The sequence below is a fragment of the Homalodisca vitripennis genome, unplaced genomic scaffold (genome assembly GCF_021130785.1).
Source record: "Homalodisca vitripennis isolate AUS2020 unplaced genomic scaffold, UT_GWSS_2.1 ScUCBcl_3328;HRSCAF=8798, whole genome shotgun sequence".
Taxonomy (NCBI): Eukaryota; Metazoa; Arthropoda; class Insecta; order Hemiptera; family Cicadellidae; genus Homalodisca; species Homalodisca vitripennis.
In genome coordinates, this window is record NW_025779444.1 from 1 (window position 1) to 58812 (window position 58812).

The following is a 58812-nucleotide window of genomic DNA, read 5'->3' on the forward strand; positions in this document are numbered from 1 at the left end:
TTTTTTTTTCTTCTTCAACAGGCAAACTTGTCTGTGTTTTTTTCCCTTTTGGGTTGGTTAAAGCAATTTTCCTCAGAATATCTTTTTTTCTTGATCTCACTCTGCAATTAGATTGACGAGGAATTTGAATTGAGAGAGATAGAGAATTAAGAGTTTTCTAATTAACAAATAAAAGGTTATTATCCTTTTGATCCTATTTTATGCTTAGAGAGATGAGAGTGATAAGACCTCTAGAAACAGGAGAAGAGAGAACACTTGCTTAAAGAACTGGAAGAGAGGAGTTAAAAAGAAATTCTTTCTGTGCTAAGTAGAGAAGAACAGAAGAGACAATATTGAGTAATTACTAAGGCCACACAAACCTTCGCTAAAAGATGTTTGGATCTCTTAGCTCTCACAAGCCCAAAACCCACATTGTTTGGAAGAGAGACCCAAGGTATACCCTAATCGTGACCGCTATTCGTTTTTCAATGGCACGCTGCTAAAATCTAGCTCTTTGGAATGAGCAATAAGAAAGAGAATTAACAAGGACATTCCTATAACAAAACACAAAAATAGAGCCAATGATATGTATAAGTATCCTATTTTAATTTTATAATCAGAGTTACTTTACTTGCATTAATTGTATATTTAAATAGTTCAGTAATACTTACATTTTTGTTTCTGATTGCGTTGTTGCAATTTTAAGGTCAAGAATTAGAGGCTTCTCAAAAAATAATCTAAGGTACTCAACTATAGGAAGAATATAATTTAAAAAAAAAAAAAAAAAAAAAATAGTACACAACATTATTACATTTATTATAATCAGGAAAAAGAAAATCACAGTGTGAAGCTTTGAGATTGAAGCAAGAATTGACCAGGGTGATGCGAATCAGACATAAACTTTCCCTTTTAGAGTTAAAATGCGGCGGCCCATTCTAGTGTTAGTTGATGTTCATAGCGGAGCGCTGAGTGGATCTCATTCTTGAGAGATGCGGTGTACTGTAAATCGTTTTCGTGTCCCGACCACGGTTCCAAGTTCGCCATCCTGGGCCGTTGGAATAGTGAGGAGCGTGCCATTTGCCGTTGAGGCCTACTTTGTCAAGAGCGGATGTGTTGTCGGTTATTGCAAAAGCACAGCAGTGCATTATTCAGAATTCGACTTTAATTTAGCCCCTGTTTGAGACGTCGCCGTCCCAGACCGCAAATCAATTGTTACATGGGTCACTACATTCAGACAAACTGCAAGTGCGACAAAACGAAGAACTGGAGTCCCTCGGCCCGTTAGATCACCTGAGAACATCGATGAAGCAGTGAGAGCATCAATGTTGCGATCACCACGGCGTTCTGCGCGCAAACATGCATCTGCCCTTGGACTATGCGATCGTTCTGTGAGAAGAATTCTCCGTGATGATCTTCATTTTCATCCCTATAAGATGGCGATAGTGCAGGAACTTTCAGAACGTGACTTCAATTCTCGGATGAACGCGTGTGAGCTTCTTCTTGATGTCGTTCCCGAGGGTGCTATATAACTGTGATAACAATAGTTTTTACACTTTTGGTGGTAATTATTAATGCTAGAATATATGGATAAGTAGTTAATGATAACAATGATTTTTAATTAAAAAAGTAATAGATAAAGACACATGGATAAGATTTTAAAATACACAGATAACAGTGGGCTGTTGTTTGTTTTATCTTAATGAAAGAGTAAAAGAAGAACAAGATGTATCTCAGATTATTACTGGCCTTAATAACCTGGAAATCCATCATGAACCTTATGTAACATGCAAGATAAAGATTGTGCAAGCACTTTACAAGTCATTGTATAAGCAAAGAAACGGGAAGTCTTATATGAAATGACACACGCCAATACCTTGTATGTATTGGCTCCAACTACTTTTTGCCCATCCATAGATTAGAATAAGAATTTTATTCTGCCAAAAAATATTCCACACAAATACATTGGCACGTCAATACAATATTACAACTTTTGTAAAAAATGAACATTCTAAAAGTCTTGCTTCATCCACACTGTTGAGATGTACTCTTCCACCGAATAAAATGATCTTTTACAAAGAAAATTATTTAGTTCAGCTTTAAATTCCATATCACTTAGCATCCTTATATCTAATGGTAACTTATTGTATAGTCTAATAGCCATCATCATTGGGCTTTTTTTCGGTTTTAGCTGGTCTAGTTTGAGGTAGGTTGATATTGTTACAACTTCTTGTTTCATAATTATAAACATTTTTCCTTACATTTACGTTATCTAAATTAGCTCAGAGGTAAAGTAGGTATTGTTGTATATATAAAGAGAATAATGTTAATATTTTAAAAAGTTTGAAAAGTTCTCTGCAACTATGATATTTATTGACTCCGGCCAATATTCTGACAGCTTCTTTTTGGATGATGAATACTTTATTTTGCGTAAGGAGAAGAGTCCCAAACAATCAAAATCATAATTTAAAATGACAGTGAAAAAGCCCGAAATAAGATTGTATAAGAGCCTTTCTCCTCAGGTTCAGACTCAACTTTGGCAGAAAAATGCTACTGTGCAGTAGCTCCAAATTCCATAACAAACTCCAACCTTTATGAACACTCTCAATAACTCAATCTTCAGGAAAAAGTTAAGCCAGTGGCTTGAAGGACATCCATTTTAGGAGTTTCTGACAAACAGTGAAAATTTTACAATATAAAAATAAATGTTTTAATGTACCGTTTTTAAAATATGTTTATGACTACTGGATTTCCACATTGTTTTTTGCTACAAAGTATTTCGTCTATTTAGCCTCAAAAGTAAAAAAAAATTATTTTTAATATAAAGGTTAAGGATGTTTACTGTATATGAGTACCTGAGATGTAGAGACAATCAATGGCATCAAACAGACCACTGGGGGAAGGTTGTGCTGAAGTCTTCGTTTTCGGTTGTGTCTGTAGAACCTTTTTCTAAAAACTGCTGCATTGAATTTTGACTTAAATTTTCTTTTCGTGGCTGTTCAGCTTTTTCCTTTATCCGCACTTTACCTTCCACAGAATCAAAACTAGCACCTGATTGAATAGGCCGTGTCTGTGGCTGAAAATTAAGAAAATGTAAAATTAGTATGATTCATAAATTCAAAATGAAATGGATGTTAAGAAAGAAAACATGAAACTCAAATTAATCCATCGTGTTAAAATGTCTAATGAAATTTAAATCATAACCTTACTTAACTTTCTTTAATAAATATGTTTTTAAAAAATATATGCATCATTAAAGTGAGAGGTAATGTAAATTACCTGTGCTTCTGTCAATAAAAGCTCTGTTCCTAGAGAGCATGAAGCCTAGTTTTTAAATAACCATTTTTCTATTACTATAAACACTCTAGTTGCAGATTATTAAAATATCACTATGTAATACCAAAGAAAGCAAAGACATGTTCTAGAAAAATAACGATGATTGCATATCAGAGCAGTAAATTAAAACTGTTATACAGGTGATGCAAAAAAGCATTAATTTTAAAATGCTATAAGTAGACTTATTTTAATGACACAAATTTGATCAATACCAAATCAGCTTACTACCCAATTTAAGAATTGGATGTTGAGAATTCTAAAGTACTTATTTATTTTTTAAATAGCATCAGAGAGTTGATGTGAACTTCCATTATTCATCATTAAAACAACATTATCATTGGCTTCGGTATCAAGCATTCTCTCACAAATAATTCTTCATTGATCAAAATCACGTTAAAGTTTCTGAACAATCTCAATCCATCAAAGGGCTGATGGTGCGAGACTACTTAACATGGTCAAAACCATTCGAGGACAACCAGTTTCAATTATTCTCTTGTAACTGATCTAGTTGTACAAAATGAGCTTACCCAACAAAGTATCGTGTTACGGTCAGGTATCGTACCATTGCGCATGACATTGAACTCTGTTGCACGGTCCACTGCGCTGTTAGTACAAAATGAGCTTACCCAACAAAGTATCGTGTTACGGTCAGGTATCGTACCATTGCGCATGACATTGAACTCTGTTGCAAACGGTCCACTGCGCTTGTTAGTACAAAATGAGCTTACCCAACAAAGTATTCGTGTTACGGTCAGGTATCGTACCATTGCGCATTGACATTGAACTCTGTTGCACGGTCCACTTGTGCTGTTAGTACAAAATGAGCTTACCCAACAAAGTTATCGTGTTACGGTCAGGTATCGTACCATTGCGCATGACATTGAAACTCTGTTGCACGGTCCACTGCGCTGTTAGTACAAAATGAGCTTACCCAACAAAGTATCGTGTTACGGTCAGGTATCGTACCATTGCGCATGACATTGAACTCTGTTTGCACGGTCCACTGTGCTGTTAGTACAAAATGAGCTTACCCAACAAAGTATCGTGTTACGGTCAGGTATCGTACCATTTGCGCATGACATTGAACTCTGTTGCACGGTCCACTGCGCTGTTAGTACAAAAATGAGCTTACCCAACAAAGTATCGTGTTACGGTCAGGTATCGTACCATTGCGCATGACATTGAACTCTGTTGCACGGTCCACTGCGCTGTTAGTACAAAATGAGCTTACCCAACAAAGTATCGTGTTACGGTCAGGTATCGTACCATTGCGCATGACATTGAACTCTGTTGCACGGTCCACTGTGCTGTTAGTACAAAATGAGCTTACCCAACAAAGTATCGTGTTACGGTCACGGTATCGTTACCATTGCGCATGACCATTGAACTCTGTTGCACGGTCCACTGCGCTGTTAGTACAAAATGAGCTTACCCAACAAAGTATCGTGTTACGGTCAGGTATCGTACCATTGCGCATGACAATGAACTCTGTTGCACGGTCCTTCCACTGCGCTGTTAGTACAAAATGAGCTTACCCAACAAAGTATCGTGTTACGGTCAGGTATCGTACCATTGCGCATGACATTGAACTCTGTTGCTCGGTCCACTGCGCTGTTAGTACAAAATGAGCTTACCCAACAAAGTATCGTGTTACGGTCAGGTATCGTACCATTGCGCATGAACATTGAAACTCTGTTTGCACGGTCCACCTGCGCTGTTAGTTACATAAATGAGCTTACCCAACAAAGTATCGTGTTTACGGTCAGGTATCGTACCATTGCGCATGACATTGAACTCTGTTGCACGGTCCACTGCGCTGTTATTACAAAAACTGGACACTCTAATACACCAAATGACGCCTCTGACAGCTCACTTCCACTGATACTAGCTACTCAAATCCAAGCGTTCTTTTTGCACCACTTGGTAATTTAGACTTATACATTTTGACACACAACAGGATAGATAATCATGGTCTTCTTACAATTGTGTTTTGCAAAATTTCACTAAATGATCTACTTCTTAGCATTTAGAGCAAACAGTTTAAATGCAGTAAACCAATTAATCAAAATAACTGTGTTTGCAACAGTACACAGCAAAAAACAAGAACAACATGTAACAAGAGTAGTTTATTTTGTCAGCTGTCACTGTCAGCACAGGAACCACACAGTAATCACACGGGTTTTAATTCAGTTTTATATTAGAAAAAGATCGATGTGTTTCAGATCAAATTCAATGAGTTCCGAACAAAGTTTCCTTCCACGGCACAGCGGCTACAGGAATAATAAATTTATACAAAAGTCTGGTTATATTTATCCAAAATAAAACTGTACAATATTATAGACAGTGATCTTTTTTTAATGAAACTGTTGGCCGATATTTTGATTGGATTGTTTCTTTCCCATTAACTACCATCATGATATATCATCCAGATCCTCTAGAGATATTAGCCTTTTTCCTCCTGACATCCTGAACTGTATAAATTAATTTTAACAAATCAACTTCACCGCTATCCCCATGCTCTTGAAGAACTTGGACACACGACCATAGGCAAGTCCAAACTCTTGACACTTGTTAATGTGGGGTCGCACCCAAGCTGACAGAGAGTTGGTGATGTTGGATGACTCGAACCGACAGTCACAGAGCATGATGGCTCCGAAATCGCTGCCATGTCGGATCACGCGGCCCACAGCTTGGTTTCACAGCCCTGGTGGCCTCCAACTGATACCATTCGTTGCCCGAGAGAGCCCTAAGACAAACACAAGGACTCAGTGCATGTGCCACTAAAATTCAGTAGTATAACCTAATAAATCTTGCCTGAAATTATTTATTTCCATATGAATTTAAAGTTACAATTATTACAAAACATATATACTGACATTTCCAGGTTTATAACGTAATGTGATTCTTTTAACCCCTAAGAATTGCTCCATTTGGATACACATGTTTCCAATGGATGTGAATTAAGTTCTGTGTTGACAGTAGAACATTATTGCCACGCCGAATCAAACTGCCTAATGTTTATACTCAAAGTCAAAGTCAAATCATCTTTATTTACATAAACTTTAAGTTTAGTAATTGTTGTCAACAAATAAAGGTTTTAGGTCTAGTTGTCTTGTTGGTCTTAGGTCCTCCTTCCGTAGAATTCGTTTAGTGAGTAAAATGGTCGATCCAGTAGCCAGTTCTTAAGGGTTTGTCTGAAGTGTTTCCGGTCTATTTTTTTCAAGTCTTCAGGAAGTGCGTTCCACATCTTGGCGCCAGCATAGCTTGGACTCTTTTCAGTTGCTGTGAGCCTATGGCGAGGCAGGCAGTAAATCAGATGCATGTCTTGTGTTATATTGATGCATTTTGTGCATAGGTCCTTGCTGCCTCTGGTGCTTTGATGTGAACATGCATCACAGCTTCTAGGATGTATAAATTTACAACAGTTAGTATTCTAAGTTTTTTGAAGGAATCCCTGCATGTTTCCCTGTATTGAAGACTTCCCAGAATTTCTTATGGCTCGTTTTTGCAGCACCAGTAACCTTTGTATGTTTCCTGCTGTGGTGCCTCCCCATACGATGATTCCATATCGGAGGTGTGTCTCAAGCAGCGCATAGTAGGCAACTTTTTGCTGTAACTAAGTCACCTATGCTTTTCACTCGCTGTATTACATACAGTGCTGTGCTGATTTTTTTTGCACACAGAATCAATGTGTGGAGTCCATGAGAGGTCATCGTCTATAGTTATACCTAAGTATTTAGTGGAAGTGACTTCTTCTAATTCAGTCAGCCTCCCTGTATCCTCTTTGTATTTTTCCTAGTACTAACTGTTTTGTTTTTCTTTCATTGACAACCAATTCATTTCTATGGCAATATTGAATGGCCATGTTGAGTGCTATAAATGCGTTTACTTCGAGATCTTTTGGTAATTTTTCCCCTAGTAATAGAACTGTGTCATCAGCATACATAAGTCCTTTACTATAGTCTTGTGTATATGTTAGGAAAGTCATTTGAGAAGAGGATGAATAAAAACTGGGACCCAATACTGATCCCTGTGGGACTCCGCGTGAGACAAATTTAGGTACTGATCTAATCTTTTTTATACTCCCTTCTGCTTGTGTGATTTATTTCAACCACTTGGCTTCGTCCTGTCAGGTAGCTGGTGAACCATGTTTTTGAAGTACCTTGTATGCCAAGTGTTGACAGTTTCTCAAGGAGATTGTTTATGAGAGAGGCAATCGAGAAGCCTTACTGTAGTCTAGTAAAATAGCTGTACATGTATTGCCTGCTTCAAGCTGGTCTATTATGAACTCCGTAAGACTAATCAAGGCTGTTGTTGTTGATTTTCCAGCTAAGAAGCCATGTTGGTCAGGTGTTAGTAAAGAATTGGTCACCAGATGTTCAATAAGTCTAGTTAACATTACTTTTTCAATCACTTTAGAAAAGGTTGAGAAAGAGAAATTGGTCTGTAGTTTTAGTGCTTGTGTTGTGCAGCCTTGCTTAAATTTAGGGTAAACTTTAGCCAACTTTAATGCAGACGGGAAGATTCCAGATTGAAATGATTTATTAGTAATATTAACTAAGGGTTGTATTAGTTCGTCTTCACATAACTTAACTATCTTTGATGAGATTTCATCATAGCCCAGCTGATGTTTTTGTTTTTAATGACCTAATAATCTTGGACATTTCTAAAACTGTTGGTTGGCCGTGAGTAGTAATGGTGTTAAGTTTTACATTTTTCCCAGGTGATAGAAGTGTGTGAGTTTTTGTGTAGTCCATTCATGTCTATAATCTTTTTAGCCGCATCAATAAAGAAATTATTTAGGTAGTCTGCCATTATTATTGGGTTAGTTGTAACTTCATCATCTCCTGTATCAAGTTTAAATAGGCAGATTCTTTTCATTTTTTGATTTCCTTTCTGTGTTTATGATATTCCAGAGTGCCTTTGTTTTATTGTCAGCCTCAGCAATTTTAGATGCAGTATCTTTTTGTCTTAGGTATCGGAGTCTTAGGTCATAGTCTTTTTTTAGTAATGCAGCATTCCTCTTGTCATCCTCTCTACCTGTTGTGTTATAACAAAGTTTGAGCTGATGTAAATCTTTGTCTTAGGAGTAAGAGCAGTTTGGGTCATTCAAAAGGTAATGATTTTTCTGCTTACTAATATCTTGATTTTATTACTGGACAGGATTGATTTAAAGCTTTGGTTTAGGACATTATTAAATTTGTTGTACGTTTCGTTTGTGTCATCAGTATTGTAGATATCTTCCCACTCTTGCTGCCTCAGTAATTCTTTGAGCCTTAGTAGGTTTTTCTGTTGCTCATATTTCTTCTTTCTACAGTCATTTTGGGGTGAGGATGTGTTTTTGTTTCTGGATATTGTACACAGTTGTCCTGTATGGTCAGAGATACCGGTATTTAAAACTTCAACATAGATCTCTTCTTGGCCGAGGTTGGTACACACACTGTCTATTGAGGTCATCGAAGTAGGTGTTATTCTGGTTGGAGGCAAGTCAATTCTGTACATGTTGAATGCTGCTAATGTGTCAGTCAGCTGACTAGAGTCCTCTTTTCTTGTTGAGGCAGTCTATGTTTATATCACCGATGAGGAGTGTTGGGTGTTTTTCTGCTTCAATCCCTTGAAGAGCTTCCGATATGATCTCCAGGCCTTCTTCCACGTTATTTCCTGTTCTATAAACTCCTGTGATATAGAACGATGACTTGCTTAGATTAATCTTTAATGTTGCCCACTTCGCAGAGCATCTCGGCACAAATGTTTTGTGTGTCAACAATCTCAGTTTTGTTTTCTAGTTCTTCTTTAACATTAAAGAGCTACACCTCCTTTGGTGTGTAATTCCCTACAGTATGCTGCCACCAATGAGTATCCTAAGAGTCTTGGTGTTGTCTAATGTCTCCTTTTTTTTGTCCATGCTCTGTTAGGATTACAATGTCTGGTTTCAATTGAGTTAAGAAGTGTATTTAGCTTGTCAATTTTATTAGATACTCTGTCTGTATTTTGGTGAAATATTGTAAAATAGGGTTTATTTTGCTTATCCGATCTTGTCCTTTTTCCTGTCTATTATTTTGTAACAGCAATTTAGGTTTTGGACTTTAGTCTCTCTGTCAACCCCTAAAAATTTCTGTTTACTTGTGGAGTTGGTTGAATGTTTGGGAAACAGAGTTGTGTTTCTGAGGCTTGTCTGTTTGAGTTAATTTGTGTGATGGGTATTAATAATTTTGTAAAAGTCTATGTAGTTGTCATAAAAGATTCTTATATCTTCATTTTTGTCACGGAATTTTTGCAGTAAAGGGTGGTTTTGCTATTCGACGTTGTTGCTGAAAGGTGGGGATTTTCTATTTTTCTGTAATTGTTAGCTGCATGCTTTGCAACTTGGAGAGATACACTGAAAAATATTTTTCCCCTTTCTGCCAAATGTCAGTGGACTTTTATATTTCCGTTTGTCTGGGATGGATTTTTGTCTGCTGTTTGTCTGACAGTCGAATTCATTGTAATACAGTTTTTGACTACAGGTTTGGCTGATTCCTGGGGTAATTTGGTTAGTTTTTATTCTCCATATTTGTGGTCAAAAAGTTGATCGGTGCTTGGTCTAAGGTATTGTTAAGCTCTGGGTCAGTAGTGGTAGAGAGAGTCGGTAGGGTTGTTGAGAGATGTAGGAACTTTTAGCTGATGAATTTGCATTTCCATTCTCTTGATGGATTCATCTGTTTGTTCTTGTCTCCTCTTTAGGTGAGTTAGTTCGTTGAGGACAAAACTTGAACTATTCTCATGTGTCTCGGCAGTTTGAGTTTCCATATTTTTTTTAGTACTTTAAGTTCAAAGTCTTGGCTCCTTTTGCTTTTATATTGTTTGAGCTGTTTAATTTCATTAAGGAGTTTACAAATTATGTTTTCCTTCTCTCTGTCTTGTTCTTCAAATAGTTTCTCTAAGGTCAGCCTGGATTTGTTTTTCTTTTAATAACTGGGTTTCAGCATAGTTTTAGTTTTTCCAAAACTGTGCTATATTTGTGTATAATTATTTCCTTTTCGTCCTCTAATTCTTTAAGTTGACCTTGGTAGTTTATTTGTGAAGTGTTTTTTAGCTCTTTCCATATCCAGAGCTAGTTTGGAATTTATAAGGGTTTGCATTTAGTAAGTCCTGTTTTAATTTGTGGTTTTCAGTTAAAAGTGCATTGCCAACTTCTGCCGCAAGTGAAAGTGAGGTCTCTAAGTCAGTTTCTTCAATGTTGTCAATGTTTAATATTTTTTCTTTTAGTTCACCGAGTTCGATTTCAGGTTCTATTTCTCTGGCTGCATATACCATTAGAGGGACCAGCTATAAAGAGTGTCTCTCTCACTGATTGTATTTGCTTCGTCAGCTTCTCTTAAAGCAGCGTTAAATTTTTTGTTCTTAAAATTATCAACTTTTTGTACCCCAAACAGTGTTTTATTTTGTTTGTAAGAGAATAGGTCTTTTCCTGTAGCTTTGGCCGTGGTTTTATCCCCAAAGAATTCTACATAATTATTTGACATTTGTTTTTGTTTCGTTAAGTATTGTTTCCTTAACAATTGCTGGCCAATGTGGGTAACCCTTTATTTTGGCAAATACCAGGTCCCCCCGGTGAGAAGGCATTTTCTGAAGTTCATTTTGAGATTATGTAATTTTTAGTATGTCTAGTCTTAACAGTTTTTAATGACTTTGTCTGATTGTCTGTCAATTTCTTGAGAACCTTGTATTTAATGGTTTCAGTTAGAGAACAGTTTTAATGACTTTGCCTAATTGTCTTTCAATTTGTTAGGTCTTGTGTTTTAATAAAGTAGTTTAATGGGGTAAAAATTTGGTTTGTCAGAATAAGAAACTACTGTTTTTTATACTAGATTTGGCAGACTTCTAGTGGTCAGAGTAAAAATATGTCAGATCAATAAAGGGAGCTGTTTTTTATACTAGATTTGGCAGACTTCTAGTGGTCAGAATTAGTCAGAGGTTTGAAAATAAATGTGTTTGATTTATGGGTGATCAAACTCCTTGTCAGCCAGATAGAAGCAGTACAGTGTTAGTTGTACTGCAGTCAGCTAAGAGGTGTTGTCGTAGCATAAGCACTGCTGACGCGGTATCTGGGTCAGCGGCCTTGTTACATACTGTGTAGCACTGCTGACACGGTATCTGGGTCAGCGGCCTTGTCACATATGGTGTAGCGCCTGTGAGGTTGTCTTGATGGTGTTAGGATAACAGTGACGTGTTTTAGTCGCTTATGTGTTGGCAATTTTTGTGACGTCACAGTCAACCTTTTGTTTTATTATTATTACCGCAATGAGCTAAGCTTGTCTGACTAAATTATACTACAGTATTTGTAATTATGTAGAGGTGTGTGCTTCAGCTACTCTCAGAGTGGTATATTTCTTCAAGTTGGATACGAGTTTCATGTGTAATTGCTGCCTTTTAAAGTAGGTTCAGCTATGTGCTATTATAGTTTTTCAATGTATTCTTGCTTTATCTTTTATATTTGTATTATATTATAGTTGTAACACTTACAGTTGCTGTTGAAGTTGTGGGTGGTGAGTATCTAGTAAGCATTTTGTTGGGTTTACCCTACTAATAACTGCACTAATATGAGGAGCACTTTCACAGTGAATGTTAAGTGTCGGCCATCTTTTTCTCTGTACGGCCAAATATTTGTACGTTGAACTAATTCTCGTATATACAAGGTGATTCACAAAGATATGTAGAAACTGTAGACGCTCATTCTACATGTAAAAAAATGAAAAAGTTTACATAAACATGGGTTTGGAAATGCTTAGTTAGCATGTTACGGCTAGTGAAAGATTTCGCCCGAATTTCAGCTCACCATGTAAAACCAAAGGTCTTCCTGAAATTCTGGTAAGGTAGATTAAAGGGTGAATTCAATTGTTTCTTATAGTTTTTGACCTGATAAATTAAATAAAAACAGGTCCCAGAAGTGTAAGTTAAGTAGATTTTGAAAAAAAAAAACCAGTGTCAAATGCCAAAAATGGAGTGAAAAAACACATTTTTTCATCTTTGGACAACAATAACTTTTGTTATTTCATCAAGAAAACACATCAACATTTGTAATAAAATTTGTAGAACATTTTATTCAGAACAAATCGGTGTAATTAAAGTACACAGAAAGCGAATAGATGTTTAATTAAGTTAATCAAAGGTGAAGAACATAAAACAAAGAACCTACCTTAGGATCAGTTTTGCGAAGGTTATCAACATACTCTCGCTTAAGAATAATTCTGGGGTCCTTGAAAGGTGGATAAGGCAGTCCGGTGATGATGACTGCACGGCAGCGGGCATCTGCGAAGTCCATACCTTCCGACACCTTGCCTCGCAGCACGGCCAGGAACACCGCACCACGCGAGTCTTCTGCCTCCAGAGCTGAGTTGTACTCCTTCATCACATCGGCCAGCCGGTCCCTGTACTGCGGCTCCACAAACAGTGGCTGTCCACACACACAGAGACAGTCAGTGTAAAGCTAACATTGACAGAGTTACTTATATTATCACACAGAAGAGAGCATATCCTGTAAGTAACACATATATATGAGGTGTCATCACATCGGCCAGCCGGTCCCTGTACTGCGGCTCCACAAACAGTGGCTGTCCACACACACAGAGACAGTCAGTACAAAGCTAACATTGACAGAGTTACTTATATTATCACACAGAAGAGAGCATATCCTGTAAGTAACACATATATACGAGGTGTCCATCACATCGGCCAGCCGGTCCCTGTACTGCGGCTCCACAAACAGTGGCTGTCCACACACACACAGACAGTCAGTACAAAGCTAACATTGACAGAGTTACTTATATTATCACACAGAAGAGAGCATATCCTGTAAGTAACACATATATACGAGGTGTCATCACATCGGCCAGCCGGTCCCTGTACTGCGGCTCCCACAAACAGTGGCTGTCCACACACACAGAGACAGTCAGTACAAAGCTAACATTGACAGAGTTACTTATATTATCACACAGAAGAGAGCATATCCTGTAAGGTAACACATATATACAGACGAAAAAAAGGTGTCATTCACATCGGCCAGCCGGTCCCTGTACTGCGGCTCCACAAACAGTGGCTGTCCACACACACAGTGACAGTCAGTACAAAGCTAACATTGACAGAGTTACTTTATATTATCACACAGAAGAGAGCATATCCTGTAAGTAACACATATATACGAGGTGTCATCACATCGGCCAGCCGGTCCCTGTACTGCGGCTCCACAAACAGCGGCTGTCCACACACACAGAGACAGTCAGTACAAAGCTAACATTGACAGAGTTACTTATATTATCACACAGAACAGAGCATATCCTGTAACCAACACATATATACGAGGTGTCATCACATCGGCCAGCCGGTCCCTGTACTGCGGCTCCACAAACAGTGGCTGTCCACACACACAGAGACAGTCAGTGTAAAGCTAACATTGACAGAGTTACTTATATTATCACACAGAACAGAGCATATCCTGTAACCAACACATATATACGAGGTGGTGTCATCACATCGGCCAGCCGGTCCCTGTACTGCGGCTCCCACAAACAGTGGCTGTCCACACACACAGAGACAGTCAGTGTAAAGCTAAACATTGACAGAGTTACTTATATTATCACACAGAAGAGAATACATCCTGTAACTAACACATATATACGAGGTGTGCTCAGAAAGTAAGTACCCTTTAAAAAAAAAACAAGTAAAACAAAGTTTTTTTGCAAAACAATTTTATTTCTACATAAAAGCCCAAACCGTAAAACTATTTTTCAACATTGTTTCCACCGATGTTCAAAACACTTGACATACTGGGTGATCAATTTGTCTAGATCCTCTTCGTAGAAGGTTTCCGCCAACGAATGTAGGCATGACTCCACGGCAGTTTTCACTTCATCGTCGGTTTCAAAGCGTTGGCCGCCTAGCTCGCGCTTCTTGTGCAGGAACAAGTGGTAGTCAGACAGTTCCAAGTCTGGGCTGTAGGGCAGGTGATAGAACTGCTCCCAACTAAAACTGTCGAACCAATAATTGAGTGACGAGAGAAGGTTGACTTGCTCCGATTCTCATCATGCACATTTGTTCGACCACCATTAAACATTTTAACCCATTTACTTGCCATTTCTTCAATCATCACGTCTTCCCCGTAAACATCTCAAAGTTGACAGTAACTTTCAGCCAGTTTCACATTCCTTGAGTTGAAAAATTTTATTATGGAACAAATTTCACAATTGGCGGGATCACTAATTGTCTTAAACATTTTAAAAACGTTCAGGAAAAAACTGTAAACAACGTAGAACAACAAAAATGGCGTGAGACGAGAGCCAGTGAATAAGGATGACTAGTGCGCATGCGCGGAACACCAATTGCAGCGCTACAGTGGCAGCAGAATGATACAGTACTTTCTTTCTGAACACGCCTCGTATTTATGTTCAATATTTCATAGCTACAAAATTTGGCACAGAGTAGTTTTCTGCCATTTCCAGCTCGATTGTCCGTTTAAAGTTGGATCTGTGACATTGCATTCTACTAATAGACCTTTAATCAATCAATCAATCAATAATATCTTTATTCAAGACATACATAAAATGTACATGAATGCGTCGTTCTTAATAAATAAATTCAAGTGATGTTATATTAGTTGCACATATATACAATACTTTTAATGTAAATTATTTTCTTAACATAGTTAAATCTTTACATAGTTGAAAATAGGTTTAATATTATTTAAATCGTTTTTATTACCATATTATAATTAATTCCACTAGACTTCAGAAATCAAAATCAAAATACATGGCTCTGGGAGTAAAACTCTTCAAAGTTATAACATGATAAATCAATTACAAACTGTTTTAATTTATTTTTGAATCTAACACTATTGTTTTCATTCCTGATGCTACCTGGCAGGTTCCCCATAAACTTGATTCCCATATAAGTTGGGCTTTGCTTAAATTTTTCTTTATTATGTTGTTTCATTACAAAGTTATTTTTGTTTCTAATTATAATCATGAACATGTAGTTGTCGTGGTTAATTTAGTCTCATTATTTTTTACATTATAATACTGTTCTATATATATAGAGGCTGTATACAGTCATAAACTTTAGCTCTTTAAAAATATAAACTTACATGACTCATCTTGTTTGAGTTTTAGAATCACCCTAATTGCCTCCTTCAATTTGATGTGCATACCAACCTATACTTAAATTTAAAATTTTCTTCCGATTCCTTATGGTCCGTCCCCCTGAAGAAGAAGTGAGTCACTGGATATGTGTTAAATTAAAGTTTTATGTCCAATAACTTTTTACCAAGTTTTGTAGCTCTATCTTAGATCTTTTTCAAAAATATTTAACTGTCCACGGACTTTTTTTGATAACTTGTATAAATTTTAAAACTGATTTAGATACCTTTAGAGCGATTATTTGGGACCAGAAACCTTCTTGTTGCCAAAGATTTATGGTTTTCTCCATGAGTGGATAAGACGGAAAAAACATCAACACTCCATCTGGTACCACTCTGCAGAAGTTGGTCAGCATTCTCCCTAGATCTCCCAGGTACTTTTTGGATTCTCCCTGGAACAAAGTAGTCCAATAAAACTTCTGAATTTTTCCTTAATTTTAACTACTTCTTTATGATTATTTAACTATAATATGAACAGGTGATTTAAAAAAATGTTTAGCCTACTTATGTATGGTTCAAACAAAGTTAGCTTCTAAGTATGAAGCTGTGTCTTTTCAGTGAGAACCAACATCTGCAATCCTTAATGATCAGTTGCAATATGAATTTAAATGTTGGCTTTTAATGTAGAACAAATGTAGCCAAGTAAGCAAAGTATGTACTAAATAATAGTTTTTGAAAGTCCGGATAAAATTGTATCTCAAACAGACTAACACTCCGAAGTGTAGAGACAACTTATAAAACACTCTAATCAGCCTCAAGCCTTATAAGCTTTACTATAAACTTAATAGTACTACGAATAGTTGTACCAATGGACTCAAAATTGTTTCTATAAACATTCAATGCCTTAGGAATAAGACTGATTTAATTGTAATTTTTCGCTAATGAAGTTGGATATGACAAAATTTAACCACAAAGGTAGTTAAAAATTATGTTAATTTGGTTTAATTATTTATTTACAAGTTACCTGAAAATGTATTCTTTTTCTTCGAATCCAAAATGTACATTGTACAAAATAAAAAATATAAGTGTTCAAAGGTGTATTCTTGTTACTTATATTAAACACTTTTCGAGGCTATATTTCTGAAACAAAATATTTTTGGGTACAATATTAATTACACATTAAACTGCTGTTTAATAGATAATATATGTGAGCTGAGCGTACAGGGTGTACAAAACTTGAGTGTAAAAGTTTACAAACTATTTTATTCTATTCAATCTAAATAAATAAAGAAATTTGTATTGAATTTTAATTATGTAATTTGAAGGATACACTCATTTTGTTCTTTCTTAGTGGCAAAAATGTTTTCAAATTAACAAAAGATAATTTGTAGGAATTCTTCAGTTTTACTGACCTATTAGCGAAGGTAGATATCAGTTTTTCACCAGTCGGCCCTTTTGTTCAACACATTTACAGAGATCTGAAACGAGAAAAAACATTTCCGTTTCAAATTTACTGAGCACAACAACTTCACACAAAAATAAATGATGATCAAAATTATGATGTTACATGAGGATATATGAGTAACTGTGATATTGTTACTAGTTTCTAAGCAAGTATAGAGCTTTCACTACTTTTCTCTACTGTTAAAAGCTTAAGAGTGGAGAAATAAAAAATATAATGTCAATATGAATTAAAATGTAACAACTATTGCATAGTATTGATATACATGAAGAAGTTTTGTTTGTTAGAAAACTAGGACAATAGAGGGCACTCATGATTACAATGTCATGTGAAAATTACCTGAGATGGCTCAATGATGTGAGGGTTCTCAAGTTGTACAGGGATGGGAATGCCCAGCTCAGAGATGGTAGCATGTAGAGGCGACAAGGTTCCACTGGTCAGGACTATAGAGTGTACTCATGATTACAATGTCATGTGAACATTACCTGAGATGGCTCAATGATGTGAGGGTTCTCAAGTTGTACAGGAATGGGAATGCCCAGCTCAGAGATGGTAGCATGTAGAGGCGACAGGGTTCCACTGGTCAGGACTATAGAGTGTACTCATGATTACAATGTCATGTGAACATTACCTGAGATGGCTCAATGATGTGAGGGTTCTCAAGTTGTACAGGAATGGGAATGCCCAGCTCAGAGATGGTAGCATGTAGAGGCGACAGGGTTCCACTGGTCAGGACTATAGAGTGTACTCATGATTACAATGTCATGTGAACATTACCTGAGATGGCTCAATGATGTGAGGGTTCTCAAGTTGTACAGGAATGGGAATGCCCAGCTCAGAGATGGTAGCATGTACAGGCGACAGGGTTCCACTGGTCAGGACTATAGAGTGTACTCATGATTACAATGTCATGTGAACATTACCTGAGATGGCTCAATGATGTGAGGGTTCTCAAGTTGTACAGGGATGGGAATGCCCAGCTCAGAGATGGTAGCATGTAGAGGCGACAGGGTTCCACTGGTCAGGACTATGCAGTGAACCCCCTGCTTCAGCAGAGATCTCATCCTGCAGGACAGAATAACCTTCTATCTTATATTGATTAATGTATTAAGCTAAAGTAACAAGCTTTTGAAGTTGTTGACAGTACTAATATTTGTACAAATTTCAACCCTAATAACAACTACTGGATAAAACAGTAGTTTTTAATCTGATATCTGCATAGAATTGATAAGTTTGAAACTCACGCAAATCCAGGGCTGAAACACCAGAAGTTTATCACCTTAGCATTGGAGTTGAGGGTAGTTTTTGGAGCTGGACCAAGAATCAGGTTTGGCTTTCTTCGGTACTTTTTCCGGTTCAATGTATACCTGGGCCAATAGAGACACGGGTGACTCCAGAGATTTGTAAAACATCCAACTTTGTAAACATTGAGGCTCATAAGCAAAATTATTTAATGACTAAAAGTGCTTGAAACTTCACAGAAGACAAAACATTACCTTGATAACTAAATTAATTACATATGAATTATTCTATATTGTATTGCTATCAATCATTTCTAGCTTCTCAATTCAAACTATTACTAAAACACTAGTAATGTTTATTTGAAGCTTACAACATAATGAACTCCAAAACATCCAAAGTGTGCATATACCTTGTAAAATAGATCCGAATTGTTCTTGACACCCTGGGGACCACAGCTGGCATAAACGACCTTGAGGAACTCGTTGAAGCGCACAAGCATGTTGCCCTTTGAGGCAAGGGGAGAGTCACTGGTAGTGGACAAGAACTGTGCCAGACCTGTCAGAGCCTGGTCTATTACTGGCACGTTCTCTCCTTGAATCTGAACAGACAATTGTATATATTACAAGCATGTTGCCCTTTGAAGCAAGGGGAGAGTCACTGGTGGTGGACAAGAACTGTGCCAGACCTGTCAGAGCCTGGTCTATTACTGGCACGTTCTCTCCTTGAATCTGAACAGACAATTGTATATATTACAAGCATGTTGATTTTTAAGGCAAGGGGAGAGTCACTGGTGGTGGACAAGAACTGTGCCAGACCTGTCAGAGCCTGGTCTATTACTGGCACGTTCTCTCCTTGAATCTGAACAGACAATTGTATATATTACAAGCATGTTGATTTTTGAGGCAAGGGGAGAGTCACTGGTGGTGGACAAGAACTGTGCCAGACCTGTCAGAGCCTGGTCTATTACTAGCACGTTCTCTCCTTGAATCTGAACAGACAATTGTATATATTACAAGCATGTTGATTTTTAAGGCAAGGGGATTGTCACTGATGGTGGACAAGAACTGTGCCAGACCTGTTAGAGCCTGGTCTATTACTGGCACGTTCTCTCCTTGAATCTGAACAGACAATTGTATATATTAACAAGCATGTTGCCCTTTGAAGCAAGGGGAGAGTCACTGGTGGTGGACAAGAACTGTGCCAGACCTGTCAGAGCCTGGTCTATTACTGGCACGTTCTCTCCTTGAATCTGAATAGACAATTGTATATATTACAAGCATGTTGATTTTTAAGGCAAGGGGAGAGTCACTGGTGGTGGACAAGAACTGTGCCAGACCTGTCAGAGCCTGGTCTATTACTGGCACGTTCTCTCCTTGAATCTGAACAGACAATTGTATATATTACAAGCATGTTGATTTTTGAGGCAAGGGGAGAGTCACTGGTGGTGGACAAGAACTGTGCCAAACCTGTCAGAGCCTGGTCTATTACTGGCACGTTCTCTCCTTGAATCTGAACAGACAATTGTATATATTACAAGCATGTTGATTTTTAAGGCAAGGGGAGAGTCACTGGTGGTGGACAAGAACTGTGCCAGACCTGTCAGAGGCCTGGTCTATTACTGGCACGTTCTCTCCTTGAATCTGAACAGACAATTGTATATATTACAAGCATGTTGATTTTTGAGGCAAGGGGAGAGTCACTGGTGGTGGACAAGAACTGTGCCAGATCTGTCAGAGCCTGGTCTATTACTAGCACGTTCTCTCCTTGAATCTGAACAGACAATTGTATATATTACAAGCATGTTGATTTTTAAGGCAAGGGGATTGTCACTGGTGGTGGACACGAACTGTGCCAGACCTGTCAGAGCCTGGTCTATTACTGGCACGTTCTCTCCTTGAATCTGAACAGACAATTGTATATATTACAAGCATGTTGCCTTTTGAGGCAAGGGGAGAGTCACTGGTGGTGGACAAGAACTGTGCCAGACCTGTCAGAGCCTGGTCTAATACTGGCACGTTCTCTCCTTGAATCTGAACAGACAATTGTATATATTACAAGCATGTTGCCTTTTGAGGCAAAGGGATTGTCACTGGTGGTGGACAAGAACTGTGCCAGACCTGTCAGAGCCTGGTCTATTACTGGCACGTTCTCTCCTTGAATCTGAACAGACAATTGTATATATTACAAGCATGTTGCCTTTTGAGGCAAGGGGAGAGTCACTGGTGGTGGACAAGAACTGTGCCAGACCTGTCAGAGCCTGGTCTATTACTAGCACGTTCTCTCCTTGAATCTGAACAGACAATTGTATATATTACAAACATGTTGCCCTTTGAAGCAAGGGGAGAGTCACTGGTGGTGGACAAGAACTGTGCCAGACCTGTCAGAGCCTGGTCTATTACTGGCACGTTCTCTCCTTGAATGTGAACAGACAATTGTATATATTACAAGCATGTTGCCCTTTGAGGCAAGGGGAGAGTCACTGGTGGTGGACAAGAACTGTGCCAGACCTGTCAGAGCCTGATCTCTCACAATTGAGGAGTGGAGACCATACACAGACAGCCATGGCCCGGCTAGTTGAAGGGACAACTTCCTGAGCTGAGGGAGATATCAGTAAGGGCCATACAGTAGTTAGCTGAGACTAAATTGCTAAATATGAATTCAAAAACCAATCAGATAATAAATATTAAACAAAAGTATGTAATACTATTACATCTAATTGTGTAAGTAATCAACATACAACATGGTAAAAACATGGTAATAATCTATTGTTGTTGTTACCAACTTTTATTACATATAGCTTATATCTTTGTTTCTGTATTAGATACACTATAAATATAAATGTTGGCAAAGAAAACAAGAAATAGGAAGATAAAGATGTTGGCAATATGTGAAGTGTAATCAAGTGATGAGCTCAAAAAGATAAGTGCTCTGAAGATGAACATAAAAACACATAACATGAACTCTGTGACATGACATAATGATATTACACATTGTCCTTTCACTACAAATTTCCAATTTTCATAAGCATTATATTAAAAAAAAGACAAAAAGCCAGATTTTAACATGAGGGTTTTTATAGGATAGGAAGAGTAGGGTTACTTTTACCAGATAGAATGATATTCTTCTTCTGACATTAAAACAAACACACAAAAATGGGGTATTTCTTGCCCACCAAGCATTTTGTGAACCTTAGTTTAAATTTTTCTCTGTGAAAATGGAAACTGAATCTCTCTGTAGTTGACGTAGAACTCAGTATCCTTGAATATCCTTCCAATATGGTAAAGATAAGTCTGCTCTTTCCATTCTATAAACACTCGTGTTAACACATAACTTGCGTCATAAAACAAATACATTTTAACATTATTTTTATTCCTTGTCACATTATACTAGTACTAGTACAATGCATACGAAAACTGTTGGTAATAGTTACAAAACATATTTCATTAAAATATACAATACATTAAATTATAGAAATTATTAATATTTTAAATTTGTTTAACCATAATGTTCATAGACAAAAAATAATCAATATGGCATTAATTTTAATTTTTTTTTAACTCATCAACTATTGATCAATCACTGTACAGCAGAATTTTGTTACTTTACCTTGATTGTTAGTTTGAACCATATTTTACACATTACTATATTACCTTGATTGTTAGTTTGAACCATATTTTTACACATTACAGTAGAACCTCGGTTAACCGAGCCTCGCTTAACCGAGACTCCGGGTTAACCGAGGCCGTCCTCGGACGATTTTTTTTATTTAAAAAGCAAAAGAAACACGCACAAACTACGTACAGTAATGAGCGTTTGGGTGCTCCTTTTATCGCAATACGCACGCTAGCCTGCAATGCGTTAAAACTACTGTACAGTAAATTGTTGGCAACTGTTGTGTTTCCTCGGCCAAATATTTGCGTAGCTTAGCGCTTATCTTTGCCGAATGCATACGGCACTGTCACCCGACACCGCTCGCCAGAGCAGCTGCAGGTGTTGTAACCCGACACCGCTCGCCGCCGGACCAATGCGAACTGTTTTCAATGCCGAGACGCGACTGAGCCACTCGCTCTCCCCACCACCCCGATTCGACTCCGTAGCTTATTGCGCATCTAGTGGGCTGTCCTGGTGTACAGCTTCAGCTCGGATGTGTTCGTGCATCATCGGTCTGCCCGAAGACGCCATTTCGTCTCAGTGGCAGTCCTTTGTTTACTTTTACAAGTCAAGTGTCTATCACTGTTTTTTTATTGTGTGTTTAAGTGCAGTTACAGTAGGTGTAAATGAGTGCTAAACGCAAACGTGTCGTTGTGTCCTTAGAGACTAAACTAAATGCGATTCGTCGTCTGGACAATGGTGAGTCAATAAGAACAGTCGCTAAAGACTTGGGTGTTGGTGAGGTTACCGTCGGAGATTGGAGGAGGAAGAGGGCTGAGTTAGAAAAATGGGGTGCTCAGAGCTTAAATTCCAATTGCAATTCAGAGAGAAAAAACGTTTAAAAAGTGTGAGTATGAAAAAACTTCCGAGGCTTTATTCTTATGGTTTTCGGAAATGAGAGCAAGGGGAAGTCCAATAAGTGGGCCTATTTTGCAGGCAAAAGCGCTAGATTTCCATAAATCTTTTGGCGATGGCGATGAACCTTTTACCGCTAGTTCCGGGTGGTTAATGCGATGGAAGAACCGTTATGGAGTGCGGCAACTTAATATATCTGGGGAAAAACTTTCAGGTAATGAAACTGATGTGACAGTTTTTGAAAGAAAAAATAAGAAAATTGATTTTGAGTGAGGGTCTTACATCCGATCAAATATTCAACTGTGATGAGACAGGCCTTAACTTCAGAATGTTGCCCTCAAAAACTTTAGCCAGTCAGCAGGAAACATCAGCTCCTGGGTATAAGAAATCTAAAGATCGAGTTACAGTTTTAGGATGTGCCAATGCTGCAGGAAGTTTGAAACTCAAACCAGTTGTAATAGGCAAGTATAAAAAGCCACATGCTTTTAAAAATACTAATGTGGACACATTTCCCAGCACATACACAAACCAGAAAAACGCATGGATGGACTCGCGGATTTTCAAACAATGGTTTTTTGAGGAATTCGTTCCAGTCGTTGAAGCTTTCTTGGAGAACAAAAAACTCCCTCGCAAGGCCCTTCTTATTCTTGACAACGCTTCGTCCCATCCAGATGCTGATGAGCTAGTCAGCGATGGCATTAGAGCCTTATTTTTGCCTCCAAACGTTACTGCCCTCATCCAGCCTCTAGACCAGGGAGTTCTAGAAACTTTTAAGCGAAACTACAAAAAGAGGCTGCTTAGAAATCTACTGGAGAAGCTAGAGGACGGGCTGGGTGTCACTGATGCTCTCAAGTTAATCACAATGAAAGATGTTGTCTACTGGGTGTCAGAAGCTTGGGATAACGTTAGGGAGGACACTATAAGAAGGTCATGGCGCAAACTTTTCGGAATTGAAAAGGCAAGCCGCCAAGAGACAGCTGCTCCTGAAAACCAGCCAAGAGCATGTCCTCCTGAAAATGAAGAGCTTGTGAATCTTTGTAACCACCTTCCAGTGGCTGAGCCCATCAGTGCAGAGGACATCAGTGAATGGATCAATGGAGATGAGGATCAGGCCCTAACTGATGACGTGATTATCCAGATGCTCAACCAACCAGAAGATGATGACAAGTAAGTTTTTGATTTTTTATTTATGCAAAATTTTAACATAAAAACATAATCCAACATCAATTTTTTAACACAACTACAGTATATTTGTTACACTTTAGTTAAATGTTGCCCATTCATCAATCCAAAACTAATTTCATACCAATTCCAACTGCTGCCTTTTGATTGCGTTACGGTTACGTAAAACAAAAGTTTTTTTTACAGCGATGAACCTGATGGGGCGACTGAGAAAATATCACATACAGAAGGTCTAAGAACGATCGAGGGAGCACTGGCATACATTGAACAACAAGAAACCGCAACAACAAACGATTTAGTTTGGCTGCGACGCTGGCGCAACAGGGCGGCTAGCCTAAGATCCTCTAATCTAAGTCAAAAAACAATAACTGATTTCTTTGGGAAAAAAGATTAGCTTACTTTGTTTATTTTTGTACAATGTACAGTAAATTAATTTTCATTTCTTTGATTTAATTTTGTAAACAGGAATACTGTACTGTAACTAAACTTCTGTACATTGTGTAGCCTATATCATACGTATTCAGTTGTGCAATAAATTGAGTGTTATATTAAAACAGTGTTTAGTATTGTGAGTGTTACCGTTTCCTCTCACGTTTTATTGCGTACTAATAACATTTCTTGTACTAATAAACTAAACAACAGTTCAGTTAATAACTTTTGTTCATGTTTTAGTATATCTTGAGCTATTTTTAGCCCCGGTAACGATTTTTAGGTTACGTTCCGTGTTATCCGAGGTTCGCCGTATCCGAGGTACCCTCGGTCCCAATTACCTCGGTTAACCGAGGTTCTACTGTACTATATTACCTTGATTGTTAGTTTGAACCATATTTTACACATTACTATATTACCTTGATTGTTTAGTTTGAACCATATTTTACACATTACTATATTACCTTGATTGTTAGTTTGAACCATATTTTACACATTACCATATTACCTTGGATTGTAGTGGTTTTGGACCATTTGTGGTCATTATCCTCTAATTATTTATTAAAGATCTAGGATAATTGGAAGTTGACTGTACCTAGGTAGTTTACGACTACGAGTTGATAGGAAATAAGACTATAGAAACACAAAAGGATCAGCCCTATCAGAAAGTTGGTTTTATTTATTTAACAGACCTAATTTTTATAGTGTGAAAATACTGTTTGAATCGAAACCAGATAAAATCAATGCTTACTTCAGCTTTGCCAAGTAGTCCAAATATGTACGATCCTGGGAATGTTCTCCCTGCCTTCTTTCCCTTGTTGGGACCCTCTTCTTTCACAGTATCCAGTTCTATTTCATCAACAGCCTTTTCTAGAGCCAAAAACATTGTCTTCAATAAACACAAATCTTCCATTTTGAAATCCATCTCTGTGTCTCCGTCTGATTCTTGATTTAAATTGTCACTAAACTTTTTCATTGCCTGAAAAAAATTATGAGTTAATTACATTTTAAATAACCTTATGACTAAGCTTTAAAGAATTTTAATTGGCAAGAAAAACCATTGAATTAGAGAGCAGTTTGAAAAGTGTGTACTGTCCACCACACGGGTCTACAGTCAGAATCCAGCTGTCATAGCAGAAAGCTTGTCTGAATGCTAACACTTCTTTGTGGCTTTCCAAAATGGGCTACAGTTGTATTAGCATAACGTTCCTCAAATCAAAATAATATTCACCGACAGTAGGACGTGATTTATAACGTATGAATCACAGATTATTGCTAAAAAAGATTTTTTGTTACAGTTAATTGGATAAACAAACATACGTAGTGAAGAAAGGAATTAAACCTATCAGTGAATTCCCACAAATCTCCTTCTCTGTAATGATAACATAACTCAATATATGGTTGTTGTTTTATTATGTGTTATAATAATGAAGGAGAGACAAGATGGTGAAACTTGGATTAACCCCTTAACTGCCATGTCTGTGATAACAAGTTTCGAACAGCTGCTTCACCACACAACGCTTGAGAGCTGTAAAAATGATACACATTGACCTCCAGTAGTGTTTATTTTGAACTAAAACAAATCCAAAGTACTGCTGTTTGTACATACATGATTGTAAACTAAGGAACTATCATGAAAGCATATTGGTGAAGTTTTACTTGGACGTTAGAAACAGAACGTTATAGTTTTTCTAGTTTAAATTCAGTTGCGTTTTTGAAGCTGCTACTGCAAGTTTTTTCATTTTCTATTTTGATTGTGTTTCAGTCAGTATGGTAGGAGTTAGTTGCAGTAACAATAAGACCGTTTCATCAATTTTAGATTCATCCATGTTCGTTGTTGTGAGTAAGGCATTCTCAGAAGTGTAAGTGTTCTGGGAATGATGGCGATCGGAATGGGAACTCAATTTATCAACCACTACCCAATGTGACAATTCAAGAGATTCTGATGGCAGTTTGGTGAATGAAAATATCGCTAAGGTTTGTGCTGACTGTGGAGGCTTTGAGCACGGCAACCCAGAACCCAGAAGTAACCTGTAAGAACACCATTAAAAACTCGGCACTTAAAGGGTTAAATACTTAAATCCTAAAGATCAGTAACGGACCATGTGGTATCATCATACAAAACAAGGAAAACCACTAATTTTTTATGCTGACAAGTTTTGTGGTATAAAATGGAAGGAATTCATTGAACACGCATTCAGAAGTGTAATATGAGGCGTTGAAAACACAGGAATGCGAAGTGCTGTGAATCCCACCTTCCTGCACAATTGTGTTTATACGTAACAATGCTTGATATCACACTATACTTACTTACTCTTACTCCCATGGCCATGGATACCCTAGGTGGTATTTGGCCTCGCCAACAAGCTGCCTCCATCTCTCCCTGTCTTCACAATACCCCTGACCCGCTCTCAATTTCTGCAAGTCCTTCTCCACCTGGTCCTTCCAGCGATTTTTGGGTCTACCTCGAGGTCTTCTTCCAACTGGATTGTGTTTCCAAACCTCTTTAATCAATTTATCATCCTCCCTCCTCATCACATGGCCTGCCCACCGAAGTCTCTTGCTCTTTGCTTCTCCTACAACATCTGGAGATTGAAACATCTCTCTGATTTCTTGGTTGTGCCTGATTCTCCATCCATCTCCATCTCTAATAGGTCCGAAAATTTTCCTCAAAATTTTATTCTCGAATGTAACCAATCTCTTTTTTGCCTGTTTATCTATAATCCATGTCTCTGCTCCATAGAGAAAGAACTGGTCTTATAACAGTCTTATATATTCTTAATTTTGTTTTGTAAGACAGTAATTTTGATTTTAAAATATTATTTAATGCGTACATGCTTCTATTTGCCAAATTTATTCTATTTTGGATTTCTATTAGTTCATTACTCTTTGAATTAACTATTGCTCCGAGGTATTTGAATCTTTCAACCTGTTCGAATTTATGGTTCAGTATTTCCAAATCTTCTCTACCATCATTTCCTCGCCTAAAATAAAATCAACTTTGTCTTAGCGTCGTTAATTTCTAGTCCTATTGACCGGGTTTTGTCTATTAATATTCCTGTCATCTCCATCAGTTCATCTCTGTCATTGGAAACTAACACCACTAACATCACACTATACACAAAACTAAAAAATCTATACCAATTTAAAATGGATGACAAATCAACAATTATTCATCTTACAGTCCAGACTTTCGCTCACTGATTTTCATATCTTCATGCACATAAAAAATGACCATGGATCTTTCAGCCATTGTTGACTACAGTAAAATTATTAAAATAAGAAGCGTGGTTTTATGGCACGGATTGCCAGTTTTTTTAGGAAGACAGAGTTTTTAAATGAAAGAAAAAGTGTAATTTTAATATTTATGTTATAAAATATGTTTATATAATGTATATTTTACCCACCACCCAACTTGGATTAGTTTCCAATCTCATTGTATCATTTGGAATTCTTTTATCTTATTTTCTAGATTTCAACCATGCATAAGCATTTTAAATTGTCATACAAGCCTATTAAATACTTTGAATTGATGTGATTTAAAATCTTAAAAATGAGCAAATTTAGAATTTAACGCCTTGCTTTTTTTCTGAATTTTGTTTTGAATTGGATCACATATTTGAGAAATATGCTGCCCTGTAAATATTAATAAACAAACTTAAGTGCTTAAATACCCAAATGTATAAACTTTCTATAGATAATATATAACATATTTATATTATTGTGAATTACTATATTCCATGGCCTTTTTAATCTATTGGTGGTACCCACAAATGCCAAAATTAAATAGTATAAAGTTAACCCTGCAACTGGCTTTAAGTGATTATCGACATATTAACTATGTTATAATATGATCTTACACAGCAAGTCTGTTTTTACATTGTTTGAACTAAAACATACGTAAATTAAAAGACAAAAGATCCAAGGTGTCATATTGTACCATAAAACATTCTATTTTATTTGTAATTAAACATTTTTTAACTTGGATGATTGCGATTTGTTCACCTGATTTCTGAACACGCAAAAATTACTGTAAGCTTTATCAAAATTTCCTGTAGAGTTCACGCTCTACACGATCGTATGTGTCATTATTGAAAAGGGTGCATTCTTGGCTTCAGAAACATCATTACAGCAGCCTGTAAGCAAATAAATGTGTATACAATAGTGTTGTTTGAAAAGGTTAAGTTTTAGAACATTCCAAAATGCCTGATGCGTCAAAATAGCATCATTCAAGTTTATTATATTTTTTAATTTATCGTCGTCTCCAAGTTTTGAAAATCAAAGAACTTCTCAAAGCAACAGTATAGTCACTGAAGATTTAAGTATTTTATTTTTTTCTGATGCACAATCACTTACTCAGAGACATTGATATAATGCCTGTGTGCATTTAATGTTTTGGTTGTGACTCAGTCTTATTACTTTATGGATAAACAATATGTATAAGATATTTAACTTGAATAAATGACTTATTCACAATATTGATCATCAACTTTCAACAAAACTTTCAAGGTATTTTCTATCAAGTCAGCCTTTTAGTTGAAACAGAACCAAGATAACATAAATACTAACAATCAACAACAACGAAAAGATCATTCACTTACTTTGATCGATATGGTCACTGCAAATGAATGGAAGTACGGAAACATTTAAGAATGACCATTTTTACTACTAATGCAAGGGTGTAACTTTCCTCATAATACATTTTTCTTAGCATCCATATAATCATCTCCTGGATCAATAAAAGTGAACTGACCTTGAATTAGTTTGAAACAAAAGAGTTGGTAGTTACCTGAGTGACTTCATTAATACACAGAGCGATGTCGGTGCTACTAAAGTGAACTGAAGCAGACTCCTCACACATCTTCTCCACATTGTGGGCCTCGTCAAGTATCACCACTGCATTCTGCTCCATAACAAAACCCATTATCCATATTTATTTATACCAGGCAACAGGAATTTGTACAGGCCATCGTTAAGTGTGACCAAAGTTTTGGAATCTGGAAACAAATCTTAGAAAATTATTATTCGTACTTTTTAAAATCTTTCAGTGGAAAAATAATATTGCAATATTTCTTCATTAAAACCCTCAACTAAGCATAAAATTATTGTTAACCTATTATACTCACACATACAGGGTGATTCATGAAGTTCTCCCCCCACTTCTACAGCACATTGTACTAGTAAAAATAATTAAAAAAATGTTATATAAACATAGGTCCGAAAACGCTTCGTTAGCGAGTTACAGCTAGCGAAAGATTTCGCCTGAATTCCTGGGTAAAGAGTAAAATAAAGCCATACTGAACTTTTGGAAAGGTTAATTAAGTAAGAAATATCGTGGATTCTTATGTATTTTTACCTGATAAAGCTAATAAAAATAGGTTTCAGAACTGTACCTGTAGTAGTTTTTGAGGGATTCAGGGTTAAATGCAAAAAATTGGGGCACGAAACAATGTTTTTTTTAAGTTTGATGTACAATAACTTTGTTAAATTGGTAATAAATACATAAAATCAACAAACATTAATTGTAGAGAATTTAATTCTGAGAAAATTGATATAATCAAAGTCTAAAATAAAACAGAAATAAGTACCACGAGAATGAATCCATAAGAATCCACGATATTTCTTACTTAATTAACCTTTCCAAAAGTTCAGTATGGCTTTATTTTACTCTTTACCCAGGAATTCAGGCGAAATCTTTCGCTAGCTGTAACTCGCTAACAAAGCGTTTTCGGACCTATGTTTATATAACATTTTTTCATTATTTTTACTAGTACAATGTGCTGTAGAAGTGGGGGGAGAACTTCATGAATCACCCTGTATATAGAATAATTTATTTAAATACATCAGCTATGGCATGCAGGTTATGCCAGGCGGGCAGCCTGTGTCTGTCGGATTCATTAACTCCAACTTTCTCTAGATGTGCTCAACATACACACTGATGAAAGCTGTAGCTGCCCATCTACAGGGCTACTCATACCAAGGCTTGATATTGTCCAGCGCTTTTCTGCCTAAGGATGTGTGACTAGTCCTTGTCCATCTCCCGGAGGACTTACTGCCCAAGGATCTCATCATCCAACTTCAAAACGTTACTGCTTCATTGCAGTTGTACAGTCAGCTGTTTCGCCTTCAAAGTTTAACTTATAAATTAAATGTTTAAACAATCAATTAATAATATTGTTAAAATGTAGTCACAGTTGCAAGTAATTGCCATGTATAAGCGTAAAAATGAGTTGAAAATGTTATTTTCATAAATATAAAAATTATATGAATTTATTATATATTGGAATAGATTAAAATAGTTAAATTATAAAAAAGTACTAATGAATTCATATTTTATAAAGAGTTATATTTGATTTTTACCATATTGGCATGGGTTTTGAGATTATAAGGAGAAGGAAGCTTCTTCCATCTCTCTACCTTCTTGATTAGCATCTTGAGCAGTTTGGACGTATCCGATTTATATTAACGTCGATCAGTTTTTTAAAGTTAAAATATTGAAAACATATTTTTGTTTCGATATTATATAAAAATTGAAATAGACTCCAAGTATTATTGTTTTATAAACTAAACTACCGATTTATAGGGGAAATTACTCGAGGACATGTGCATTAACCTAACTAGATCACACATAAATTTATACTCTAAAATTCAATAGAGTGAAGGCACCATGATGTGAATGAATTAAAGTTTTAATGTATAAATATAGTGAGTTATTTAGTACTTTAATTCCATTTCACAGCAATTTCATTCGGCTGTGAAACCGTTCATCTCTGTCAAGTATGTGACAAATCATTCACATTCAAGAGCAGTTACATGGACCACAAGAAGAGACACAACGGAGTAAAGCCCTTTCCTTGTGAGAAGTGCAGTAACAGTTTCTTACCCTGCACTGACTGTGACAAGATATACTTTAAACAGATTGATCAAGCTAAGCATAAAAGCGTTCATTTAGGCATTCAAACCTTTAAATGCACTATTTGTGAAAAGTCATTCCATGGAAAGCACTCTCTAGTTGCCCATGAAAAGACACACATAGGTGTGAAACCCTATGTTTGTAAAGTGTGTGAAAAATGTTTTTCCATTTTTTAAAGAAAGGAGTAATGATTGAAGGCACACAGCAATTTTCGTCAATGTAACATTCATCAGGAGGATTGATGTCAATGTGAGTAACATTCATCAGGAGGATTGATGTCAATGTGAGTAACATTCATCAGGAGGATTGATGTCAATGTGAGTAACATTCATCAGGAGGATTGAAGCCAATGTGAGTAACATTCATCAGGAGGATTGATGTCAATGTGAGTAACATTCATCAGGAGGATTGATGTCAATGTGAGTAACATTCATCAGGAGGATTGAAATCAATGTGAGTAACATTCATCAGGAGGATTGAAATCAATGTGAGTAACATTCATCAGGAGGATTGAAGTCAATGTGAGTAACATTCATCAGGAGGATTGATGTCAATGTGAGTAACATTCATCAGGAGGATTGAAATCAATGTGAGTAACATTCATCAGGAGGACTGAATGTAGATGTATATTGAAATGACCTAACATTCTTCAGAAGTGAGTAACCAATGGCATAGTGTAGCAGGTACATTGGTTAACGTAAGATAACCGGATCAAGCAACGTCGAGTGTGGCTGCTGCTTAGATGAGTGACCGCAGAGCGATCCTGTCCTTGCAAGCAGCCCGCCTGCCCGGCCATTGGTGGTGGTTCGGAAGTCACCTATAAGCCGTTGGTCCCTAGGTTAAGTATTAGAGAGGGCTTCTTAGTCCTAACTTCGCCTGGTAAAATAAGACATATTTACTTTACTTTAGTAACCTAATATAACCGATAAGACGTTGATAAAAACACTTTCATATGAAGCCAATTTAATTTAGTATTTTGCACTTATATGTTTAAGTAAAAAATTTAATATTATAAATTTACTCCTAAAGTTTTAGTTGTATCTTCCTGTTTACAATTGAACTGCATCTTTTGCCATCATAAACATGGAGTGTAAATTTGTTTACATTTTAAAAAAGATCATTAACATGTGGCATCCAACAGCCAAGGGATCCATCATCCAACATTAATTGGAATTTATTTATTTGACACTACCAATGGGCACAAATAATTCGAACCATTTCGTTTTCATATCAGAACTTGGGACTGAAGCAACTCGGACCTTTTCAGTTTGCACCATCAACAGATGGGCACATCCATTATTCACCAGAACTTCGAATCATTTCAATATGAGTATTTAATTATGCGCTTTCTTGTGCACTCACGATTTAACATAAAAAATAACTGAGGATTAATACGCGGAACTGCTTTGAGTCTACCCCACTTCATGAGCACGATAAAGAGATCACATTACTTACCTAAATATAAAACAATGAAAATACAACCTGCCTAGTGATTAGCTACCTTGGCTACAAAGATCTCCACACATCTGTTTTATGCAGTATAGGTCTACTAATGTTATTATTGTGATAACAAGATAGACTCACATTGAGATCGAGACGCTGTTGCTGGCGAGTCTGAGGGTTCAGCAGATAGTTGTAGGGCATGAACGTGATGTCAGCGGAAGTGGTGAGCTCACGGGCCAAGTAGTACGGGCAGCACTGTCTCTTGTTGCCGAACTTGACCAGGTCCTCTATGTCCACCACTTCAGGCGGTGCGAACCCCTTGTCCATCTTGTTGGTGTCGAAATTGTTGTAGAAATGACACGTCCTTTCTCTTACCTTGGCTCGACACATTGTCACCTGCAACATTTCAACTGCCTGGAATTGTTTTCTATGAGATTATAAAAATTATTAAACTAATTCACTAGATACTTGCACTATTGCAATACTTCTTTAAGGAATTCCAAACTGTCATGCTGAAGTGGGCAGACCTTACGCTTCTTGCAAAACTACGCTAAGTGGTATAACCGAAACTCATAAGCCATGGTTATTCTCTAATAATTAAAAGAAAATATTATTATTAATTTTTCCATTATTTAAAAAAGGAAAACTGTACAACACGAATGCCTATAGGTACCTTCATGAAGCCTTGTTCCTGGGAGAGGTCTGGGTGAAGACACAGCTGGTCTCGTGAGCCCAGAATGGCAGCTTTGACATGAGAGTAACCAGAACGCTTCAACTCTTTCATAACCTGAGTCAACTGTGAGTGCGTGCGAGATGCGTAGATGATGTGAGGCGTGGCTAACCTTTCACCTGGACAATTATAATTCATTATTTAGTTTTGGGGTCCATATTCTGAGCACCTTGTACATTGTTTTGGTGGTACACGTACATAACCTGCGTCAACTGTGAGTGCGTGCGAGATGCGGAGATGATGTGAGACGTGGCTAACCTTTCACCTGGACAATTATAATTCATTATTTAGTTTTGGGGTCCATATTCTGAGCACCTTGTACATCAAATCAAATCAAATTACTCTTTATTTTCAAATATGCAATGATTACAATTACATGATTATTATTATGAAAATACCGTCACATGGGCCGAGGCCTGTGCGTGACGGCGAGCTCTTATTTACAACAATTTTAGTAGAACAGACTTTTTTTTTAAATCCATACAATAAACAAAATTCAGCTCACACAATCAGTCCCACAAAATAAAATAAATAAAAGTTACGAAAACAAAAATATCTAGGCAAGCGGTTGAACATGTTGTATATGCTGACACGACGGCACAGCAACTGAAAGTAGTTATAGTAAATGTAGTTAATAATGGTAAGTGGGAGTGAGGAGAGACTCAGCGTTATCAGAGCCGATCATCCGCAGCCAGGTAGTAATCAGTCGTTTGAACAGACCAGTTGGTTGGTTCGGCCCGCAGGTCCCTTATCACTGGAGGCAAGCGCCTGTACAATGTACTCGCCACGTAGTATGCGTTCGTCAGGTTCACAGTCATCTCAATGACAGGAGCCCGCACACCACCCCCCACAGCGGCCCTGGTAGAGTAGCTGTGAGTAGTTCGACCGAGTACCGCCTCCCTGTGCCTATAGGTGTAGACCATCACATTCCTAATATATAACTGACGGATCGTGAGAATATTTGATTCTATGAACAACTGATTTGATGAAAAACGTTTAGGTTTATTTAGAGCTGCCTTGAGTATAGATTTCTGAATAACATTTAATGGATCAATGATAGTTTTGAACGCCCCTCCCCACGCTATTATTCCATACTGTAAAATAGACTGAACATATGCAAAATAGACAGTTTTAATTCATTATAATTTAAAATTTGCCCTAACTGGTAAAACACGTATATCATTTTTCTAAGTTTAGGTTTTAAATAATTAATGTGAGGTTCCCATCTAAGTTTTTTATCAATTATTATACCTAGGTACTTGTACTGGTCCACCCTCTCGATAGGCTGGCAGTGACAGGCGGTGTTAACTGAATCGCCGCACGAGTGCAGTACTAATTGCAGCTCCGCGGGTGGCTCACTCACATTCCTTAATGCGATTGGTAAAAATTTTGTTTTACTGACATTCACGGTTAGAATGTTAGAAAGAAACCAATTTTGTATTTGCGTTAGCTCGTTCGAAGCAACCTGGTAAACTTCTTGCCAGGTTCTTCCTTTGAAAACAATTACTGTGTCATCAGCGAACAGTTGTAACATTCCAGTAATATTTAGCTTTACTATGTTGTTTATATAAACGAGAAAGAGTAATGGACCAAGTGTACTTCCTTGAACAACGCCATAATTTACTTCCAATGGACTACTATTTCGATTATTTATTGTTACAAATTGCTTCCGATCAGTTAAATAACTTTCGAACCATTGTAATGCAATTCCTCTTACACCAACATATTGTAATTTATTAATCAACAAATTTCTGTCAATTGAATTGAAGGCTTTAGCTAAGTCCACGAAAACTAAGAGAATTTTAAAATGTTCATTTAGTAAATGCATTATTAGTTTTATTAATTTTGAAAAAGGCGTCTGAAGTATTTGTTCCCTGTCTAAAACCAAATTGTAATTCCGATATTAAGTTGTTGGATTCTAAATAATTTTAAAATTGTTTTTTTTTTTTACACATTTCTCAAGCACTTTACCGATTACACTAAGCAAGGAGATAGGTCTATAGTTGTTCGTGTCTGATTTGCTGTTTCCCTTGTGTACATTGTTTGGTGGTACACGTACATAACCTGCGTCAACTGTGAGTGCGTACGAGATGCGTAGATGATGTGAGGCGTGGCTAACCTTTCACCTGGACAATTATAATTATTTAGTTTTGGTGTCCATATTCTGAGCACCTTGTACATTGTTTGGTGGTACACGTACATAACCTGCGTCAACTGTGAGTGCGTGCGAGATGCGGAGATGATGTGAGACGTGGCTAACCTTTCACCTGGACAATTATAATTATTTAGTTTTGGTGTCCATATTCTGAGCACCTTGTACATTGTTTGGTGGTACACGTACATAACCTGCGTCAACTGTGAGTGCGTGCGAGATGCGTAGATGATGTGAGGCGTGGCTAACCTTTCACCTGGACAATTATAATTAATTATTTAGTTTTGGGCTCCATATTCTGAGCATCTTGTAAATTGTTTGGTGGTACACGTACATACCTGAATTTTAAAATGAAATGGAGTTTTAATGATTAAACCCAAAACAAATTGTCTCTGTTTCATGACAAAAATTGTTAAATTGTCTAAATACTACAACTTAATTGTTGATTGCTCACCAGATCCTCCACACACTGACCAACTCAGTTTTATTTTACATCGTGTTCAAGAAAATTGAACTGTTAATGAGGGAATTCTGTGTTTTAAAGCAAACCCAGGACATACTAGTGAAAACCTAGCAGATGCTGTTTTAGCAAATGCTAAGGAATGAAAATTGGGCATTGAAAATTAGTGGACCAGTCTTATAACAATGGGCACGTTAATACTCTGGTTTAAAAGATAAAGTTCCAAATACACATCCAATAACGTATTTATTACAATACGCTGTTCACTCAGTTAACTTTAACTTTTGTCATTAACCCTTTTAGTGCTACAGCGTCTACGTCGTAGACGCAGCATATTTATATATATATTGGTTCAGTTTATGAAATTTATTGGCTGAAAACGATGACAGTTCATCCAAAAGCCATAGAGTAACGATATTTGTATATTTTATTGCCGACGACCAGCTGTTTATACATCTTTGACGTGAAATAAAAAGGAGGTTAGTTCGGATGTTTACGTTGCAAGCGAACTGACGCTGCGCTCTGTTTACTCTCTGTTTTCTCTTATTTTATCCATTAAATTGTGTTATAATTGTGAAATACTACTTCATTACTATTACAAATCATTCCATTACTTCATTTTTCATTTGTGTTTTCCGTGTGTATTGTATTTTACTAAGTTATAAACTAAGTCTAATAAGAACATTGCAGGTGATGATGAGTTATTACGGAATGTTGTTGAAGATGTTCTGGACAATAAAAGCAGCAGAATTATCAGTGATTCTTCATTTATAAGTGAACCATTTAGTTTTTATGAGCAGAATGATGTGGAAAGTGACGAAATCCCAACATCTGATGGAAGATATTCACAAATCCTCTTCAAGTGAAATTGACGATTCTGACGAAGACAAAGACTATGAACCATCCTAATCATCGGATTCAGAATTTTTAAGTGATCGTATTGTATCATCAACCCCCCAAAAATGTAAAATACGGAAATCTGGTAAGTCCTTGCCTTTAAAAAAAAGAAATGTGACCCCATCAGAAAAAATAGGCTTAGGCCTAACTGATCAAGGTTCAAGTAGTAGCCTATTTTGAAACAAATGATAGTTATACACTTGATAATAATGTAAATAATGTTCCTTCTGAAGATAATAGACCTCCTGTGTTTTATAAATAATCCACCTAATGTAGGCCTAAACAATTATTCTGACCAAGGAAGTGACACTGAAGATGTTTGGGTAGAAGTTGGACCTGATGATGATTTCCCCCTTGGTCCAGTTAGGTTTCAAGAACTGCCAGGTCCAAAGCATATGCTACCATCTGATTTCACCCCCAATCTCGTATTTTAATCTTTTTTTACACAGATACTCTTGCTCAGTTTTGTAAGGGAAACCAACAGGTATGCTACGCAACTTTTACACAGCACTGAATATAAAGACAATTCAAGAGTGAAAAAATGGCTCCCTGTGACACTTCAAGAAATGAAAGCTTTTATTGCATGCATTATCAATATGGGCATTGTAAGGAAGCCGACAATATTTTCTTACTGGTCCACTTTGCCATCTACATCAACACCTTGGTTCAGACAGATGTTTCCACGTGACAGATTTCAATTGATTTTACGGTTTTTCCACATTGTCAATAATGATGTATTGGCCCAAAACCCAAACGATCCATGTGGAAAATTTCAGTCCCTTGTTGATCACGCAAACATTCTCTTTAGGCATTACTATACTCCTCATGAGCAGCTATCTATTGATGAGTCTCTCATTGGGACAAAATCCCATACTGTATTACAGCAGTATATGCCAAAAAAAGCAACACCACCGCTGGGGTGTAAAAGTTTGGATGTTGTGCGACTCTGTTGTCAATTATGTTCTTGCATTTTATGTATACAAAGGAGCTCGTGTCAGTAATGAAGAGAAACGAGAGCAACGGGAGTTTGGCCTTGGATATGTCATTGTAAAAAAACTCATGATAATAGGTAATTATTTGAATAAAGGGTTTCATATCTTTACAGACAACTTTTTCGCATCCATATCATTGGCAGAGAAACTGTATAATCTTGGAATTTATTACACCTCAACCATTAGAATGAATAGGAAAGGGATCCCCGATGGTCTCAAATAAAAATTTGCTGCTGGTGTCACAAAATTTTTCAAAAACGGTTACATGCTTTTATGTGGACACCGAGATAAAAAGAGTCAAAAGAAGCAGGTATTATTGCTTTCAACGTCATCAAAAGCAACCACGACTGAAGTGAGGCGGAAAGTGAGACACCAGAGAGAAGAGGAAATCATTCAAAAGCCAGATGTAATACTTGAGTACAACAAGTACATGGGAGGAATTGATGTTTCTGATATGAATGGTTTATGCCTATTTAGATGAATGTCGAACAGTCAAGCTATGGAAGAAAGTGGTTTTTAGTATAATGGGAAGAATGATTCTCAACTCTTACATTCTATATAAGGACAATGTGAAACCAGGAAAACCCATGTCGCGTCTAAAATATACCGAGGCAATTGTCCATGAGCTTGGAAATGAGTGGCTGCTTCATAAAAGTGCGATGAATCCTGGTCCTATCAATCAGCCAACAAGACCATTATTTGGAATAAAAAAATTACCAGGAAGGATGTAAAGACTATGTAAGGCATGCAGTACAGAAAGGATCAAACGGCGATCAGTGTTTGTTTGCGATCAGTGTGACAAAGGACTGCACCCTGAGTGTATCCAGTGTCACAGTTGTGAACAATGAACCTGACAGCCATTCTTTTATAACAGACACCTCAGTGTTAAAAAATGAAATAAATTTAAAGTTAGTTTTTAAGACATATTTATGTTGTAAAATACTTTAATTTACCAAATCCAAAGAAAATAGTTTAATAGAATATGTATATTTATTTTTATTCTAGGTTAAAGTTGCCTGTTGATGAGACAGTCTACTAATAACAATAATCTAGTTTTTAAAAACAGCTGATTTTACCTAGTGTATAAGTGTTTCTCAGATTTGAGGTTAGAGAGAGGAAGCTTGGACATTTTACATAAACTTGAGCTGAATTTAAATAAACTTGGTAAGTAAACAAGTCCTTATTTCCAAATAATTCTGACGTATGTCACAGTGTCACAAACGTAACAAGAAACATGAAAAAGTTTAAACTGCATCTCATCTAGAATGTTGACATGGATAACATTTTGTAAAAGTAAGGTCAAGTTAATGATTGTTAATATGATATTTTTTATTTTATTTTAAATATTATTTTTTGGCAAGTAAACTGTGTTACGTATGTGACACATCAAAAAGTTACGTATGTGACACATTAAGTTATGATACAAAAACTGTCAATTTGAAGAAGAATTAACTTAGGAAGTTAGTTAACCTAGCCTATCTACCAAGTTAATCTATTTATTTGTTTATTTTAAAGCCTCCCACACTGATTTATGTTCAAAAAATAAAAGGTTGGCATAATGATAAAGTTTATAGTTTTGCTTGTGTTAGTGATGATTTGAAGCATTGTAAGAACTCTGTTTGGACATTTATAAAAGTTCTTGTAAAAGAAATTAATCAAATAGCTCCAGAAGTAAAACATTTACATATATTTTCTGATAACTGTGCCGGCCAATTTAAAAGCCGGTACACTATGTCAAATATTTGTTTTGCAGAGGAAGACTTTGGTATTGCAATGAACTGGGATTCTTTTGCTTCCAGCCATGGGAAGAGGGCTGTAGATGGTATCGGAGGGATGGTAAAGAGGATTGTATGGAGAGCAGTAAAGGGTCGGAAAGCTTTTGTTAATACCCCAGAAGATTTCTACAGAGTGACATTGGAAAAATGCAAAGAAATTCGGCTATTGTTTGTTTCAAAGGAAGAAATAGATCATGATAGAAAACATCTTGAGGAGAGATGGGGTAAAATTCATCAAATAACTGGTATTCAAGCAATGCACCACTTTCAAGCATATAGTGATCACAAGATACTGATTAGCAGGGCATCAAAATCACTCATGCTTAAAGTTGACATTAAGAATGAAGAATATGACGCTACAAAACTGTGAACCCGACGACGGCTACACTATGAAGATGCTTACAGTGATGAATCTGATGATGATAAGTATGAGAGTACTGGAAAATGCACAGATGGAGACAGATGAAGAGCCCATTATCAAACACTGATAGAAATGTCCAACACCCAAATCCTCCTTTTGACTTTGTATTAGTGAAATTATTAAGTAATAAAATGAAAGAATTTCGCTACGTAGCAGTTTGCCAGAGCAAAGTAAATGAAGATATTGTAGTCACTTTCTTGAGAAAGTATGGGGAGGATACTACACTGTTTAAAATTGATGAAAGGCTCATGGCAACTAAAGACATTATTCGGGTGTTGGAACAACCTAAAATTAAAACCGTTGAGTTTGTGTACTTTATCAGTTTCCAAAAACTGTACATGTTAAAGAAGTGTGACTATGTTATGTTAGTTTTACTTAGAACAAAAGTGTACCCAACTTATTTAAAAATTAATATTGTAGAAATAGTTATAAGGAACCTTAATATATAGTATATGTGAATTTAGTACCTAAGTTTTATTGTAACGTTTTATATGTGAATTGATAACAGTTACCTATTTTGTTGGTTCAGTTCAGTTGTAAGAATATCACTTTTACATAGAATAAGTTGTTATTTTTATCATAAATAGTGTTCTTGGTACTCTAGTTATACTTGTCACATACGTAACAAACAACCTGTCACATACGTAACAACAAATCACAATTTTTAACAAGTATTCAAAACATGTTGGTACATTGATTAATTAAGAGTTGTACGTAAATATTAATTAGGAATGCAATTAATTTTATTTTAAATTTTATCGAAGGAAAAAATTAACAGAATTTTACCATTATGTACCTAACACTCTAAGGATGAGTGCCTTTCATGTCACAAACGTAACAGCCATAAAAACATGTATTGCTTGGAAAATAATAAAAATTTTTGTGCCCAATTTTGTATACTTTTGAATTAAATCACCTTCTATACACTGAACTGTGATAAATGTATTTATATAATTTTACTTTATTTATATTTCACCATAAATGTGTCTAAGTGTCACATACGTAACAAAAGAATGGCTGCTGAGTCACATTATGTGCAGTGTAACTATGTAAATATCTTTATTATACTTTTTATTTGAGTAATTTAATGTTTATGAACAGTAACTTCACAGTGTAATCCAACAGTATGCATCCATGGAGTCGTCTGCTAGTGTACAAGACCATGTAGTCTTCTTTAGCCTTTAATTAAATTGGTGGTTTTTTATTACTAGAGTGTATAAATGTGTCCATGTGTGTTGTTTAATTCATCATTATATCATCAAGCAAGTATGGAATAGACAAGTTTTTCATTCTACAACTTTAATTTAATTGTATACCTTGTTCAAAGTTTTTGTGACAATTTAGCCTAAAAACACTGAAGTTTCATTAGTCTCATTTGACTCAAACTAACATTATTTTATTTAAAAGAATATTCAAGTTTAAACTATTTTATAATATTGATAAACCTTGGTGTAAGACTACATTTTTATGATTATTTTATCAGTGACTATTTTTTGACAGTAACAACTGAACCTGTCTGAACAGTGAATCTTCTTATCAGTGTTGTTTATACTGGCTGGAACACAAGTTGATAAGCAAGGCTGAGTAGCTCAACTGGTAGAATGTTTGTTCTTGAATAGTGACTGAAGACAGGGAACTAGGTTCAAATCCAGCTTGGAGCTATAATATTTTTGTCTTTGTATTTTACATACTACATCTAGTACTGAACGCTTATTGATATAAAATAGTGATTTAATATTTTTTTTTCTTTTATTGTTGATTGTTGAGAAGACATTGTTAACTTGTAAGCATTGTTAACATTAATAACTTGTTATATGTAAGTAATAATAAGGGCGAGAGGGAGAAAAAAAATTGTTTAACTTTATGTTGTAGATGTAAATATTTACTGCACTATTATCAGTATTAATATAATCAAAATCAAAGTGAAAAAATGTTTTTAATTAATGAAATCGTATTTGCAAAAGTAAAAGGATATCAACCCTGGCTGGCTTACATTGCCAAAGTTGAGAACAATAAATATCATGTTGTGTTTTTCGGTACAAGTGACACTGCGGTGTGTAAAGAGGGAGATGTCTTTGACTACAACAAATATGAAACAGAAACGTTACCAAACAAGAGGATTACACCTTCTTTAAAAATTGCCCTAGAGGAAGCCAAGACTCATCTTTTGCAGAATCAAATGCAGAACATAAATTCAACTAGAGAAAATAAAGAAAAGACTTTCTCATATGATCCTGCTGAAGAAAGCATGAATGGTGTATCTGAAATAAATAGTCAACTACAGTACGAAAAGGAAAAAATGGAATCGTCCCTACGCATGGCAGAGGAAGAAGCGGAAGAGATGAGTCAAAAGTTTGAAAGGGAGATAGCCAGTCTCAATGGTCAAATAAAGCTGTTAGAAAATAAAATTCTCAGAAAGATGAGAAGCTGGCTGAGCTGTATATGAAGTTAAAAAATAATATTTCAAAGGAACTGAATTACTTGTCTCCAAAAGTGTGCATTTCAATTAGTACCCAGACAAAAGAGGAAAATAAAAATAAAAAAAAAAATACAGAATACAACATTAATGAAGAACTTGTAACTAAACTGGAAGAATATGAAAAAGAATTAAATGAAAAAGAAATACTTATTTTCAAACTTAAAGATAATATTGATGAACTCAATAAATCAGCCATAAATAAAAAATGTCTCCACTGTTTTCCTCCCTTGCAGGACTCTGAGTTCAAAGAGATCAAAATTAAATTCTTGAATAAAGAAATAAAACACATGTCACCTCCCACAAAAAACCATACTCTGACAAGCAATAACAGTTTTAAAATTCTAGAAATAGAAGATGATGTTGAAGATGATTTAAGAGAGAATGAAAACAGTCATTTTACATAATAAACCCACCCAGACATTGCACTTCTTAAATAAAAAATCCTGTAAAAATGTCAAACAAAAATATATAGAAACTCATACACCCAAATCTGTATCAACATCAGCTGCTTCGATCAAGAAACAACTTCTCATCATGGCTAATAGTCACGCAACTTGAATTTTTTAAAATCTTATCTTTTTTAGCGGAAGCAGAAGGTTCTAGTGAATAGTGATTGGTCACAGGTAGTTACAATTAAATATGGTGTCCCCCAGGGATCGGGTTTTTAGGTCCTCTTCTCTTTTTAATTAGTAATAAATGACCTTCCTGCTTTTATTGACTGTAAATCAATATTGTATGCAGATGATACCACTTTCCTCAACATTAATTCAAACATTGATGAGCTTAATATCTTGGCACAAAGTGCTCTGGATAAGGCATCGGATTGGTTTAAAGCAAACGGTTTTCTTTTAAATGAAGATAAAACCCAAAACATAATTTTTTACTAAAAGAGCTATTGGTATTGATAATAATTTAAATAAATATTCAAATCAAGTAAAATTTCTAGGAGTTTGTTTTGATAAAAATTTAACATAGGGTTCTCATATTGATTACATTAGCTCAAAATTATCTAGGGTTATTTTTCTAATTAAAAAAGCTTACTAATTGTATTGAAACAAATTATATTCAGATCCGCTTATTTTTCTTATTTCCAATCAATTTTTAGATATGGTTTAATATTTTATGGAAACTGCAGCAGGATAGATGAAATATTAATTTTACAAAAAAGAGCAATCAGGATCATATGTGGTGTTAGTTTTTTTGGAACATTGTAAACCTTTATTTATAAACTTAAAAATTCAAACTATTTTCAACTTATACATATATGACTTAGTTTTGTATACTTTTCGATACCCTAACAATATTAAGTATGCTGATCAAAGTTACAATACTAGGAGTAAGGCAAGTAGGCTTACTACAATCAATTTCTGCAGACTAAATAAAACAATTAATAGTCACCAGGTTGTTTCACTAAAAATTTACAACAAATTACGTAATTTAATAAATATATACCCTAAAAAAGTGTTTTGCAAATAAAGTTTATAATTGGCTTCTAAACAATCCTTTTTATTCTGTAGATGAATTTTTTGCTGTATCCCATATTAATTTATAATTATATCTAAAGCTAACTAAGGATAATTGTTTTATATTTCATGGATGTGTTTACATATGACTTATTTTTTAGTATGTAAACATGTATTTATTTATTGACTTGGCTACTGGCTGTAAAGTGACTTTGTCGATGAGTGCAAAAACTTAATATGACAATAAATATTATTATTATTATTATTAGTGGTCATTCAATAAGAGAGGGTAAGCCAAATTACTTCACCTTTTTTATAGTTTTATTACTGAATAAAACAATTATTTAGGTTAAAAAAAAGTGTTAACCCTCCATCGGGCGCTAAACGGAGTTTTCCTCCGTGTATGTTTTATTATTAAAAATAGTACTACTTTTCTGATGTCGGCAGTCCGTTTCCCGCAGTGTACTTCACAAGCATCTTTCGGGGAAACGAAACAATAGCACTCCCGCTTTTATTTATCAAAATGTGTCAGTATGAGGTCTACTTCCGTGCGTGACTGGACGATTCCTCCGTGAGCGCCCGATGGTGTGTTTGTAGTGCTTGGACGAAATCACCGTGAGCGCCTTATTGTGTTTAGTTTTTATGTTGTAATAATCCGTGAGCGCCTAAATGTGTGACCTGTGATGGTTTCTTTTTAAATTTTACTATATATATTTTATTTGAATTTTGTGAAATGGAGAATGAAGACGAGAGACTTGTTAGTACAGTACCAGTGTGCTAGGGAACATTTCAGTAATGATTATGGAGTGAAACATTGTCGCTATAACAACCAGAATGAAAATGTTTTGAAATTTTGTGCAGTGTGTAAAAAAATTTTTAGTTAAAGAATAAATTTTTATTTCAGAGCAATAATTGACATTACAATTGTATAATATCTCAAGAATTGAAGTAAGTTGTTTTTGTAAGAAGTTAAAAACTAAGTTAATTTCCATACATATTTACAGAAGGTTAAACATTTTTACAATTAAATTGCATTATTCCTTAAAATTAATCATGTTGTTATTATACAATAGCATTTTTTTAAGATATTTGAATTTTCTTATTTGGAAAATTCATTACATAAGAGTTTGTACTTTTTATTAAATTTCTAAAAATGAATAGATTACATTGTAATTAAATCAGTATGAATATTTAAACAAATAAAAACAGTTTAAACGATTATGATATCCATTATTCGCCAACCTAGAGGAAACCTCCGTGAGCGCCTGATGGTGTTTCTAATTTTAAGCGCCCGATGGAGGGTTAACTGTGCTTGAATTTCTTCTTTTATAAATAATAATAAAGTTAGTAAAGTATTTATGCTAATAATAGTAAGTGTATTAATTTTTCTCTTGAGCATTTAAAACATTACATGTAGGGCAAAATTTGGCGCGGACAACTTATTTTTATATTTCATCCACACTTCTTATTTGTTTTGTAAAAATAAAATAAAATATAAGGAATTTGTTTGGTTTTAGTTGCTATTTCCGATGGTAGCATAACAAAAATAATATAAAATTGTTTACATACTAAAATTGTAATCCAAAGTGAAAAAATAAAATAAATTTTTATAAAAAAAATTTACACATTTTTTTATATAACAATCAAAATATAGAAAAACTGATTTTTTTGTATTTATTTCCGTTTATTGGTTATTTATCTTCAATACAAAAAAACAAGTAACAAGATATGACATCAAATAAAGAAATAGTAAGGAATTTACTAAAACTCTGCATTTATGCACTAAAATGCTTAGCACTCTTGGGTATGGCAATGCGCCAGACCCCTTAGCACTAAAAGGGTTAAAGTAGCAACAAGTTATGATAAAAATGTTTCGATTTCTAAAAGTTGGTACTTTCACATTTTTCTGACGTATAATTTATATGAAACTAGCAGTTTCCCGTGGCTTCGCACGCAATTTCCCGTTGAAAACAGTACACTATATTCACTTATTCTTTTTCTATCACATTCTAATCATTGCTGAGATAATTGACAGTCGTTCCTTCGTGAGCCTCTTGGGCACATTATGAAGGTATGTATCATATTCCTGCCTCTATCTTTCGTGGTTTTTGCTAGGTGTTGATAAGTTATTCAGAACAGTTACTGTATAAGGATGAATCTCGGTAAACTAATTAGGTTATAAAGAATCACATTCGGTCTGTTAAAATTAATTTTCTGTCTAAGATATTTCCAGTATTATTTTAGGAGTGTGCCTTCAAGAAAATGTATCAAAGAAACCAAGTTTCGATCATAAAGTGTCTTCTTTCGGCTCTTTTCATTTACCTTCGATGTAACCAAATTTGATTACCTTATGTGTAAACATTCACGGATTTGTATAATGAGGTTGTTTTCATAATAGCGTTTAATAGTATTTTCTTTGAATTAAATAGTTTATTGATCATTGATGCAATCTGAATTTTAAAAACACTACTGATCAAGCACTTTACAATAAAAATGTTTTAAATTTTAAATGTAAACAAATGTTTCTGCCTCTTTGATGAACTTCAGCTGAAAGTATTATCAGCTGTTAAGTATCAGTTCGCTTTGTATTATGTGTCGTAGCGCAGTCTGTCGGATCCGATATAAAACACACCAACATCAACAACAATTTATAATTAAAAAAATTAATGAAATAAACTATTAAAATTGGACCAAATACCTCTCTAAAAGTATGCCTATGTTACTTCCAGGAACGTGTAGAATCACTGTACAAAATTTCACAATGTTTCGTGCATTGGTTCCAGAGTTATAACGGAACATACAAACAAACATTCGCATTTATATATATAGATATGAAACATTTTTATTAAATTTTATTTTATTTAATAATTATTTTTATTAACATGTTATTATTTCTGTGGGTGAAGTACTCATCGTTTCAAACAAAGAAGGTCATATGAACACAAGTCGAGAATTGTCTTGCTTAACCGCTAGCAACCATTTTGTATTTTTTATAAGCCATTTTGTATATATATATATATATATATATATTTTTTGTTAATAAATTAATTATCTCTAAAATCAGTTAAGCTAAAGAAATCAAATTTAACACATAAGTATGAACCAATAAGAGGAAAAAAAATGTGTCACTTTCTTAAATATTAACAAAATGGCGTCTATTGAAAATGTTTTAAGTCCAAAAACCAATATAGTTATAAAAAACTTATTAGACACCAAGTATTTGAAAAAGTTAATTGTAATTTCAAAGGTACTTAATTAAACAAAATCTATCAATGCATAAGCGGGTATGACCATATTAAAGGTAGGTTTGCACAAGCCGGGAGCAGTAAAGATTTTGTCTTTTGATAGGCATCAGCTGTATTAAATCAGTTATAAAACATTTACAAGATACCCACTATTTTGAAATACTTATAACAACTCTAACGGTACTTTTAACCAATGAAATTCGTCAACGCATAAGCGAGCACGGCCAATTTAAAGATATGCTTGCACAAGCTAGGACCAATAAACAACTGATACCTACCTCTCAACAGTGACATGTTGTGTGTTTGTGTTGTGTATTTGTTTTTTTTTCTGGATGGCTATAGTAAAAAACAGAAAACTCTCCATATTCACTGTGATCTATGTTATTAAGTCAGTGAGTGATTAAAATGTGTAACTGTACAGTATATTAACTCACGGCTGCCTCAAGAGATATTTAGACTATCAAGACTAAAGACAGTCTATACACAATGCCAAGGCGTCCTATATAGATACCAGTATTTTATGTTTAACATAAATATGTAGTGATGAAGAAATAAATCACAGGATTCAATGCAAAGACTACAGAAACTTGTTATACCATAGACTTACTCCACATAGCATCTCCTGATGATTCTGGAACTCCTGTGGACTTCTTCAGCTCTGCCTGAAGAGTTGTGTTGAACGTCTGCTGAGAGTCGTTGTTGAGCAATAGACCCTGGGCAGTTGCTTGTGCCTGAGCCTTCTTGGCTTGGAGCCACGCAAGCGACGAGCACAGCAAGCTGAGAGTCTTTCCTGTGCCAGTTGGACTTTCCAGGACACCATTCACTCCCTGCAACAAACATATAGCATAGACTACCATTTGACTTAGTGGGTGATTCTACAGAAAGTGCAACTTTCTTGTCCTTGGAGCTGTACATATATTTCCATATAGAAATATATTTATATAAAGTTCATTTAATATATAATAGTGTCCAATTAACAATTTCTAGTATGAAAATTTAACTTTTTTAAGTCATAGATATATATAAAAATTATATATATAGGATAATGTCAGTCCCCTGAGCTGTCCCTAGCTAGGCTTAATAGAGTTATTGGAGTCACCTGTGCTTAAGAAATGTATATAAACAATTTTAAATATTTTTTTATATTAAGTATAGATACATCTTTTAATACATAATACATATAACTAAATATACATAAGTTTGTATGGGTTTATTATTATTTAAATGTATGTCCCTAGAGTTTCGTGTCAGTCTCCTTGGTATGAGGAAAAATTTTGTCCTAGTGGGATAAGTTGTGGGATTTTTCAGTTGTTGTAGCAGCACCTAGCTTCCTTTCTGCACTCTTGGATTGTATTCACAGTTGAAAGTTTTCAAAAGTGGTCCCAAGATTTAAGAAAAAGCCAAGAACATTTGGAATCAGGTCAGTACCCTTTTAGCATGTCAATCCCCTGGCTAACTTGGCTTATATATGGTAATCAGTAAAAATAAAATGTGAATGTTATTAAATAGCAGTGAGTGGCTGTTAGTCACATGTTCTAGCCTAACCTCAAAATTATCTACATTGTCCAAGCTAAATTGAAAACCAACCAGAATTGTCAGTCCCCTGGTAGTCAGTCCCCCTGGCCCAACCTTCTGTTGATTAAGCCAGGGAACTGACAAGATACCAGGGAACTGAACGAAAATGGTAAATACAACAGTTGAAACTGATTTTAGACAAGTTTCTGATACAAACTATATTGTATTATTCATGTTTCCTATAATTTAGGTTTAGGCCTAATGATACTGTTATAGTTTTAAACCAATTTGAATCATCGACGACGTAACATAATTATACAACCTTATAGCAGCATAGAGGTACAAGTTTGGTATTTTAAATAACTAAGACAATATTAAATTTTGAAACTCGTAACATCTTTTAGCCCATAGAACATTGTAAAATCTTTGTTACCACTCAAATATTTAACTAACTGTGCTTCTGGAGTCCTCAGAATTTCAAGTAGTTTTTAACTTTGTCTGTTTTAAATTGTGTGGTGTTCTATTCCTAGTGCAAGTGTGAATTTTCTTATGTATGTTTCTTCTACACAGGCTTGTTAATTTTATAGGTTTCATGGTACTAACAAATTGTATCTTTTAGGCCCATCAGAAACATGGCACCAAGAAAAAAACAATCTGATAGTGAACGTTTTGAAAAAAAAGAGAGAGGCGGAGAAAAAAAGACAAGAAAAAAAAATTAAACAAGACCCAGAGAGATTGAAACAAGAAAAAATTAAACAGCACGAAAAGTACCTAAAAAAGTTGCAAAAGGGTCAAAAGAAAATTAATTAATGATCAAAGTGACAGAGAAAAGCGTAAAACTAGAAAAAAATGGAGGGATGCAACTAACAGAAGTAGACAAAGAAAAAATAAGGCTGAAGAAGAAGAGCAGTTTTTGAATGAAAATTCACCCCCACCAAGTGAAAATGGCTCACCTCTGCCTGCTGAACCACCTAAAGCTGATGGTAGAGGAAGTTCAGGAAGAAAAAGAATGAAGAGGAACAAAACTAAATGCTACAGGGACTTGGAAGAGTTGAAGTTGAAGTATAAAAAGTCAACACAAAAGGCAGAAAGGTACAAAAAGCGCTACTTGCGACTCTTGAAATCTAACGGAAATGGGAAATACAGTTTCAACTCCAAGAACAAAAGTTAAGCAATTACTGAAAGGTCAAGCTATTTCAGCAGTTGTTAGGAAAAAATTAGTTTTTTTGGGGAACTACTTGAACAAGAAGTTTCCAAAACTTACAGGAACACAGCTAATACAAGAGAAAAACATTTAATTAGAAATATGTTTAATCCTGACAATTTACGTAAATACAAAGTGAAAAAAATCTGTTGAGAGATTAGTTGGTATCAATAAAGCAAAGTACAACAAAAAATTACAAAACTTTACAGCAAAAAATTTGCAACTGATGTAAAATACTTTCTTGAAAGAGATGAGTTTCAGCCGTTTATGCCCAAGGAAAAAAAGATACCATCACATTAAAAAAAGATAAAAGACAAAAGCGATTCCTCAATAAATCTTTCAAGGAAATTCATGAAGAGTTTTTGAAGCAAGCAAATTACACATTATCGTACTCCCTTTTTTGTAGACTGCGTCCATTTTGGGTTCTGGATCCAAAAGTTGAGAATAGAAATACTTGCCTTTGTAAAAAGTGCAGCAACATGTCAATGTTGGTTTCAAAACTTAAGGCTTTTAAAAGTGATAGAGGGAAGAATGTCCTGAAAAGCTAGTGAACAGCTTATGTTGTTCTGAAAAGACTGTGAAATGTTTGTTTAGAGACTGTGAGAAGTGTCAAGAAAAAATTATACTCTATAATGAGTTTTCTGCTAGTGATTCAACAAGTTTTAACAAGTGGATCGATGAAAATGATATTGAAATTATTATTAAGGGAAATAAGAAACAAGTTAAAAAGGCAACCAAGAAAACATTTACATGCACCATTGGAGATTTAGTTGAAGAGATAGAGAAAAACATAACAACATACATGTTTCATTGTGGTAGGATTTAAGGACAGTACAAGGCGGTGTCTGACAAAAAGGAAAATCTACAACAAGATATGAAATAATCATTCATATTGATTTCAGCGAAAAACTACAATGGCAAGTTTTCTGAAGAAGTACAAAGTGTACATTTTGGAGGGTCTAGAAGCCAAATTACCTTACACACTGGTGTGCTGTATGTCAAAGATCAAAAGCCTATTTCTTTTTGCACAGTGTCAATCCAAAGAGCATGGTTCAGCAGCCATATGGGCTCACTTAAAACCAGTGCTTCACTATATACAAGCACAGTTTCCTCAGGTTAAAAAGATACATTTTCTGAGTGACCGCCCATCGGGGCAGTATCGGAATAAAACCATGTTCCATTTAACACAAATCTTTTTGCCAAAGATATTTGTTGGGTTGGAGAGTTGTTCGTGGAATTTTTCTGAGGCTGGCCACGGCAAAGGCGCTCCAGATGGAGTTGGAGGCTTCATAAAAACGAACTGCCGACACATGCATAGCACAAGGGTCAGACATAATGAACATAACTGCCCTGTTGGCAATGATCAAAGAGAGAAGTGTCCAGAAAATTTTTGTTTTGGAGAATTAATCAGGAAGAAATCACTTCAATAGAGCAAATCATTGAAGATTCAGGAAAGCTTTCCTCCTGTTCCTGGTACGTTTAAGATACACCAGGTATCATACAACAAAAAGAGAGTGGACTATCGCACAATGTCCTGTTGGAGGTGTGAGCCTGGAATCCGATGTGAGCATTATAGTCTAGACATCAAGAATAAAATTATGCAAAATGTCTCGACAGAAAAAGGTAATTCAAATTTAATAAACATCATTACCTCATTTGCTACTAATCTCTTAAATTTTATAAATGTTCTAAAACGCTTACTACGGTAACTCTTGAATGTTATAAATTTACTAAAATTAATTGCAATACTAAATAGCATATATACATTTTTACAAGTTTCATTAATTTACAAATATTACATATTTTAAATACAATTATTTGTTTCACAATTTTTTTTAGACAATGACAAAAATTAACAACCCCAAGATTTTTTGATAATATTACTAATGAACCATTTTATTTCCTATTTTAGCCCTTACAAGTTGGAGATTTGGGTGGTCGTCACATATGACAGTAAAACTATCCTGGTGAGATAGTTAGTATACTTGAAGAAGGCATTACTATCAATGCTATGCAGCCAAGTGGGCCTGGGGGATGGATATGGCCAGCGAAACCCGATATCCACACCTACCCGAACCAGGATTTAGTAAAAAGAATTAATCCTCCACTGCCAAGTGGAAACAGGGCTTCGCAGGGCTTTTGTATTTACAGACACAATTTAAACAGTATTAATATTAGAACTGAATTATACAAATATATAAATAAATACCAAACTTGCTTTGCAACTAACCACCAACTTTGAATTTTTCTTTCTTTGCCCTAAAGAATGTCAGTCCCGTGGCATACGTGTCAGTCCCCTGGAGGAATAATTTTTAATAATTGGTTAAAATGGTTTAAACTATATGAAACTGTATGACTTCACTAGTTTTTATACCATTTATAATGTATTTAATCATAACATTTAAAAAAATAATTTTTGTTATAACTTTATGTTTTCAAAATATGAAAAGTGAAAAGATGCACTTTTTGTAGAATCACCCTAATAATTTGTATGCACTTAGTGTTTTAACTAAAGTGGGAGTAAAACATATACTAATGATTACTTTATTAACAATATTTGTAAGTTTATAGTCCTACATTTTTTTATTTTAAGAGGTGTCAGGCATCGGTACACAATATATGTGATGTTCCTTAAGCTGACGGGGGGGTGTTATCTTTAGGAAACATGTAAGTTTTTTTTTACTTCACATTTTCATTGACATAAGGTCTGATTTAATACAAACTGTCCATTGGTTGTGGCTCTAAATAACTCTCAAATGGTTGGTTACCAAAGGCTGACATCCATATGTACCTATGTCAGCTTTAGGCAAATCTGGTATCAGGTTTAGGAAAAACAAAATGTTTGTTTACTAAAACAGTTCCTAATAACTTAATTGAATATTAGTATTAAAACTTAAGCTATAGCAGACTTTCTTAGTTTTGATATTTAAAATTTGATATTTTTTAAAGATTTTTTACAGAAATAAGTTTTATCGGGATATGTTTCTGCCTGCAATAAAAATTGTCAAATTGTTTGCTCTAATTCAATATTTTATTATTGAGCACTACTAAACTTAAATTCAAAATTTGACTTTCAAGTGGTATTTAAAGTTTGAAATTGATATACCATAAAGTTAGGTCTCCATTTATTTGTTCTGTTTCAGGTTGAAATGGCACCAAAGAAGATTTTTGCAATATTCAGAGGAGCAAATGCGGAAGGCTGTTGAAGATGTTTCAAAGAGGTTCTTTCAAAATCACAAGCAGCAAAAATCAATAACGTTCCACGACCTACACTGATAAGTAAAATTGAAAGGGCAATCACCTTTATCCTGCCGGATGGGCAGAAGTTCTATTTTACATAAGGAAGAAGAATCTTTACTTGTAGATTGGATTTTTAGTATGGCAAAATCGGGGTTCCCGATCACAAAGGAGCAATTGATTGACAGTGTTCAACGCATTTTAGTTGAACTGAAGAGAGAAAATCCATTTACTAATGGAAGACCTGGCCGTAAATGGTACAATGGATTTTTGTCACGGAATCCACAACTTGCCGAAAGAATGGCTTCAAATCTCACTAAGAGTAGAGCTGATGTTTACAGATGCAAATATTAAAGCATGGTTTGTCGAAGTGTAATGACTACCTAAAAAACAATAACATGGAAAGTGTACTAGAACATCCTGAATGTATTTTCAATGCAGATGAGACTGCTTTTTTTTTTAAACCCTGCTGGCAATAAAGTGCTTGTAGAAAAGGGACAAAAGAGTGTGTATCAACGTGTCAACAGTGATGAGAAAGAGTGCATAACGACTCTTGTCATGGGCAGTGCTTCTGGTGTTGTTGGTCCAACAATGGTGGTTCACAGTTATGCAAGAATTCCTGCACGAAATCGCAGACAGCACACCTCCTGATTGGGCACTAGGTAAATCAGAGTCAGGATGGATGACAGGAGAACTCTTTTATGAGTACATAACCAATATCTTAATATTGTTTAATATCAAGTCATCCTTGGCTTGACAATAACAACATATCAAGACCTGTCATACTCTTCATTGATAGGCACACTTCTCATCTCACACTCCACACTAGTCAATTCTGTGCCGGACAATAACATTATTCTTGTATCTCTGCTTCCCAATGCTACTCACTCGTTGCAGCTAATGGACGTAGCCATTTTCCAGAACCTTGAAATCTGGGTGGAAAGAAGCTGTTAAAAACTGGAGAATTGAAAACATGAGTAACCCTGTTCTCAAAAAGAGGCATTTCAGTCCTTTGCTGAAAAAATGCATTGATGACAGAGTGAGGGGTGAAGTTTTACAGAATGGATTTAGAAAATGTGGACTTCATCCTTGGGATGCTAGTGCTGTTTGATTATTCAAAGATCGAGAAGGCTAAAATTACAACAAATCAACAAAGAGAATGCAATGCTTCTTGGAATAATGAAAAGAAACAAAATATTAAAAACACATGGATAGATTGTGACTCGTGCAACCAAAAATGTACATTTAAAATGTCTTTCGAAGAATCATCTTTCCAAATTCAACCTGGATGATTCCTCTTACGGTGATTCTGACTGTGACTTCTTGTGTGAGAATTGTGATGAGGATGAAGAATTATAAACTTTGTGTGATAAATTAGAGCCTCCGTCAAATTACAAGTCATACCCACATAGGCTATTTATTTCTTACTATGGTCCTTATTAAAATATAATTGACACTGAGCATTTCCACAGAAACGTCAACCTCTACCAAAAAAAGTTTTTTTCATAAAATCCTATACAACCATATATTTTTTAAAGCTCAAATACACCTTTATAAGAAACTGGTACTACATTTTCAAAATGAAGTTTGGCTGTTAAGTATGATAGCTTTAAACAAAAGTTTATTTCAATTTTTTTTCAACAATTAGAAATACGGTCCCTAAACAAACAATGAAATAAATATACTTATTATAGAGATTTTTAAAATTGAAACACTTATAGTTCAAAACCTTATAAAGTAAGCTAACTTTTGGTATTACTGACATAAAAAAAAATCCAAAAGTAAAAAAAAGAATTTGGATGTGTTGGAATATGGCTCACTTTTAATTTTACGTCCGACACAAAAAAGTACGTTTAGTTTTCTGCTGAGTTACAAAATTTTTTTTTTAAATACATGAAATTTTGGTTTTTTAAACTAGCTTGTTATGTGCTTTAACAACATGCATTGAGAAAATAATTATCTTGCATACATAATTTTATAGACAGGTGTCGGACGTAAAATATTATTCCAACAATTGACTTACGTCCGACCCCTAATGCATTTGGTTCCCCATAACAACCATTAACAACAGCTAGGTCATACAAATATTTTACACTTGCCTTTTACTAAGGTTTCTAACTTCTTAAGGTTTGGTTATGTAATGTTTTACACTTAATTAAATTAATAAATTGTCGGTTATCTTTCTATACAATGACACATGAAAAAACTGTGAAAGGCTGAATGGGTATAATACCAATTAAAACCTTTAAATAAATTCCTCTTTTAAAAAGGAAGAAGAAGTAAAATGTTAGGTAGTTGTTTCTATTTCAGGTTATGTTACTTTATTTACTACACAGTAAATGAGTTCATTGTTAGAGAAGAAACTCACAACTCATCTCCAACCTGATTCCTTTCTACTTAATATCCAAAATACAAAGGTAAGTCTAAATGCATATTTCTTAATTCATTCTGTTAGTGTTTTATTGTGCAAAATATCAAACTGAGTAAATATTTAAATAAAAAATATAGATTTATATTAGAGTTTGACTTTTTTCTAACCTCAAAGTAAAATTGTACCTTATGTCCACAAGTATATTAACAAAATTTTAGTATTTAGTTTTAAAGAGGCAAACTTAAAACCTTTTACTTAAATGCTTCGTGGATTTTTTCAGATGCCGTTAACAAATAAAGAAAAGATGGCCCGCAGAAGAGAAAGACAGAAGGCTGACCCAGTAAAATATGCAGCTGCTTTGGAAAAAAGATAGGTTGAGAAAAAAAGTGAATAGACAAATATTCAAAGAATCAGCAACCGAAAAGGAAATGAAAGATTTCAAATGCAGAGAAGTACAGCGCGTTATGGGTTACTACTCTAAAAAAAAAATCTTTACCACATCAAGGTGGTCAGGACCCTGTGACTCCTGAGAAAGGTCAAGGCTCACCCATTCAGCACTAGGCAGTCTTTAGGTAAAGCTGTTAAAAGAGCATCCAGAAGTCTTCCTAATTCACCACGGAAAGAAAAGGTGTGTTGTCAAACGTCTAGTGGACGAATGTGGTCTAAAACTTCAAGACCCCAAAAGCACATCAAAATGCCATGGCCTAAGCCTAAGCGAAGAGACAGTCTGCCACAGTGGTGACATTTTTTAACAGTGATGATGTTTCTTAGGCAGGCCCCCGGTAAGAAAGAACAGGATTAATTCAGCGCGAAAAAGATGAAAAAGGAAAAAAAGGGTAAAATCTTATGTACAGATTCGTTACTTAACAATGTCACTTGGAGAGGCGTTTAAGATTTTTAAAGAAAAATATCCCAACACGACTGTTGGCAAAATCTAACTTCTGTAACTTAAAGCCTAAACACTGTATGTGTTTTGAGAAAATTCCACACAAATGTGTGCATTTGCACATATCATGAAAATTGTTCGATTATTAATATCAAGTTTGAAACCCCATACTGATCTACCAATAGAATTTAAAGAGTTTATTAACTCCATGGTTTGTGATTCAACTTCCAAAGAGTGTATGTTTCAAAAATGGTAACAACTGCAAAAACAAGATAGATTTTCATGCTCCAGAAAAACAGCTTGGCGGTGAGCCATTAAAGTATTTTCAATGGCAAAAAGTTGAAGGTAGAGCACAAAAGGTTGAAGTTATAAGCACTGTTCAAGGGACTTTTGATGAATTGAAAGCTCAGTTTAAAACACTTTTTAGTTCAACACTTTTATCAAGCGAGAAACAGGCTAAAACTTTTAATAATTTAAAGTCAACAGTCAATGGCTCAGAAAATTTTTGATACAAATGGACTTTTCTGAAAATGCAACATTGTTGCATCAAAATGAAATCCCAGTCAGCTCATTGGAGCCCACTCCCAGGCTACAGTGTTTATTACAACATTACACGTGGGTGTCGGAGGACATTGGAGAAAAGCTGTGTAATTGTATCAAATGATTTGGATCATACCAAAAACCCAAATTTTCTGTTACACAAGTTACTTGTTAAGCCATTTAAAGACAAAATATCCCGAAATAGGAGTGGTAAAATGTTTTTTTTCTGGTGGTACATCAGCCCAGTTTTAAAAATTAGGTTTATGTTTTTCTGTTCTACATTTACTTGAAATAAAATTCAATATTAAGATCATATCGTTCATTCAGAAGAAAAGTGTCACAACTCAAAATTTTTTTAATGGGTTTTATTGGTTTTAATAGTCTTGAAATAAGTTATTCTTTTCACTGCAAAAACGTCACACAACTCAAACTCTGCTTGCTCCCACTAGAGTGCACTAGTGTCACTTTTCTTCTAGAAACATTCTAGGTTATGTTTTTCTTTCTAGCAAAACTGACACATTTCAGTTGTGACTTGACTGTCTAGGAGTGAAGTGCTATAATTTCTCTGCAAAAGTGACACTTTTTGAGTTGTGCCTGTTTGGTTGTAATATTTTGTAAGTACATGTTTATATTGTTTACTAGAATAATGACAGATTTTGAGTTGTGTCACTTTTCCTTGAATATAGCTTTGACTTTCAATTTTGTTTGTCATCCACAAGTCCAAATTTTGAGAGATGTGTCACTTTTCCTTGAAAATCATTGTACTTTTTTCATTTTGTTTATACCTCCACAGTGGCAGACTTTGAGATGTGTCATTACAAACTCTGAACCTTTTGCAAGAAAAACTAAATCACAATGTTATATCCAAACAGTGCAATATTTTGAGTTGTGTCACATTGTATTGCGAAAATAGTTCATAATTTTAATTATAAATATTCCACTGTTTAGTACTATTACGATTTTATTTTCTTGTTAAACTATCAGTAAACAATATTACATTTTTATTTCATAAATGAATGCCACACATACAGACAAAATGGCCTTGCCTGTGTGTGCCATTCATTTATGAACTTTTTTAGGTTACACATTTTTTTCTAGTGAAGGCATCACAACAGCCAGTTTAAGTCTCAGGAATGAGCAATAGAACATCCCTGATTTTAAAATTAGCCAAACAAAAAGGCAATTCTACAGACTATAGGCCTACTCCTCATTCCACATAATAGTGTTTGTATTGTGGTAATGATTGGACAGTGATTAATGAAGAGGAAATTCCAAATACAACCCCAAATAATGAGGTTCAAGCCATATTTCAAATCTACAAAATGAACTTTTAACTGAACACATTTGAAACCCAGCCAATCTCAACGATCCTACAAACCCGGGAAGCTGAACCTGAAGACAAAACTCAGGGTTATGTTGATGTCATTCCTAAAAGAATGTACTTCTAAAAAAGTTCACAGTGAAGAAAATCATAAACCTTCGACATCAAAAACAGTGTGTTAGTGAATTTTTCACAAAATACCAACAAAAGCAGGGAATGTGTGCCTAAAAAACTTAATTTGCCATACGACATCAGCTCAGTCTAACCAAGAAGAATGTTCGATCCCAAACGAAAGTTGTAAAAACCGATAACGAAGCTACTGGAGATCTTTTTTCAGATGACCCTAACAGTGAAAATGATATATGACGTGGATGATTCTGACGAGGATCCAAATTACGAGCCAAAAAATGACCTTAATTTTCCCTAAAAAACAAACAATATCCAACAAAATATTTAACATACCTAGAAGAAACAAAGTTGTTGTAAATACTAAAGAAAAGGGGCCAAATTTTTAAAAAAAATGTAA

General features: G+C 35.3%; 2 protein-coding genes across 2 annotated transcripts; one reads left to right on the forward strand and one right to left on the reverse strand.

The window, feature by feature from the left end:
• Positions 1–2867: 2867 nt before the first annotated feature.
• LOC124372476 (regulator of telomere elongation helicase 1 homolog) lies at positions 2868–48069 on the reverse strand (the record flags this gene model as incomplete). Its single annotated transcript, XM_046830878.1, is given in 24 exon segments — positions 2868–3052; positions 5817–6008; positions 6010–6058; positions 12480–12748; positions 15709–15873; positions 16830–16877; positions 16879–16899; positions 17807–17948; positions 18128–18195; positions 18197–18250; positions 18535–18723; positions 18879–18983; positions 19139–19243; positions 19400–19504; positions 19791–19895; positions 20062–20101; positions 20216–20415; positions 24994–25221; positions 29032–29145; positions 32740–32994; positions 33272–33447; positions 34110–34234; positions 35448–35736; positions 47820–48069. Coding segments are annotated over 24 exon segments (3479 nt in total), but the record flags the coding sequence as incomplete, so codon positions are not given.
• LOC124372475 (jerky protein homolog-like) lies at positions 23118–24292 on the forward strand. The gene is made up of 2 exons (XM_046830877.1): positions 23118–23798; positions 24000–24292. Exons 1-2 carry the CDS (start codon positions 23176–23178, stop codon positions 24205–24207), a joined length of 831 nt encoding a protein of 276 aa, XP_046686833.1. The 5' UTR covers positions 23118–23175; the 3' UTR covers positions 24208–24292.
• Positions 48070–58812: the final 10743 nt, after the last annotated feature.

What these genes read in the sequence shown, in the direction of transcription:
- LOC124372475 (XM_046830877.1), top strand. Translation starts at nt 23,176, where the DNA reads ATGGACTCGCGGATTTTCAAACAATGGTTTTTTGAGGAATTCGTTCCA. An exon ending in CAACCAGAAGATGATGACAA is followed by an intron (nt 23,799 to 23,999) that starts GTAAGTTTTTGA and finishes TTTTTTTTACAG; the next exon opens with CGATGAACCTGATGGGGCGA.